Raw genomic sequence first — 71069 nt, forward strand, 5'->3', positions numbered from 1 at the left:
TGGCTCTTTTCTAGTCAGAAAATGTGATGGAACATAGTTCTGAGATAAAGATGCCAACACCATTTCTCTAGTTAGCATACACAGGCGTGTTTCAGACAGATGGGCAAAAGCAGGCCTAACATAAAATGAAGAAGCCTGGAAGAACTGTAGTCACCATTAAAGTCTTTACAATCGCTGTTGGCAGATAGTACTGAAAATACTGTATTAATATTAGCTATCTGTTAAGTGGCATTGATCAGGGAAAAGGTAAAAATGTACATATTTTGATGCCACCCACCATATGGCATCATTGCCAAGGCTGCTGTACTTGTAATAGTCTACTTGCAGAATAATAAAGTATACTTTATAAGGCAAATTCCAGGCCCAGTGAAGTCAACAGCAGTCAAACTCTATACTCTGTGTGTATATATTTCAGAAAAGTCAAAATTACACTTAATTTTCTCACCTATTGGATACTACTGTATAAACACAAAAGCGGTTGTTTTTTTTGTTTGTTTTAAACAAGAATTTCTCTGATATAAAAATAAATGCAAAAAGACTAAACAATGCATGAGGAGCCTTATTTTCAAAATGCTTGTGGTAATAGAAAGTAAGTAGCCATCTGACATGAAAAGATTTAAACCCCCATTTTAACAACTTATTATGGAGATCAAATTTTGGAATGGTGGGGCCTACACTAGACTATCAGTTTACATGTTCTTTTACCAACAACTACTTAGGTCCAGATAAGCACATTATTCATAACACTTTTAAGGTTGTAGGAAGTTGGAAAAAGATGTATAGTAAAAACAGCATAGTGTATATATTTTAAAAATGTTTTCTGCAATTATTTTCAATGATCCATTTTTAAGTTACAGGACTCATTTGTTTCTTCATCTATGAAATGGGAATCATATTTACTCTGCTTTGTAAAAGCACTTTAGAGTTCTATCCACAAGTTTGGGTGGGTTTTTTTTTTTTTAATAGAATCTTAAATTCTATCTGAAAATTCTTGTTTGACTATATTTTTAGTTAAGTTTTCATCCCAAGATCCTATTTCAAGTTTCATACAGTCCAGACGACTTGACATAGACTAATTATACAGTCACAAGGAAATAAAGCTGTAAAGTGTCCAGATAGAGATTGCCTATGAAAGACCAAGCATAAATACTGCATAATATTCTACTACTTGCTGGTATCTTTGTTTCTATTGACCTTGTGTATACAAATGATGGTGATCTCAGCTTTGGATCCATGGAAAGATACTAAATTCTTTTCCACTGAGTTGCACATCAACTCCTAAATCCTCTCTTCAGATACTTCTATGTTAAAAAAAAGCTCATTAAGAGATTTGTGTGGGCACAAGTGATGCAGTACTGCCATCTGGCAACTGTTATTCTAAGTTAGGAGATACCACATTGTGTGCTTACTATGCTGTCAATAACAGATTTTTAGAAACACTTGCTTCAAAGTCTGTATTTATTGTAAATATAAAGGACAAGTTAATCAGCCACTATGGCAATGCACACAACTTGGCTATTAAAATTAACTCTGCATGAATCTATCCTTTTGCAAGGGAACTCTGGGTGATTTTTGGTATTTGGCTTGCCTGATTTTAATCAATCAGTGATGAATGAACCATTGTAGAACACTGCTGCCTCAATAAAGCATCTTTTGGAGCTTCGGGTACAAGGCTGCCACTTGATGGGCCTACCACTGAGGTGTTTTGTTTGTTCAAGACAGCTGGACACAGTAGACAAGGTTTGCTAAGCTGCCTGCTATGGAAACAGCTGAGGCATTTGGGGGAGGGGGGGCGGGGAGGGCAGGAAGGAGGACTGTGAGTGGCACAAAATGTTTGTCCAAGGTTCCCTGCTGAACTAGGTCTTTTAATTTTTTTTATTTTCACTTCATTTTTCCCCTCTCAATAGTTCACATGGTTGCCTTTTTTTGTGATTCAGTGAACGTGTGCTGTTAGGGAGAGTCACAGGCACAATACACTGCTTGACCAGAAGAGTGAGCTATAAGGATTTCTTAAGAAGAAACCACCAAATGCAAATTCTAAGATTTCATAATTTGCATCAATACAAAAAAGGACAAAATATTTTTCATTGAGTGAACAGAGAAATTGCTATCACCCTGGAAACAGCTTAGCTGTGCTCTCTTAATGCCTCCCATAAATCAACAACAACAACTCGTCCGACTTCCTAGCAACTTGTCCTAGAAATCTCTGTCCGAATTCCCTGTTTCTGACCACTCCAATACCATATATTCAGACTCCTCCTTGTTTTATCTTTCATGCTTTCTCTGATCTTCAGGAAACTTGTCTGATTTCTCTGCTACTCTTGGCCCTCTCCCGTCTTCCTCCTTCACACTCCCTGCAGTTCCATTATCTCCTCTATTCTTGATTCCTTTGATCTTCTTTCACCATAGTCGTCATCTCTCTCATTCTCAAACTTGGCTGTCTATCTGCATGTACTATTTCCACACTTGCTCTTGTAATGCCTAATGCCACTAGGAAAAAATTTGAGGGGTTGGACTACACCAACATCCTCCACTAAGTTGATTCTCTTCCTTCTTTCTAAAGCTTTTCTCCTCCCCCATGGTCAACTCTTGTCAATTCCTTTCTATCTTGTGTCCTTGAATTTATTTCCCATTTTCCGTCCTCTTCTGCATTCTTCTCTACTTAGGAACTTGCGTTCTTCCTCTTTTAATCTATCCAGAACGTTTCAGCTGAAGTCACTCAGTTCATCAGTCACAGAAGCATAGAAATGCAGGGCTGGAAGAGGTCCTCAAGAGGCCGTGTGGTCCAGTCCCCTGCGCTGAGGCAGAACCAAGTCAACCTAGACCATCCCTCACAAGAGTTTGTCCAACCTATTCATAAAACCTCCAATGACAAGGGCTCTACAATCTCCCGTGGAAGCATATTCCAGGGCCTAACTATCCTTGTAGTTAAAAGTTTTTCTTAATATCTAACCTTAATCTCCCTTGCTGCAGATTAAGCCCTTTAATTCTTGTCCCACTTACAGCATGGAAAACAATTGAACACAGTCCTCTTTATAACAGCCATTAACATATCTGAAGATTTATCAGGTCCCCTCTCAGTCTTCTTGCCTGGTGGTTTTTAATCTTTCCTGACAGGTCAGGTTTTCTAAACATTTTGTCATTTTTGTGGCTCTCCCCTAGACTCGCTCCAATTTATCCACATCTTTCCTAAGGGTGGCACCCAGAACTGGACACAATACTCCAGATGAGGCCTCACCAGTGCTAAGAAGAGCAGGACAATGATCTATTCTCCTGGGTCTTACATATGACATTCCTGTTAACACACCCGAGAATGATAGTAGCCTTCTTTGCAACTGTATCACATAGTTGACTCGTATTCAATTTGTGATCCACTATATCCCCAGATCCTTTTCAGCACTACTACTGCCTTGCCAGTTACGCCCCATTACGTATTTGTGCATTTGATTTTTCCTTCCTAAGTGTAGTACTTTGCACTTGTCTTCATTGAACTTTATGATGTTGCTTTCACACTACATCTCTAATTATCAAGATCATTTTGAATTCTAATCCTGTCCTCCGAAGTGCTTGCAAGCCCTCCCAGTTTGGTGTCATTCTCAGATTTTATAAACATACACTCCATTCCATTAGGCAAGTCATTAATGAAAATATTGAACAATACAGGACACACCCCTAGATACACTCTCCCAGTTTGACAGCGAACCACTGATAACTACTCTTTGAGTATGGTCTTTCAACCAGTTATACACTCACCCTTATAGTAATTTAAACATATTTCCCTAATCTGCCTGTAAGAATATCATGTTGGACAGTATCAAAACCCTTACTAAAATCAAGATGTCACATTTACAGCTTCCCCCCTTCCAGTAACCCTGTCAAAGGAAAAAATTAGGTTGGTTTGGCATGATTTGCTTGACAAATCCATGTTTATCCATGCTATTATTGATTACCCAGTTATCCTCTAGATGCTGACAAATTAATTGTTTAATAATTTGTACCAGTATCTTTCCAGGTATCAAAGTTAGGCTGACTATAATTCCTCCTTGTTCCCCTTTTAAAAAGATCTGGGACTCACCTGTCCTCCATGAGTTCTCAAAGATAATCATTAACGTTTTTCGAGTCTGCTTCAGCTAGTTCCTTAAGTACCCTAAGATGAATTTAATCAGGCCATGCTGACTTGAATACATTTAACTTATCCAAATATTCTTTAACCTGTTCTTTCCCTATTTTTGCTTGTGTTCCTTTCCCCTTGTTAATATTAATAAATTGTGTTATATACTTGGTTCATTAAGCCTTTTTAGTGAAGACTGAAGCAAAATAGGCATTAAACATCTCAGCCTTCTTGATATCATCCATTACGAGCTCTCTTTCCCCCCTAAGTTGCAAACCTATGCTTTCCATTGTCTTTCTCTTGGTCCTAACATATTTATAGAACCTCTTTTATGTCAATGGCTAGGTGTACCTCATTTTGTGCCTTAGCCTTTCTGATTTTGTGCCTACCTATTCGTACTATTCTTTTGTACTCATCCTTAGTAATTTTTCTCCTTTTTACTCCATGTCAAACCCCTTCCATTAGTGTCTAGTGTGTTAGTGCATCACATTCAAGATCTTTGTTCTGACTCTCATGATGCTACATAATCTTACTCTCATCTACTTCTATTTCTACCTCTCAATATGCTAAACTTCACATCCCCTCTTGCTTCCTTTAGCTTTCCCTCCGTTCTTGCCTTCACACCTTTCTACATCCTTTCCCTAAACTTAGAACCATATCTCACTTCCTGCCCATCTTTAAAATCCATTTCTTACAAGAGGAATCCTTCCTTTCTTCTTCTCATCAATAATCTCCTTATCATCTCTTACAGTTCTCATAGCATTTTGTTTTAAAAAAGTAGATTGGGAATGTAGCTGTCATTATATAGAAGAAATTATTTCTCATACCAGATAGGTTTAAAGCATTTTCCTAAGAGACAAAACTTACATTAATCTTGGTTTTAAAACCTCACTTGAAGACAGCATTAAAAATACACTATTAATCCAGAGGCTAATCTTCAGAAGATCATCTTGCCCTATTTTAAAAGTAAATCCTTTCCCCTCCAGTGTTTTGTTCCTTAGTATTATTAGTTACCATGAGAGAATGTTATAGCAACATATTGGGGGTCAAGTGATCAGATTGGCAAGGACCTTGGGGAATTTTCACCTTCCTCTGCAGTTTGGGATGCAAGTTTCCTGACAGGTTCATCTGTGTACAGCTCTCAATCAATTTCCTGCCATTCCAGAGGCCTCAGGCACTGATGCACCTTGGTTCCTCCTATTCTCTGCCTTGCCTGAAAGCTGAAATACCTTAGCCTAATTTTGGTTGTGGGGTTTAGCATACAGGGTGGCATTGGTGGCCTGTGATACACTGGTGATCAGATGATCTGGTGACCCTTTATGGCCTTAAATTCTATGACAAAGAGCAGCCATCTCTACACTAAATTCTGATCTTCCTAGCAGGCCTGCATGCCTCCACGGGAGTTGATGGAACACCATAAAGCACAGCATCAGAGCCATGAAAAGGTTAGTAACTGTTAGGTCTGAATGCCAGCACTTCCTCGTTTTCTAATGCATCGCCTCCCTTACACAACAGATACACGAAGATACACGTTAGTAGTTAGTGTTAGTAGTGGCCAGATGCTCACAGACAGGCTGTGCAGCTTTGAACCCCTAGGTTAGCTACTGAGCCCTAGTGATGTGCTCGGCGCTGTACAGAACCCATCCTACAGCGGACCTCTGCCCTGGCGCGCCTCGCCCAGGGGCGCAGTCACTCGGGGCCCTTGTCATGCGAGAGCCCCCTGCGGCCGGGAGCCCGCCAGCCCAGGCAGACCCCGCACACGAGGCGAGCGGGATCTCCCAGCGCTGCCGAGCCGGCCCTCGGGCGGAGAGGGGCCCCGCGGGCTCCCAGCACACAGCCGAGCACCCCACTACCTGCTGCTCCGCGGCGGTCGGCGGGCGCCTCTCCCGCTCGTACAGAGCCAGCGGCGCCCTGGTGCGCGGGTTCACGGGGGTCCTGAGGCAGGAGGCGGCGAGGAGCGCAGCCCGGTGCGCCGCGTCCATGGCCTCACGGCAGGCGCAGGCGCAGGCGCGGTCTCCTTCCCCCGGCGCCGGCCTTAGTTACCAGCCACACCGGTTGCCGGGGACGCTACGGCGCCTCCATTGGGACAAACCTGCCCGGGCCGTGGCTCGGGAGGCTTAAACTGCAACTCCTCCCCCTCCCCAGAGCGCCTGCGGGGCACGGCGGGAAGCCCCCCCAGACCCCTAGAGCCGGCGGAGGGGGAGCCGCGGAGGCGCCTGACCTGCCCTGGTGTTGCCGGGGGCGGCTGTCGAGTCCTCTCCCCTCTGCGAGTTGGGCATGCCTAGTAACCGCTGCTCCCCCATGCCCAGGCTGCTCCCAGGAAGGCTGTCGGGTGGTCTCCCACCCACGTGCTAGCATTCAGGGCGGTAGGGCTATGGGCTGGCCCCACAGCCAAGGGGGCAAACGCTCTTTGCCGTAAGTGCGAAAACCTGCTTTAATGAAAGCTTAGATTCTGCGAAATCTGCACGTCATGCAGGCTGCAAACCCATCAGGCAGAGTGCACCTGGCCCATGGGCCACATGTTTGTCTTAAGAGGCCTAGTCGTACCTACTTGTGGAAACTTTCAAACCTTTCACTCCAAGGAGCACATCTTTCTGCTTAGAACCCAATTCCCAAGCTCAGGTGTGTCTACATGTAATATTTTTGGAACCATAGATAACTGACCATTAAATAAAAGGAGTGATGTCAACCTGTTACTGTCAAAATAGTCATCCTAACAAAATAATAGGTGACTCACACCCGTTATTTAAAGTTGTACAAGGCCATGGAGAAATACAGTGAATGGAAAAACCCTGCATTGTACAGGGAGTGGATTAGAGCAGGTTCTGATTCTCACAAGGTGGGGAGGATAGAAGGGTCCAGGCGAGGCCATAGGAGGTTGTGCAAAATAAATAAAGTACACAAAAAATAGTACATTTTAAATTATTTTAACTCTTACATAAGAATGGCCATACTGGGTCAGACCAATGGTTCATCTAGCCCGGTATCCTGTCTTCCAACAGTGGCCACTGCCAGATGCTTCAAAGGCAGTGAACAGAACAGGGCAGTCATCAAATGATCCATCTCCTGTCATCCAGTCCCAGCATCGGGCAGTCAGAGGCTCAGGGCTACTCAGAGCATGGTGTTGCATCTCTGACCATCTTGGCTAATAGCCATTGATGGACCTATCCTCCATGAACTTATCTAATTCTTTTTTTGAATCCAATTAGTTTTGGCTTTTTAAAAAAACTTATTCCAAACAAGCCATGGAATCATAGAGTATCAGGGTTGGAAGGGACCCCAGAAGGTCATCTAGTCCAACCCCCTGCTCAAAGCAGGACCAATTCCCAGTTAAATCATCCCAGCCAGGGCTTTGTCAAGCCTGACCTTAAAAACCTCTAAGGAAGGAGATTCTACCACCTCCCTAGGTAACGCATTCCAGTGTTTCACCACCCTCTTAGTGAAAAAGTTTTTCCTAATATCCAATCTAAACCTCCCCCACTGCAACTTGAGACCATTACTCCTCGTTCTGTCATCTGCTACCATTGAGAACAGTCTAGAGCCATCCTCTTTGGAACCCCCTTTCAGGTAGTTGAAAGCAGCTATCAAATCCCCCCTCACTCTTCTCTTCTGCAGGCTAAACAATCCCAGCTCCCTCAGCCTCTCCTCATAAGTCATGTGTTCTAGACCCCTAATCATTTTTGTTGCCCTTCGCTGGAGTCTCTCCAATTTATCCACATCCTTCTTGTAGTGTGGGGCCCAAAACTGGACACAGTACTCCAGATGAGGCCTCACCAATGTCGAATAGAGGGGAACGATCACGTCCCTCGATCTGCTGGCAATGCCCCTACTTATACATCCCAAAATGCCATTGGCCTTCTTGGCAACAAGGGCACACTGCTGACTTATTGAACCTCATCAGATTTCTTTTGGCCCAATCCTCCAATTTGTCTAGGTCCTTCTGTATCCTATTCCTCCCCTCCTATTCCTACCACTCCTCCCAGTTTAGTATCATCCGCAAATTTGCTGAGAGTGCAATCCACACCATCCTCCAGATCATTTATGAAGATATTGAACAAAACCGGCCCCAGGACCGACCCTTGGGGCACTCCACTTGATACCGGCTGCCAACTAGACATGGAGCCATTGATCACTACCCATTGAGCCCGACAATCTAGCCAGCTTTCTACCCACCTTATAGTGCATTCATCCAGCCCATACTTCCTTAACTTGCTGACAAGATAGATAAAATATAAAATAGCTGCCTCCACCACTCTCTGGCTGCTCCCAGCCTGACTTGATCACACTCCCACATTCTGACTGGATGATGTGAAGAGTTGCTAATGACAAAAGAGTCAGGCAGTTGGTTAAGCATGAATTAGGAAGCTGTTGTGGCTCCAGCTTCTGCAATGCTAGGATCACAGAGTATACACTGCAACTTGTCACTGTGGTAAAAAACTTACACAGACGAGAAGAGAATCCACCTTGCATGAGGTGCAAGAGTCCAAGGATGGCATTAAAATATGAACTATATAAAAGCATACAGTGGGCCCTGCTGCATCAGAGTTGCCATTGGATCTTCAGCTGCTTTTGAACACCTAGACAGCACGGGGGGGCAAAAGTGCACACTCTCATCTAATGGTATGGCCTTTTAAGGCTACCAGTGTTGTAACCTGCAAAACCCATCTAGTGTTTTAGTGCTACCTGGTGTAGGATATAAGGATGTGCAGCAGGCTGCTAATGCCTCTACTAAGAAAATTATTAAATATGTACCTGTATGTAGATGGATTTACCCTATAAAAAGTGTATAAGGCTCCTTCTGAAATTTTTATAGATGCCAATGAAGTGGAAGTATGCATGCACACAGACTGTAACAAAATGTTACTGAAGCACTAGATATCTTGAATGGTAATTATTAAGGACCAAGGCAAAAGCACTGCTGAGTCTTAAAGAATGGCATGGTGGTGCAGTCCCCACTACATATGCTTGCAATGTGATTGTGTCAATGCTGGCAATCAAGTTGGATCAGTTAAGGAATGGGCAGAGAGGGTGCTATCCTCTCCATTCCCATAGCTCCCTTGGTTAGAGAGCTAGTAAGAAAGTTTATTTCTGGCATCCTGCTGCCAGCTTTCATTTAATGGGAATGTCACTCCAGAGGAAGAGCTTGGCCCTGCCCAGCTGGGGACAGTTAATTGGCCAAAGGCCACCTGAGTAGCTCTTAAAACTTCTTCTTGCTATATGGGCTACTATAAGCACATTTGAGGAAGGGGAAATCTGTTTTAATGCTCATCCATAATAGTAACAGGGCAAGAATATGCTGTGGAGGGTTCCAGTTGCACCCTTACCAGCCCCTTACTGCTGAGTTGGAATACCTCATTCTATTCCAAAAGTAGCAGCATCTGGAGCAGTGATACTGTGAAGATTATTTAAAGTAAACTTTTGAAATCCTTTCATGCCTCAAGTATAAACTTATCTCTGGAAGTAGAAGTAGTATACTAAAACTCCCTGCTCCTTTAAGTCCCCAGTGAACACTCACAAGGAAAATCCTAATTAAGAATGCTCTAAAAAGAACAAAAGTAGTGAATGAATTTGAATATTGTTTAAAACTAATGGTTGGCGATACATACTCCTGTGAAAAAAGAAAAGGAGTACTTGTGGCACCTTGGAGACTAACAAATTTATTTGAGCATAAGCTTTCGTGAGCTACAGCTCACTTCATCGGATGCATTGGATACTCCTATGGGAATTCTGCACCACTGCACAATGCAGAATTTGTGCAGAATTCCATGTTTCACCTGCAGAATTGGGGCTGCAGAGCTTCTGGCCACCACTAGGGGCCGCTGGACTCTGCAGAGCCCAGCTCACATTGAGCAGAGTGCCCCGTGCACCAGGGACAGAGGCTGCACGCTCTGGCTACCAGACTTGATCTTCATTCTCCCGGAAATGGGAGAGGGCGCAGGTGACATCTCTAGCAAAGGGGGAGGATGGGCAGGGCCGCAGCACACCACATCCCCTGATCGACAGTAAAGCTGGGGACTGAGGGGGAAGTAAAAGGCTCTGCGGATAAAGAGGGTTGTGGGTGTCTGGGCTCTGGGGGGCCCCACGCAGCCCCCTGCACCTGGAACTGGGTTGTCATAGGGGTTTCTTTAACTCTTTGCCTAGGGGAATCTTTTTTGTTGTCGTGTGTATTGTTGACAGGTATTTTGAAATAAATGATCAAAATAATTGAAACTGGAGTGATTATATTGTTATTTTGACAAATTAAATACACAGAATTTTAAAATAGCGTGTGCAGAATTTTTAATTTTTTGGCACAGAATTCCCCCAGGAGTAAACACAGCACTAGCTGTACATGAAAAATTTTAGTCCATTTAGAGTGTGTCCAACAAGAGGACATTCTCTAAGGGTATATCTACACTATGAAATTAGGTTGATTTTATATGTCAATTTTTAAAAACTGATTTTATAGTCGATTGCATATCTCCACACTAAGCACATTAAGTCGGCGGAGTGCATCCTCACTACCATCGACTTAAAGAGCAGTGCACTGTGGGCAGCTATCCCACAGTTCCTGCAGTCCCCACTGCCCACTGGAATTCTGAGTTAAGCTCCCAATGCCTGATGGGGCAAAAACATTGTCGTGGATGGTTTTGGGTACACGTCATCAGGGCCCCCTCCCTCTGTGAAAGCAACAACAGACAATCATTTTGCACCTTTTTTCCTAGATTACCCGTGCAGATGCCACACCACGGCAAGCATGGAGCCCACTCAGCTCACCAACACCGTACGTCTCCTGGGTACTGCTGGCAGACGCAGTACTGCATTGCTATACTGCAGCAGCTCCTTGCCTTCGTGGCAGATGGTGGAGTAGGACTGATAGCTGTCATATGTCTCCTGGGTGCTCCTGGCAGACCTCGGTGAGATCGATCAGGGGCGCCTAGACAGACATGACTATTCTCCTCTTAGAGCACCGAATGGGAGCCAGAGACTCCAGGTCATTCTCTTCTTTAAGTTTTGTCTCATGGAGATTCAGTCCTGCTTGGAATATCATGCAAGCTGGAGGCTTCTGCCTCAGGCTGCTCTCCCACCCAGCAGCACTGCACGGTTGCACCTACCCCAGCCTACTGCTTACTCCCATGGCTCATGAAGCCTGGACAGTAGTAAGGAGCAGTTCAACTATAGGCTGAGCAAGTGCAGAATGGTGGTAGAATGTGCCTTTGGACATTTAAAAGCTAGCTGGCGCTGTTTGCTGACTAGGTCAGACCTCAGCGCAACCAACATTCCCATTGTTAGTGCTGTTTGCTATGTGCTCCATAATATCTGTAAGAATAAGGGGGAGACGTTTATGGCAGGGTGGGAGGTTGAGGCAAATTGCCTGGCATCTGATTTTGAGCAGCCAGACACCAGGGCGATTAGAAGAACACAGCAAGGCGTGCTGCGCATCAGAGAGGCTTTGAAAACCAGTTTCATGACTGCCCAAGCTTCAGTGTGACAGTTGTGTGCGTTTCTCCTTGATGCAAACCCACCCCCTTTGTTGATTTTAATTCCCTGTAAGCCAACCACCCTCCCCCCTTTGAAATAAAGTAACTATTGTTTTGAAACCATGCATTCTTTATTAATTTAAAAAAGAAAAGATGACAGACAAGGTAGCCAAGCTGGGGTGGGGAAAGAGGGAAGGACAAGGCCCGATTGCTTATTATACCCACACTAAAAATCAAACTGTTTGAATGACAGCCTTCTGTTGCTTGGGCCATCCTCTGGAGTGGAGTGGCTGGGTGCCCAGAGCCTCCCCCTCCACATTCTTGGGCGTCTGGGTGAGGAGGATATGGAACTTGGGGAGGAGGGCAGGCAGTTATACAGTGGATGCATCGTGGGTCTGTGCTCGTTAGCTTTCCTGCAGCTCCAACAGATGCTTCATGTCCCTTTGCTCCCCCATTAGCCTCAGCATCACATCCTGCCTCTGCTCTTCACACTCAATTATTTCCTGGCCTCTGTCGCTGAATACCAACATGCATTAGGCTGTGCCCTATCAGTGTGGGAGGACTGCATAAGCTCGGAAAACACGTCATTGCGAGTGCGTTTTTTTTGCTTTCTAATCTGCGATAACCTCAGGGACAGAAATAAGGGGAGCGTAGAAACATTCTATGCTCTACGATTCTGGGGGGACTGCATTGGCACCTGTGTTGCTGAGTTAGCCACGCTGACCGAACAGGAAATGAAATTCAGAAGTTCCTGGGACTTTTCCTGTGTACCTGGCTAGTGCATCGGAGTTCGAAGTGCTGTCCAGAGCGGTCACAATGGAGCACTCTGGGATAGCTCCTGGAGGCCAATACTGTCAATTTGCATCCACACTACCCCAAATTCGACCCAGCAAGGTAGATTTTAACGCTACTCCCCTCATCGAGGAGGAGTACAGAAGTTAATTTTAAGAGCCCTTTAGGCCAACGGAATGGGGTTGGTTGTGTGGACGCTGTCATTTTTAAATCGACCTACCACGGCTAAATTCGAACTAAGCCCGTGGTGTAGACCAGGCCTAAGATGCTCATGCTTTTAATATCCTCCACAGTTAGGACCAGGGCTGTCCCTAGGGGGGATGCTGGGCCCGGGACACACATGCTGAGTTTCTAATCTGCCAGGGGGTCTTCCCCCTGGCTCTTCCTCCACTCCACCCCTTTCCCCAAGGCCCCGCTTCTTCCCACCCCTGCTCCGCCCCCTCCCCTGAGCATGCTGTGCCCTTGCTCCCCTCCCCTCCAGATGCTGCAAAACATCTGATCAATGGCATGCAGGAGGCGCTGATTGGCAGGGCCCGCCAGCAGGCAAGATAGAAAGGCCATTTGAATGATTAGTGAGGACTGAAGTCCTGATACATTATCGTTTTCTTAGAAAAGATTGTACTCCAGTTAATACTCCACAGGAGTCAGAAGCATTTTCCTACATCATGCTGCACTATGATAATGTGGGTAATAGTCCATTTTTGTGTAACTAATTACTACTCCCGTCATTTAATAATTATCAAATATGGAAGCTGGCTTATTGATTTACATTATTTGCTGAATGGGGATATCAGAAGCCAAGAATTGATGCTTGGTATATTTATCAACTGTTGAGCATCTACACCAAAAGGTGTTTAATATTAAGAAGTCTTAGGTTGCGCAAAGTCCTGTATAGTCAGTGTGGGATTGGTTTTGGCAGCATATTACCATGAAGTCCAAACATGAAAAATTAGACAGAAAATACCTAAATTGGTATTTACAAGATTAGATCAGCTTTTCAATCCTGTATTAGGCTGTGTTTGGCAGGTTTATTACCAAGCTAGCATGGCAACTAGTGACCAAACACTAGAATGTGGCCCTGAAATTTATTGTTAAAGAATCTCAACTAGTAAATATTTCTATTTACAGTTAATGAAGGAAACTTCAGCTACCTAGAACAATGTCTTCTAGCTTTTAATTGCTGAAGTACAATGAAGTTTATTGAAGGGCTGTGGGCTGAGAGGAAACACACTTGCATATAGGCATGAATGGATGAAGAGACATTTGCAGAAAGAAATGTACATTTGAAATGATAGGGCACAGTACAATCCTATACTTGCCATGCACCCTAATGGCTGTAGCAACTCCCTGGGTAAGAGAGGATGGATGTTAGTCAGGTTTTCTAGATAGGAAATATTACTGTTTTGGACAACTTTTGAAGGGAAACAGATCTGAGGTAGTGCAGCTACTGCTAAGATTCCTTAGTAAGACAATTATTTTAAACTAGAGATTACAGAAGCTAACAACTTGCACTGAAGATTTCTTACTTATACAAAACAGGATTAGTGTGAAAGAATGTGCATGATTATTACAGAGCAAAACTGGTAAAATTTTAAATTTGTTTTAGTACTACTCTGGCCAGAGTTTTTAATGCAAAGTTTCAGTTATAGAATATTGCCCCTTCATTTACAAACAAACAAAGTTTGCCTCTTGAAACCAGAGATTTTATTAAATTAAGTTGATAAAAGTACATAAACTTAAGTGAGTTTTAGCAGAATGCTTGACATAGGGATTCTGTGAAGAAACCATACTCCAAAACTACGCCATGGTACTCTTGCCTGTACTGCCATTTCCTTTAGTCACCTTATCGAGTGTTCACCTGCAAAGATGAGTTAACATCATCAGGCATGTGGATGGGAAACAATTATCAACATCCCTCACTTTAAAGATACCACTCCACATATAATCCTTTTGTAATCTGTACATTAAACTGGCTGCTGTATTTACCAATACTTGGTTTTGGTTACTGTTTTCCCACAAGGATTGTTTCAGTTATCAGAAGACTTCTGAATTACATGTAAATGGCATACAACTCCTAGGAATATAAGGGTATGAAATACAATAATGGTAAAATATTTACTTTAAATACTAATCCTTAACATAAGGGATATATCTTATTTGCAGCACTGTCATATAATATAAAACAGAACATGAAAATAATAATCAAAAATATTACTTACCACATCATCAATCTTAAGGATACTGCGGACAGTTTCTGTAGCTAGTGTCAGCGCACTGAGAGACACCAACAGAGGCTGGACCACCAACTCCTCCAGGATATTGGAAATTCCACCCTACAGAACCAGAATTGTATCCTCATTTTGTATAAAGCAAATGCCACAAAGATGATTAAAACATACTTGTAAATTATCCCCAGTAGCCCCCCTGCCCACCACTGTTTAAAGAGAAAAGGTACTTTATTAGTAGATGGCCATATACAGTTCATTTGAACCCATTCAGTTCCCAACAGGAATGCTGTGGTACAAAATTTATGTTGCAATACTCAGGAAATCCACTCAACACCAGATACTTGTGAAGCTATGCCCACCCAATGCTACTGTCTGGTCCAATGCCCAGGCAAGAAGCTAGACACTCCAAGCTACAGAGGAAGCAAATGGGAGGGCGTCAAAAAATAGGCCAGCTCACAGCCACAGACTGAGCAGATATTTTCCCTGGTGGCTACATCCTGTGCTCACACATCTAAAAATGTTAATTTTCAAAAAAAGTGATACCGCTCGTTCTTATGGCTTAAAGAAAAAAAACCCAACGAACTACTGAGAGTAACATTTCACTGGATGCCATGGCAGAGTCTGTTAACTCATCCTCTCCCCCCCTCCCCCCACACTCACTACAGGATTTTTTGAGTGCACCTGAGATTTTTAGCAGAGAAATACATTACTAACTAGCAAAGATGGCTGGAAAATACAATTTCCAGCCCATGGAAAATTAATGCTTTTGGAACCAAACATTGTCCCATTTAAGACAAAGTAAAAACCTTGACATTTCTCGTTGGACAGAAATTCTGAAAAATTCCATTTCAGGAGAACCAACACAGAATTTTTTGGCATGTTGGCTGCTCATCTGGAAGATGACAAGAAGAGAGGCACCCAGGCTGCAGGGGAGCTGGAGAGCTGGGTTGCTCTGCCTCCCAGCAGATCCCAGGCAGCCTGCTTAGAAGTCATCATTTTAATTTTCCCCAACAAAACTGAAGTTCTCAGCTGGAATATTTAATTTTTTGCAAAAAGGGCATTTCCCGTCAAAAAAAAATTTCTGATAAGATTCCTAACCAGTTCTTCTAATTAGTCAGTTTTTAAAAACACTGGTTATCTGGTATCTTAGACCATGAAAATGCTCAATTGTTATGTTGCAATGATCTGGGAGGTTGACGAAGGACAGTTTTGGGCTACAACACGGGCAACCTTTGTCTGTCTTTATTCTCAAGTATTTTTTCCTCAAAAAAACGACCGAACATTTTAATTTACCATCATGGATGTATAATCCTTTTGTATATTACCTTTCTGATGTTAATGCCTGCTGTTTTCTCTCCTTGTGCATGTCTGTTTCGCAGCTCTGTTACAGTAGAAATAGGATTAAGGCCTGCATTTTCAGCCAGTGTAGATGGGATGACTTCCATTGCATCTCCATATGCACGGACACAGTATGAGTCCATACCACTCAAAGTGCGAGCATACTCATTCAAGCGCAGTGCTAATTCTATCTCTGGTGCTCCACCTCCCGCAATTAGAGCTCTGGGGGAGGAAAAAAAGTAAAATTCTATTAAAAAAATACAAGCTGTGGCCTTCGACAAATGTTTAAGTGGTTACAGTTTACTGTATAACTGGTATATGAAGCCACTACGTAATAGAAAGCATTACCTTTTTTTTACTAAACAACGTATGACACACAGAGCATCGTGAATTGAACGCTCAGCTTCTTCCATAACTAGTTTGTTGGATCCACGTACCACAATTGTAACAGTTTTTCCAGGGCTTGTACAGCCTGTAATCTGTAACATAAAAACATAGTTGGACCAAAAAAACCTTAGGGAAATTTAAAATCTGGGACATTACCTATTAGCAGGGAATGGAAGTTATACTGGATTAAGGCCTGAGACTTGACATATTCAGTTACCTAATGGAGATTGAGCTCTGGTAAACCACACCAAGTTTTCGAAGTCAATACAATCAAGTAAGCCTATTGGGACAGGGACTGTCTTTGTTGTGCATTTGCGCAGCATCTAGCATAAAGAGGGGTCCATGACTAGGGGTCCTCGGTGCTACAGTACTACCAATGATAATAGAAGTAAATACTGTTGCATACTACAGAAAAATCTAAAAAGTTACAGCTCTCATTCATTTCTACAAAAGGCAAGTTGTGAGGTATCTCTCCTTAAAATTATATTATCTTATAATGAGCAAGGAAAGATGTTCATTTCTGTTCCTTACCTTTATTAGCTTCCCGGAACCATTTAGGTTGACCTCCTCTGCCAATTCAGCAGATCCCAATGTATCAGCAATGAACTGATCAATGTGAGCAACTGGCTTGGTTCCAATTGTCTACAGGAACAAGTTAAACCACAAATAAAACAAGCAAAACATACAGTTTAGCGTACTTTCTATACATTATAGTTGGCTCATAACTGCTTTAATTCAGGTTTCAGACTGGTAGCCGTGTTAGTCTGTATCAGCAAAAAGATGGGCTTTAGCCCACGAAAGCTTATGATCAAATAAATTTTAGTCTCTAAGGTGCCACAAGTACTCCTCAGTCTTTTGATGCCCTACTTTTCTCCCCCCACTAGAGTCTGACCATTTGCTATTTTTCTTGGAGATAAAAGGGAATAAGAGAATAGTTAAGTCTTTTGGAGATATTTATCCTTTTTATTCGTACTGTGTGTATATATACACACACACACACACACACACAGGGAGGGAGGGAGAGACGATGTGTGTGTGGGGGGGGGGCATCACAAAGTCCACTCCAATAAAACAAGGTGTTATGTCCATTTAAGTTATATAGTAGTGATAGGGTATAGATATCCTTCAGCACAGCTATTTAAATAAAACACTTCCTTACCTTACAGATAAATTCAATGTCTTCTCTTTCAATATCTTTAATCACCATGATCTTCATTTTGTTCAAGAAATGTAGCGCTAGATCACTAAGAGCGTCCCTAAAATCAAGGACAATGCAAACAATGAAAACACAACACTATAAAACCAATATTGCTAGCATGTGATTATCAGTTATAATTAGGATTTGTGTCAGAGTTAGTAATAAAAACCCACTGAAGAATTTCAGTACTGGCTTATTAAAAAAACTACATAAAAATTGTGAAGTGGGAGGTATGTTAATTGTTCAGAGGGCGTGTGACAGAACCTCCATGCTCACTGAAAGTACAGGGGTTTCGTAAGCAACCAGTGTTTGAAATTGCCCCCCTTGATGTTAGTGTTACAATTCAGCTTATGAAGAGTACCGATGCTTTACTCCAATCTAATAGTTACTTAGTAAACAGAAGTGTTGTTTTTTCAGGTAGTTAGCATACCGTAGAATAGACTTCTGAATGAGCAGCACATTGCATCCAGCCTTTTTAATTTGTTTAACTAAGTTTAGAATGTAGGCTCTCTCTTCGCGCAATACTCTATCCATTTGAGCATAGTCAGAAACAACAATCTGGTTGTCCATCTATTAAAAGAGAAAAATATTTAACGTCTTCAAAAATTACTGAATTTAAGCTCAAATTTAAGTACATTTCTAGGTATACCATGCTGTTTCTATAGTTCAGTGCAGTTGCGATCCAAGGCAAACAAGACTGAATACACCATTGCATCCACGTACATTTTAATGTGCCAATGCAAGGACTTGTGGTTTTAAGTTACAACCTTTTACTACTACATGATAAGTTTAAAACTAATGGGCTTCTGATATAGTTTATGGAACAGGAAAGTTATGTATTACTGATAACAGACTTAGGCTTGGTCTACACTAGAGTTAGGTTGACATAAGGCAGCTTACATGGACCTAATCATCTCAATGTCTACACTAGAATGCTGCTTCCGCCGAAGTAAGGGGCCTGCTAACTGACATCATATAACTCCACCTCCACAAGAGACATAGCACTTATGTTCCTGTAGTTAGGGCAAGGCAACTTTGGCTGTTGGCTGTCATTTTTGTCAGTTTCATGGCTGCTGGGCTCACCTGAAACTGACAAGCATGTTAATTTCACTGCTGGGAGGCTCACTGCTGGGCTAAGCTGGCCCTCCCGCAGCTGTCAGCTGGGTGCCAGGCTCACTGCTGGAGCCCCCACCCCAGGGTGACAGCCTGAGCTGTGAGCCCAGTGCAGGACTCAAATTCACAGCATTGAGCTCCAGCGGTGAGCCCTGACCTGCTGCTCTGAGCGAAAGACAGCCGTGAAACTGATGCCAGGCTCACAGCTCAGACTGTCACCCCACCGCTGGGTGGGGGGCTCTTGCTGTGTGCCCCACATGGCTGTCCATGCCCCACTTCAGTCAGTGCAAGCGCTCCTAGTAAGGATGCGCACCATCAGCAGGAGGAGGGTAGTGTGGACACCAAGAGCCGACTGAATTACTGCGAAGGCTTCTGTAGTGTAGACAAGCCCTTAAGGGGTATATTTTTTCTTCACTGTATGATTACATGTAAATCCCCATGCACGAAGATAATATTACATTGGGCAGGCCAAGCTAACTCACATCAGTCTTTGGAGCAGACAGGCAAAACTGAATGAGACCAATCTTGGCTTTTTCCACTCTAGTTACACCAGTATTCGCCAGCTTCTGAGTGAGGACTAGTCCTTCAACCAGTTCACAATCATCAATTGTTCCACTGGAAACAAGAGTAGTAAAACATGAAATTAATGTTTTAGGGAAGCAATTTTTAAAAGTTGGACAAGTTACTTTAATTAACAGAATTGCTAGATACGGATTGCTACTTACCCAAGCTTTTTAACAATTTTGACATCTCTAAGATCTACACCGCTAGCTGTAGTTGGATCAATCACCTTCATCACTGCATCCACACTCATTGGAGAAAGGAGACTAGAGTACTGAGACACAACCTAAAGGGATTTAATTAAAATAAACAAACTTAGTGTGAGGAAGAACACTTACAAAATTTTACCCAACTGAAAAATAATGCAATTTAGTGGCATAATCAAAATTAAGATACCAATTTCAAAATTACACTCGCAAGGCATTCATAATCTCATTGTTTTTCTTTTTTGTGTTTATAACCTATATAGTTTGAAAATGAAATCTGATTTCTTAATTTTTTCCCTGCCAATAACTAATTTATTACTGTAGTTTTACTCGTACATGCTGGGTTACCAACAAAAGGTAGGACAATTGCTTCTGTGGTAAAAACTATGCTAAGGCCTAGCACAATCGTTCTCAATTGGGGGGGTGGGGGGGGGGGGAATAGGCACATCAAACTTTATGGAGGGTACAGCAAGCCTTCCCACTTACTCATGGGGTTGTACCACCACTTGAATTTGGCCTGGCCCCCCAGTCATGACAGGGTTGGCCGGACCAAATCTGAGTGAATTGTATTGCGACCTGGCATACAGGTAGAACACTGAAGGAAACCTAAGAGCTCTACCCCACATATTTCTGTTGGAAAGACCACTCTTTGTCTTCAGTCATCCCCAGGAGATGCCTTTAAAATGAATTCCCTAATGCACGGTGACTTGTAGAGAAAAGAAAGTACAGCCTGGGTCTGTATTATTCTTTTTTGCATAGACTCCACAGGACCCATGGGGGAAGTGACCCATTTATACATCTCCTCTGCTGCCCAATGTGGACCTTCCCAAACCCCTTCCCCCTGTACAGATTCTGGCTTTGGAAAGCTCTCAGCAGGGTCCCAGGAAGGAGACAGATTGTGCCACAAAGGCAACCAACATCATTTCCACAATAGAAGGGTGAGATCTCTGCATGCAGGCCCCTCCTCTGTGCTGATCAGGGGGTCGCATGATCTCTGGCCCCTCCTCCCCCATTAAAAAAAGCAAATAAGAAAACATTTAACTTGACATAAAAGAATGGCATGGATTTTGCAAACAGGGTCAGAAAACATATGGTTGTAATCAACTGCAATATTATTCAAATATGGAGGAAACATTTTTAAAGTAAACACTTGATTCAAAAATGTAATAGAACTACATGAAAATGGTCTTCCTAGTCTTTGCATTTAAAGGCATAGTAAACTTGAAATCTCATCTTTTTAGGGAATAGAAGTAAGTTGCTTCTGGGAGCTTTCCCTGACAATTTGGGGAGTTCAGCTTAAAATGACTGTTTTAAAAAAGTTTCTCCCTTAGTGCAGTGTGAAAAACCCACACGAACAGAGAAAATAGTGTCATGGACTACGCACAAGACAACGGTAAATGCTTGAAGTAAGCCAACTGAAAGAGAGGACAATTTTTTTCACTGTTCTTTCAGCTTTAGTGATCTTAGGTGTTACCTAAATATAGTAGATAAAAATTTAAAACTGAAACGTGACTAGGATTAAATTCAGTTCAACTTTTAGGTTGCAAGTTAATGTCAATCAATTGCAGCATCATGAAAAGTCAGCTCGCTCTAGTAGACCAGGAACAGTTATGAAATTATCTATTCTCCCAATTAATCTGGCACATATGAAACAATATAAACCACACACAAAAAAGTCAGTACAAAGAAAACAGTCTATTTCAAAGAAGATCTGAATTCAGCTAATAAATGGATGAATTACTGGACTTAAAGATCAGTATTTATTATTTGTATTATGGTAGCATCTAGAGAATTCATTTTGCTAAATACTATAGAAATATAGAACAAAGGGACAAATGACATGCAGAGTGAGAAAATGTATAAAATACCCACGAACACATACATTTAATTTACACAGAAGTTAGGCTGAATAACCCCCCATCCACCCCGACTAACTGGATAATTACTACCTTTGAATTCAGTGAAGTAGTCGCACTATTTAGCAAGGTTTCTCTGTCGCTTAGTTCAACTGGCTGTCCCATGTCGGTCAAGACTTCAATACTCTTATCCAAAGCTTTCTGGAATGACTCCGAAATGATGGTGGGATGAATTCCTATTAGAAGTTTAAATTCAAGTTTTCAGACTAATTGTTCACTTAACTTAATCATCTGATTTTCTTAAAATTTTAGAAGCTGGTTCATTCCACTTACAATACCCTTTGATTTTTGGACCGATAGTGACAAATTATCTAAAACTAACATTTCAACAGAAACAGTTTTATTATTTGTAGTTTTCTCTACTTGAATAATGAAAGTGAACTTGCCTCAATTTTACTTATTAGTCCTCATGAACCAGTACAACACATTATCTCCCTGAAGTGTTTGAAGCCCAAATACTTATATCGCACAAAACTGTATTCATTAGCTTTAAGAGGGTCATAAAAACAAAGATATTCATTCTAGGTTTGTAAAACCTTTATTGTACAAAACAGAGTTTAGACCTAAGTAACCTTAACAGTAGTTCCTTTATGGTGTACCATCACCCCCAAAGGGGTTTTTCCAGACAACTTTAGGATGCACCCAATATCCCTTTGCCTTGTCACAAGGAGCTGCTTGGCCGCCAATACCAGCTGCACATCCCCTACTTCTGCTCTTGGTGGTACACACACGCTTTCTGTAAACCATACTTCTTGTTTCTATAGCAAGAGACGAGCTTGCAGACAGTATTGCTGGCTAACACCAGCAGCTGGAGAAGGTTTAGAGAGAATGGCCAGCTGGCAGCAGTAAAGGGGGAAGAAAAGAGAGCAGAACCTTTGGGAGGTGGGACAAGAAACGAGGCAGGACGAACAAAAATGAGAATGGCAAAATATGAAGAAAAGAAGGAAAAAAAGAGGACAGAAACTGGCAAGATGAGGCAATAACCGCAGGGGATGGTGTAAGGGTACATAGGTAATAAGTCAAGATGTCAAGCACCTGGGAGTGGGGGGGGGGGGAGGGGAGTGAGTGAAGGTGCCTAGTAAGACAAGGTTGGAAATCACAGCTATAATTGCCCACTAACATGCAAACTCAATAATATTGAGCTTGAAAACAGACTTTAATTGGGATCTTTTTTTACTGTTATGGTAATTTCTCCCGAGTTTCAAAGGTTTCAAGGTGATAACTGAATAACTATTTGAAACATGATATTGCCATATATTTATTCTGAATTTCTCAAACAGCAAGTGAGGACAAAGGGATATTCAGCACATTACTGCAAGCTTACCTTTCAAAAAGGCCATGTATGTGCTGAATAACCCAGTTCCTAGCTATCTGGATACTACCCACAAATTTATGTCAGCATTTTACAAAGAGAGAGAGCCAAGTGTTACCTAGAGATACTACATTAATAAGGACCATTCTAGGCTAGGTTATATTTAATAAATTTATACACACAGTCATGTACTTTTGGTATATTTGATCTATTCAGATATTTATATGGCCTTCTCATCAACACAGTATCCCTGTGCTTCACAGTCATTAATGAATTTACCACTGAGATAAGGAAGTACCATAATTCCCCAATTTATACATGTAGAACTGAGGCACAAAGAGATTCTAGTGATTTGCCCATGGTCACACAAAGTCATGACAAAAATTGGGAACCGAATCCAGATCTCTCCAGTCCCAGTCCACTGTTTTAACTACATCCTTCCTCTCAGATGGTAATGCAGTTCACTTCAGGTCCGACATGTTAGTTCTGCCTTAATATAGGAGACTACTTACAAGCGTCCCCCTTTGATAATTCCAATGTGCTTATTTAATGAAGTGACTAGCCTTGCAGACCATTCCACTGTTCAGCATCAGTATCATTGGACTACTGCTTATATGCTTACTGTACTTTTGTGATAGTAGGGTTAAAAGCTGACAGGGCTCACCTGCCACCCTATGAGTTGACCTGCATGAGCACTGTTGGGGCAGAGAAGCATTGCATGACTGCTTTGTAAAACAGAGGAAAAGATCAATTCCTATTTGAGGCAAGCTTTTTTCGATTTAAGGTTTTTTGTTTGAAAAGCAATCCTTTAAAAAAAAAAATAGAGAAATTTAAAATAAAAACCATTTGTTGAAGCAAGGAATATAAACTGTTCTGTTCAGCCCCTACTGGATTCTTCACACAGCATCTGGTTGCTGCTGGCATGCTGTTCGCCTCACTGAATTGGTACAACAGAACTGCTAGTGCTCACAAGAATTTATACTGCTTTACACATTCAAAGTCTTTTACAAACATCAATCCTCTCAACAATCCTGTGAAATAAATATCTCTATTTTACAAACACCAGGTGATTTGCTCAAAGCCCAGCAAGAGTTCCTAGCTCCCAATTTTGGGTTAATTTCTTCATACCAGACTATTTCACCCATCATGAACTACTATCTATTAAAAATTTCATAAGGTATCTCAGCATTTTAATAGTTATACTTGATCCGTAACACTGGAAGCAGATTCAACCTCAAAAAATATGAAGCTAAATGATTTGAGACTGCCACCAGAAATAAGACATTAACAAGTACAGAAACAAAACTCTTTTGAGTTACTTTTCAAATAAGTGTTTTACCACTAAAAAGTTATAGTTAATGGACTTTCATTAACCAAAAACAAATCTTATTAAAATTCAGTTATATATAATTAACTCTTCCAGGCATCTTGCCTTTTCGATTTATTAAAGCCAACCAGTAAAACATACCCTTCTGAAGAAGTCTGGAACATGCATCCAAGAGAGCACCAGCAATGATAACAACAGATGTGGTGCCATCACCAGCTTCAATATCTTGTGCCTTGGACAGCTCTACCAACTAAATGAAGACAGTTTGAGAACTTGTGACATGATTTATTGGAACCAATTAATTAAGTACCAGTGGTGCATAAAAGTAATAAGAAAAAATATTTAATATTCCATTGGGGATTGCTTAAAGAGTGGTTTTACTTATTAACTTTAAATATACAGACTGGTTCCTCCTTAATTTTGTGCGTGTATATATTTTTCCAAGGTTACAAAAGTTATTTTATCCCACTTATACCTGTGTATAAGCAAAATAGAACATAACATGTTCTATGAGGTCCTTGCTTCTTGACTGACCAGCAACACTGCTCATTTATACAGGCATTGTCCCAAAGTATAACTTTAACCCATGACATTATGACAGGGATTAGAGTAAGGATTCCTAGTTTACTGTCAGTTAATCAGAATCTAAGAATCCTCCCATAAACCATGTTGCACAGAATACATAAAGCTTAATTATTGCATTACACTCAAACCATCATTTGAAGTTTGGATTTTTAGGCTGTCCCCACCCCCAAGATCCATGTAAAGAGCATCAAGGTGAGAACTTCAGTGCATTACAGACTTGCTGTGCTGCAACACCAGTGTACTTGAGTGCCCTGCAGCTTTCTAGAACCACACTTATCCTCTCCTCAGCTCCATGAACTCCCTGAATTAATCTGGTGCCTCCTTAGATTTTTCTGCCAACCAGGTTGGGATATACTGGTTTACAGGTTGAAATTAAAAGTTATTTACCATTTTGGCTGCAGGATGTAGAACCTGCATTTGTTTCAGAATAGTTGCACCATCATTTGTAATCATCACATCTCCTTTACCATCTTGAATCTGGAAAAAGAAAACCCACAACATACTTATCACTAAGGCTGAGAGTTTATCAAGGTCGTCACGGATTCCGTGACGTCTGCAGTGGCCGGTGTGCCTGGATAAGGGACCGACTAGCAGCTCAAGCAGCCCCTGGGCCAGTTGCACCGGCCGCTGCTGGGGCAGTATCCGGCCACCCCGCCCCCACCAGAAGCAGTTTAGGTGTGGAAGGGGGCAGGGGGCTGGGGCACGGGATGGGGTGAGGCAGGCTCTAGGTAGCGCTTACCTCGGGGGGCTCCCCGGAAGCTGCAACATTCCCCTCCCTCAGCTCCTAGGTGGAAAGCATGGCCAGACAGCTCTGTGCACTGCCTCCACCTGCTGGTACCGCCCCCCCACTGGCTGTGGTTCCTGGCCGATGGGAACTGCGGAGCCGTCGCTCAGGGCATAGTACAGAGCTGCCTGGCCACACCTCCGCCTAGGAGCTGACTGAGGGGGCTGTTGTTGCTTCTGGGGAGGCGTGAAGCTGGGTAGGTAGCCTGCCCCAGCCTTCTTGGGCCACCCCCCTCCCCCAAGATTTAGTCAGGGTATATAGTACAAGTCATGGACAGGTCACGGGCCGTGAATTTTTGTTTACTGCCTGTGACCTGTCCATGAGTTTTACTAAAAATACCTGTGACTACTTATGACCTTAGATGCAGAAGACATTTTTTAATATTAAGATCTATAAAACATTTGATGTTCCCTTTAAACCAAAGGGCTTCTTACTACGATTAAAGTTTCAATATAGTACCTTTTCCAACAATAATCATCAATATATGTTTATGTAACTAGAAGTTATCTTGATGATTAACAAATATAAAAAAAAGGGAAACTATTCTTGTAAAAAACTCTTGACATTTCCTTAAATATTTATAATTGGTTTTAAAAATAATTAGACATGTGAATCAAAGCTTACCATTTTATCCATTCCTTTTGGTCCAAGGCTTGTTCTAATAGCATCAGCAACCGCTGAAGAGGGAGTGAAAATGAGATGCTTTTACGCAACAGTCACTGACATTCAGCTTTAAATTAAAACTGGTAAATGCTAAGGAAATTTACAAAAACTATAACAGTCTGAACATAATCAGTTCTTCTGAACAGAAATGGACAGAAAACTCTGATAAACTCTCACATGGAGCCATTTAGTTCCACTTTATTAAAAGTCTTACTGGTTTATTAAAAGTCTGAAACTTACTGATATGGCATAAATACACTTAGGAAAAAATAAAGTGTATGGCTTTCATGGTTGATTCCAACACCTGGGCCTTGTCTACACTACCAAGTTTTGTCACCAAAAGCTGCCTTTTGCCTATAAAACAGGGGTGTACACATTACAAAGCTACCTTTGGCGGCAAAACTCTGCTCTCTTGCCGCCAAATTAAAACCACCTCCATGAGAGGCAAAGCTTTTTGCCGCAAAGTTAAAATGACAAAGCAAAGCATCAGTGTAGACGCTGCTGTTTGTTTTGACCACATAACTGGCTTCCACCAGTATCACACAATGCCTGCACTGCTCACTGTTTTGATCTCTGCTGCCCTGCAGGCATGTGCCCCTCCCCTTTCAAAGCACTGGGAAGTATCTGACAGCTGAGCACGCTGCTGCATTTGGGAAACGAAGAGCAAATCATTAGCATGGAATGCTCCTGTTCTGCCCTGCACTAGGAACACAGGGGTAGGCAGACTGCTGCTGCAGGGAGCAAGGGGGGGAAAGAGAGGGAAGACTGCTGTGCTGCTTTGACATTCCTCAGCACAGAGAGCTCCCAGAGCTGCTCACAAGATGCTGCCAGAAGCTGAGGAGGCTGTGAGAGAGCCAGAGGGAATCTCAGAGCCACAGGCAGGCAGAACGAGCTGTCTGGGACAGGTGTGCAGAGCAGAAGTGGGGCTGACGTGAGGGGTTGCCCTCCCCCAGGATAGGTCGGCCAGGCTGCAGTCTCCCCTGTCCCAGACATACTCTCCTCTCCCACATACTTAAATTGAAAAAGCAGCTGACAATCTACTAGGATGCCCCTGGAACGATGGGATTGAGAATCGGGGATCACGTGAAGCTGTACCTGCCCCAAGAGGCACTGCAAACCCTTCCCAAAGCACCCTGCGGCCAGTTGCACAGTGGGATAGCTACTACAGTGCAGCATTCTGTGTTGATGCCACAGCTGTTAGTGTGGTGCTCTGCTGACACAAGCAGCGACTGTGGACATGCAACAGTGCTTTTAATTAAAGTGGCATAACTTTTACCGACAAAACTTTGTGGTGTAGACAAGGCCCTGGAACATGGTAAAAACAAACAGCAGCTGATTATTTAAGGTGGATAGAAAGCTGGCTGGATTGTCAAGCTCAACAGGTAGTGATCAACGGCTCGATGTCTGGCTGTCAACCGGTATCAAGCGCTGGCCCCAGTGGTTGGTTCTGGGGCTAGTTTTGTTCAACATCTTTATTAATGATCTGGATGATGGGATGGACCCTCAGCAAGTTCATAGTTGATACGAAGCTGGGGGGAGAGGTAGATACGCTGGAGGGTAGAGATAGGGTCTAGAGTGACCTAGACATATTGGAGGATCGGGCCAAAAGAAATCTGCTGGGGTTCAACAAGGACAAGTGCAGAGTCCTGCACTTAGTACGGAAGAATCCCATGCACCGCTACAGGCTGGGGACTGACTGGCTAAGGAGCAGTTCTGCAGAAAAGGACCTGGGGATTAGAGTGGATGAGAAGCTGGATATGAGTCAGCAGTGTGCCCTTGTTGCCAAGAAGGCCAACGGCATATTGGGCTGCATTAGTAGGAGCATTGCCAGCAGATCGAGGGACGTCATTATTCCCCTCTATTCAGCACTGGTGAGGCAACATCTGGGGTACCACGTCCAGTTTTGGGACCCCCAATACAGAAAGGATGTGAACAAATTGGAGAGAGTGTCCAGCAGAGGGCAACGAAAATGATCCGGGCTGGGGCACATGACTTACAAGGACATGCTGAGGAAACTGGGCTTGTTTAGTCTGCAGAAAAGAAGAGTGATGGGAGATTTGATAGCAACTACCTGAAAGGGGGGGGGGGGGTCCCAAAGAGGATGGAACTTGGCTGTTCTCAGTGGTGGCATATGACAGAACAAGGAGCAATGGTGTCAAGTTGCAGTGGGGGAGGACTAGGTTGGATATTAGGAAATACTATTTCACTAGGAGGGTGATGAAGCACTAGAATGGGTTACCTAGGGTGGTGGTGGAATTTCCATCCTTAGAGGGTTTTTTTAGCCCAGCTTGACAAAGCCCTGGCTAGGATGATTTAGTCAGGGTTTGTCCTGCTTTGAGCAGGGGGTTGGACTAGATGACCTCCGGAGGTTTCTTCCAACCCTAATCCTCTATGCTTAAATGAAGTATTTTAAAATCTAATGGGGGTCCCAACAATATTATGTGCCACACAGGCTTAAAAACGCTGAATAGTTTCACTGGTCTGATAGTGGGTTACAATGCATGTATTTTGACCAAGGCTTGCGTCAATTACAAACTATAGCATTATTTTCCACCACCTTCTGGTCCTGGCACCATAACAATTACTACATTTAAAAAAAGAAAGAAAAACCCACTAGCATACCGGGGAGGGGGGGTGGCGAGAAGACTCTCTTCCCAACAGAAAAGGCCCATGCTGTGTTCACTTAAGGGAAGAAACGGCCCAGAGGCTGTGCCTGAAGCGGTCAGGCCCACATGAACAGGAAAACCGTACACAATGATAGAGCAGAACCAGAGCAGCCTGGAGAGCGCTGAGCCAGCCTGACAGCGGAGGGCCCCGACTGCTCCAAAACCCGCCCAAGATGAAGGCATCTGGCCCCGCCGGCGGGGGAGGGGCACGGTCCGTGTGATGGAGTCTCTTCCCCTCCCCATGACGATGGGGCTGAGGGGGGTCAGCGACTATAGGAAGAAGCCGCCGCCGCCGCCTCCTATTCCGCGCACAGAAGCGGGAAGAATGGGACAGCGAGCGAGTCTGAGTCCCCCCCGCCCCCCTCCCGCTGGGAGCTGGGGGAGAAAGATTTCCTCAGTCCCCTTCCTTCGCCAGGCCAGGCCAGGCCGCTCCCTCCCCAGGCCGAGCCGCGCCCCGCTCCAGCCTCTCCCGGGCCAGGCCGCTCTTCCCCCGCTCCAGCCTCCGCCGGGCGGGCCGCACCTTTGCCTGCGGAGATGTTGCTGAAGCGGATCTGCGCGGGCTTGTCCCGGTCCTGGTAGGCGCCTCTTTTGCGGCCCCCGTTGCCGCCCGGGAAAGCTCTGGACCCCGCGTTCTCCGGCATGGCGACTCCTCCGCGCCCCGCTGCTTCTGAGCTCCGGATGGAGACGGATCACCCAGGCCCACCCGCACTAACGATCCCCGCCGCGAAGCTTCCAGAACGCGCCGCCTCAGCCTCGCCGCTCTTCAGAGCCGGCAGGAGAGAGGGGGGGAGGGGCCAGGTTGGCGCTGCGCGTGACGTCATCGGGGACGCGCCTCGCCCGCGCGTGCTCGCCGGCCGGGGCCGGAGGCATTGTCTGCGCGAGGCGAGGGGTGGGGCCGGCGCCGCCATCTTGCGAGGCAGGGTTTCCAAGCCCGCGATGTTACAGCGAGCGGAGCACTGGTCTCAGAAGGAGCGGCTCGTGCGGGGTGGGCGGGGCTAGAGGGGGATCTCTTAGGAGCAGCCCGAGACTGGGCGGTCGAGGGGCAGATCGGAGCCGTCTGTTCCTAGGCCATCCTGGGGGGCGGGGCATGGACCCCCGGGCTTGGAGCAGCAGCTGGGGGTCCTCCTGCCCGCTCGGGCCGCTGAGGGGAATGGTGCGCTCGCAATCTTGAGCCCCCCCACCCTTCCCTGGCAGTGGCAGCCGCGCTCGGCCTGCAGCGCTGGCGGTGACCCTCAGTGCTGGAGACCCTCCACAGACCCCTCCCTCGAGGTTACAGTCTTAGGCCCCAGTCCTGCAAACTCTTACCCACCGCTAAAAGAAAAGGAGGACTTGTGGCACCTTAGAGACTAACCAATTTATTTGAGCATAGTGAGCTTGCTACGAATTACACCTGGTAGGACACGCACACAAGTGCTGCGAATTACACCTGGTAGGACACGCACACAAGTGCTACGAATTATACCTGATAGGACACGCACACCAGTGCTGCGAATTATACCTGATAGGTCACGCACAGTTCGAATCTAGGCTGAGGCACAGAAACAAAGTCCACAACTGCAGAGTTCCCAAAAGACACTAAGTTTATTACGCTCGAGCGTGGTGCCCCCCTGCTAGCCAGGAGGGGACCCTGAATGCAGATTATTCAAAGGTTATATACTTTTTAGCAAAGCATGTTGCCCTCGTGCATTGGAAATCTTAGCCAATAAACAAACCCTTGTCTTATCTACCACCTATCCCTGCTTGGTGCATTCCTCGTGCTATACCAGTATGTTAATTACACAGCATGGTCCTAAAGCCATGCATCAGTAACTTTTATTATCAGGATGGGAGGCCTCACATCAAGGCCAAGAGACAGGGAGTTAGAGACTGACAAAAACCAGATACTGGGAGTCAAGGCAGGCTGGAGACAAGGAGGAGGATTTTCACAGGGATTCAATATCTAAGGATTACTCCTCCTGGTGTATGATGTGCTGGCATTTAAACAATGGTGGGCCCCAAACCAAAATGGAGTCACATGTGCTAACTTTTCCTTAACAAGCTGTAGCTCACGAAAGCTTATGCTCAAATAAATTGGTTAGTCTCTAAGGTGCCACAAGTCCTCCTTTTCTTTTAGCGAATACAGACTAACACGGCTGCTACTCTGAAACCTGTCACAATCCACCGCAGTGAGTTTTCACAAAGCCCACTGAATTCCCATTTGCAGTAGGTGGAGTGCAGCAAGTGAGATTTATTTTTGTAGCACATCTACAGCAAGAGACTGCGTCATGGATTCTCAGACTCTTGGTACCCTAGATGCCCCTGTTTAAAATATACATTTAAAAATGTATCCTCGATTATTTACACAGCACAATATCTCACTGTACACTGGGGAGCCAATCCACCAGCCAGGGAGGTGGAATCCCCCTCCATACAACAACACAGCTCCACTCAGGACTTCCATTAATGAAGATGCAAAGCAACCCATAACGGTAAACAGTATCACTATCCCATGGAGGCTTCATATCTCTTCCCAGCTGAGGTTTCCCCCACAACCAGCTCCTGGTCCCTGCAGATATCTTTCTCAGATTTTTCCACAGCCCCGTCACTACCAATTAAGGGTGCCCAACGCAGCCTGAGCACCTGCTTCCCCCCACCCCCCGTGGAGGGTCTGGGCTGCGCTCAAGGCCTGTGGGGCCACAGAGGCAGCAGCTTTGGGGGGCCCCACAGGCCCAGAGCGACCTGGGGGATTAGCGGAGGGCCTGGTGCCGGCATCAGGAAGCAGAACGACCCAGCCTGCTCTGCTCCCCCTGCCCCAGCTGTGTGACTCAGGGGAGGGGGCTTGGGGGAAGGGGTCCTCCACCCTGCGCACTCACCGGCGCCGGGAGCCAGCGGAATGTGGTGGGCTGGGTTGCTCCGCTTCCCGCCACCGCCGGTGAGTGCCGGGGTAGGCCTGACCCCTACTACCAGCACCAGGCAGGGGTGGAGGGAGTTGTCCCAGGCCCTGCACCCCCCTAGGAACATCCCTGCCCCTTGCAGTGGGCGCACCCCACAGAGGGGCCAGCTGGGGGATGGGGCTGGCTGCCGCATGCGAAGCACACAGCTGCGTAGGGCCCCAAATTTTGTGGTGCCCAAGGCAGCTGCATATTCTGTGTATGCCTAAGGACAGCCCTGCTTTTCCACCTGACAAGTGCAGAAAGCCAAATCCTTTCTTGATCCTGGTGCTGCCGTCTGTTGCCATGAAGCCATATGTGCAATTTGTGGTAGGACACATGACTAGGAGCAGGTATGTGACCTAAAACTAAAGATCTGAATTTTAAAGGGCTGAGCGGGGACACTAGGCACACTGGGCCTATTTGAAACTCCATTAAGCTGTTGGAGCACCTAAAGGGGCTCCACAAGAAGCAAGGACTAAACATGTCCACAAAAAGAAAAGGAGTACTTGTGGCTCCTTAGAGACTAACAAATTTATTTGAGCATAAGCTTTCGTGAGCTACAGTTCACTTCATCGGATACATGCAGTGGAAAATACAGTGGGGAGATTTTATATACACAGAGAACATGAAACAATGGTTGTTACCATATACACTGTAAGGAGAGTGATCAGGTAAGGTGAGCTATTACCAGCAGGAGAGAAAAAAACCCTATTGTAGTGATAATCAATGTGGGCCATTTCCAGCAGTTGACAAGAACGAGTGAGGAACAGTGCGGGAGGGGACGGGGACGGGAGGGGGGAAAATAAACATGGGGAAATAGTTTTACTTTGTGTAATGACCCATCCACTCCCAGTCTCTATTCAAGCCTAATGTAATGGTGTCCAGTTTGCAAATTAATTCCAATTCAGCAGTCTCTTGTTGGAGTCTGTTTTTGAAGTTTTTTTGTTGAAGAATTGCAACCTTTAGGTTTGTAAGCAAGTGACCAGAGAGATTGAAGTGGTCTCCAACTGGTTTTTGAATGTAATAATTCCTGTCGTCTGATTTGTGTCCATTTATTCTTTTACGTAGAGACTGTCCGGTTGGCCAATGTACATGGGAGAGGGGCATTGGTGGCACATGAAGGCATGTATCACATTGGTAGATGTGCAGGTGAATGAGCCTTTGATAGTGTGGCTGATGTGATTAGGCCCTATTATGGTGTCCCCTGAATAGATATGTGGACACAGTTGGCAACGGGCTTTGTTGCAAGGATAGGTTCCTGGGTTACATTACATACATTACATTACATTACATCCATTACAATCTACATACCACACAGACTATGCTGACAGCTTGTGCTCCACGTTCTCAGAGAAACTGCGGAACCACCTGATCAACATCCTCTACAGCAAACAGGGAAAGATAAAGAATGAGCTCTCAAAAATGGATACTCTCATAAAAAAACAACCTTCCACACAAACTTCCTCGTGGCTGGACTTTACTAAAACTAGACAAGCCATTTATAACACACACTTTGCTTCTCTACAAAAGAAAACACACTTTGCTTCTCTACAAAAGAAAAAGGACACTAAACTTTCTAAACTACTACATGCCACAAGGGGCCACAGCAGTGATTCCCTCAACCCACCCAGCAATATTGTTGACCTATCCAACTATACTCTTAGCCCAGCAGAAGCAGCTGTCCTATCTCTGGGCCTCTCCTTCTGCCCCTCCACCCCCACGAACATGATACAGTTCTGTGGTGATCTAGAATCCTATTTTCGGCGTCTCCGTCTCAAGGAATATTTCCAACACTACCTCTGAACAACATACTAATCCACAGAGACCTCCCTACCAACACTACAAAAAGAAGGATTCTAGGTGGACTCCTCCTGAAGGTCGAGACAGCAGACTGGACTTCTACATAGAGTGCTTCCGCTGACGTGCACGGGCTGAAATTGTGGAAAAGCAGCATCACTTGCCCCACAACCTCAGTCGTGCAGAACACACTGCCATCCACAGCCTCAGAAACAACTCTGACATCATAATCAAAAAGGCTGACAAAGGAGGTGCTGTCATCATCATGAATAGGTCAGAATATGAACAAGAGACTGCTCAGCAGCTCTCCAAGACCACTTTCTACAAGCCATTACCCTCTGATCGCACTGAGAGTTACCAAAAGAAACTACAGCATTTGCTCAAGAAACTCCCTGAAAAAGCACGAGATCAAATCCGCACAGACACACCCCTGGAACCCCGACCTGGGATATTCTATCTACTACCCAAGATCCATAAACCTGGAAATCCTGGGCGCCCCATCATCTCAGGCATTGGCACCCTGACAGCAAGATTGTCTGGCTCTGTAGACTCCCTCCTCAGGCCCTACGCTAAAGCACTCCCAGCTACCTTTGAGACACCACTGACTTCCTGAGGAAACTACAATCCATCGGTGATCTTCCTGATAACACCATCCTGGCCACTATGGATGTAGAAGCCCTCTACACCAACATTGCACACAAAGATGGACTACAAGCCATCAAGAACACTATCCCCGGCTAACCTGGGGATAGTGTCACGGCTAACCTGGTGGCTGAACTTTGTGACTTTGTCCTTACCCATAACTATTTTACATTTGGGGACAATGTATACCTTCAAATCAGTGGCACTGCTATGGGTACCCATATGGCCCCACAGTATGCCAACATTTTTATGGCTGACTTAGAACAACGCTTTCTCAGCTCTCGTCCCCTAACGCCCCTACTCTACTTGCGCTATATTGATGACATCTTCATCATCTGGACCCATGGAAAAGAAGCCCTTGAGGAATTCCACCATGATTTCAACAATTTCCATCCCACCATCAACCTCAGCCTGGTCCAGTCCACACAAGAGATCCACTTCCTGGACACTACAGTGCTAATAAACGATGGTCACATAAACACCACCCTATACCGGAAACCTACTGACCGCTATTCCTACTTACATGCCTCCAGCTTTCACCCTGACCACACCACACGATCCATTGTCTACTGCCAAGCTCTGTGATACAACCACATTTGCTCCAACCCCTCAGACAGAGACAAACACCTACAAGAGCTCTATCAAGCATTCTTACAACTACAATACCCACCTGCGGAAGTGAAGAAACAGATTGATAGAGCCAGAAGAGTTCCCAGAAGTCACCTACTACAGGACAGGCCAAACAAAGAAAATAACAGAATGCCACTAGCCGTCACCTTCAGCCCCCAACTAAAACCTCTCCAGCGCACCATCAAGGATCTACAACCTATCCTGAAGGACGACCCAATACTCTCACAAATCTTGGGAAACAGGCCAGTCCTTGCCTACAGACAGCCGCCCAACCTGAAGCGAATACTCACCAGCAATCACATACCACACAACAGAACCACTAACCCAGGAACCTATCCTTGCAACAAAGCCCGTTGCCAACTGTGCCCACATATCTATTCAGGGGACACCATCACAGGGCCTAATAACATCAGCCACACTCTCAGAGGCTCGTTCACCTGCACATCTACCAATGTGATATATGCCATCATGTGCCAGCAATGCCCCTCTGCCATGTACATTGGTCAAACTGGACAGTCTCTATGTAAAAGAATAAATGGACACAAATCAGATGTCAAGAATTATACCATTCATAAACCAGTTGGAGAACACTTCAATCTCTCTGGTCACTTGATTTCTGATCTCAAAGTGACTATCCTTCAACAAAAAAACTTCGAAAACAGACTCCAACAAGAGACTGCTGAATTGGAATTAATTTGCAAATTGGATACAATTAACTTAGGCTTGAACAGAGACTGCGAATGGTTGATTCATTATAAAAAGTAACCTATTTCCTCTTGGGCGGGAGAAAACCTGGATTTGTGTTGGAAATGGCCCACCTTGATTATCATACACATTGTAAGGAGAGTGATCACTTTAGATATGCTATTACCAGCAGGAGAGTGGGGTGGGGGGAGAGAAAACCTTTTGTAGTGATAAACACCCATTTTTTCATGGTCTGTGTGTATAAAAACATCATCTGCATTTTCCACAGTATGCATCCGATGAAGTGAGCTGTAGCTCACAAAAGCTTATGCTCAAATAAATTGGTTAGTCTCTAAGGTGCTACAAGTACTCCATTTCTTTGTTTCTGGGTTAGTGTTTTTGTTGTAAGAAGTGTTTTTGTTGTGTGGTGTGTGGTTGCTGGTGAGTATTTGCTTCAGGTTGGGGGGCTGTCTGTAAGCAAGGACTGGCCTGCCTCCCAAGATCTGTAAGAGTGATGGGTCTTCCTTCAGGCTAGGTTGTAGATCCTTGATGGTGCGCTGGAGAGGTTTTAGTTGGGGACTGAAGGTGATGGCTAGTGGCGTTCAGTTATTTTCTTTGTTGGGCCTATCCTGTAGTAGGTAACTTCTGGGTACTCTTCTGGCCCTGTCAATCTGTTTCTTCACTTCAGCAGGTGGGTATTGTTGTTGTAAGAAAGCTTGATAGAGATCTTGTAGGTGTTTGTCTCTGTCTGAGGGGTTGGAGCAAACATGTCCAGTTTTTTAACCTTTTCTCATAGGTCAGGTAGGTTTTCTAAACCTTTTATCATTTTTGTTGCTCTCCTCTGGACTCTCCAATTCATCCACATCTGTCCTATGAAGTGAGCTGTAGCTCACGAAAGCTTATGCTCAAATAAATTGGTTAGTCTCTAAGGTGCCACAAGTACTCCTTTTCTTTTTGCGAATATAGACTAACATGGCTGTTACTCTGAAACCTGTCCTACAGTGTGGCACCCAGAATCAGACACAGTACTGCAGCTGGGGCCGCCCTAGTGCCCATAGAGCAGGACAATGATCTCCCATGTCCTACATTCAACACTCCTGCTAAATCACCTCAGAATGATATCAGACTTTTCACAGCAGCATCACGTGGCTGGCTCCTGTTCACCCTGGCCTGTTCCAGCAGCGCTACCGCAGCCTGTTCTTCCACACCTGGCGGCTGTGCATGTCCAAATCGGCTTCTCTAGGGAACTGCCCCACCAACCTGCGTGATAGCCCTGGCAGTGAGGCTGTTCCCCGCTGGGGCTGAAGGGCAGGGGATGGGCATAAGAACATAAGAATGGCCATACTGGGTCAGACCAAAGGTCCATCCAGCCCAGTATCCTGTCTACCACCAGTGGCCAATGCCAGGTGCCCCAGTGGAAGTGAACATAACAGGTAATGATCAAGTGATCTCTCTCCTGCCATCCATCTCCACCCTCTGACAAAGAGAGGCTAGGGACACCTGGCTAATAGCCATTAATAGACTTAACCTCCATGAATTTATTCAGTTCTCTTTTAAACCCTGTTATAGTCCTAGCCTTCACAACCTCCTTAGGCAAGGAATTCCACAGGTTGACTGTGCGCTGAGTGAAGAACTTCCTTTTATTTGTTTTAAACCTGCTACCCATTAATTTCATTTGGTGGCTCCTAGTTCTTATATTATGGGAACAAGTAAATAACTTTTCCTTATTCACTTTCTCCAGACCACTCATGATTTTATATACCTCTATCATATCCCCTCCAGTTTCCTCTTTTCCAAGCCTAAAAGTCCTAGTCTCTTTAATCTCCCCTCATATGAGACCCGTTCCAAACCCCTAATCATTTTAGTTGCCCTTTTCTGAACCTTTTCTAATGCCAGTATATCTTTTTTGAGATGAGGGGACCACATCTGTATGCAGTATTCAAGATGTGGGCATACCATGGATTTATAAAAGGGCAATAAAATATTCTCCGTTTTATTCTCTATCCCTTTTTAAATGATTCCTAACATCCTGTTCTTTATTTTGATTGCCGCTGTACGCTGCATGGATGTCTTCAGAGAACTATCCACGATGACTCCAAGATCTTTCTCCTGATTAGTTGTAGCTAAAGTAGCAACTATCATATTGTATGTAGAGTTGGGGTTATTTTTTCCAACATGCATTTATCCACATTAAATTTCATTTGCCATTTTGTGGCCTAATCACTTAGTTTTGTGAGATCTTTTTGAAGTTCTTCACCGTCTGCTTTGGTCTTAACTATCTTGAGCAGTTTATTATCATCTGCAAACTTTGCCACCTCACTGTTTACCCCTTTCTCCAGATGGTTTAGGAATAAGTTGAATAGGATTGGTCCTAGGACTGACCCTTGGGGAACACCACTAGTTACCCCTCTCCATCTGAAAATTTACCATTTATTCCTACCCTTTGTTCCCTGTCTTTTAACCAGTTCTCAATCCATGAAAGGATCTTCCGTCTTATCCCATGACAACCTAATTTACGTAAGAGCCTTTGGTGAGGGACCTTGTCAAAGGCTTTCTGGAAATCTAAGTACACTATGTCCACTGGATCCCCCTTGTCCACGTTTGTTCTCCCCTTCAAAGAACTCTAATAGATTAGTAAGACAGGATCTCTCTTTACAGAAACTATGTTGACTTTTGCATAACACTTTATGTTCAAGACACAACAGGGTCTGGGCACGGACCAAAGCCACCCGTAGGACACACCCGGAGGCAGAGCCTGGGCTGGCAGCACACCCCCTATTGGCCTTGACGGGGTTCGGGGCCTTGCTGCACCCAAGCCTTGCTTGCATGAACCCCACTTGCTACGCGGTGAGTGATCCCTACGGGCACTTGTAGGGAGGCGGGAACCGCCCCCGAGCTCAGGCCTCCGCCTCTCGCCCCGCCCCGCCCCTGTTCAGGCTCGCGCGCGCGACAAGGGGAGGAAGGAAGGGGGAGACGAGCGCATCGATGATTGGGTGCGCGATATATCGATTGTGCGCGACATCGACTCTTCTGCCTGTTTACGTGAGGTCACGCGCCAGGGTGAGGTGTGCTGGGAACGGCGGGGCGGGGCCGGGCGGCGAGTGGAGCCGGGTGAGGGAAGGGTTTGTTCCCCGTTTGCTCCGCTACTGGGAGCTGCGGCGCGGGGCCCCCGGTGCCTGTGCCCGGGGAGGTATCCGGCACCGGAGCGCTGAGCCCGCCTGGGCGGGCGGGATCACCCAGCCCCGGTTGGGATTGGCGCGAAATGGCCACGAGCTCTGAATTCCCCCAGAACGGGCCGTGGGGCAGTTGGGGCGAAGGCGGCGGGGCGCGTGCGGGAGGGGAGAGGCTGGGGGATGGGGCGGGCAGGGCTGGACGTGTGGGCGGGCTGGGTGCGTGAAGGAGGCCGCGTTTGCGGGGCGGGGCTGGCTGCGTGAGGGGGGCTGCGGTTGGAGGGGCTGGCTGTGTGGTGCAGTGGGGGGTGCGTGCGTGGTGTGGGGGGGCACCGGTGTGTATATAGGAAGGCGATAGGTATCCTATAAACACTTCAGCGGGTTATCGATGAAAAGGGCAGTGAAAGAGCTGTGTGGGGATGATCGTGGTATGACTCCTCCTCGCACGCCGCTTGGTGCTTTCTCAGTGACTTGGGCCCCTATAGTTGGCTGTATTTTTCCCTACCTTCAGAGGTGATGAATCTTTGTTAGAACGTCAAAAATATATAGTTTTATAACCTTTTCACTGTTGAGTGAGGCAGTTCTGATCCTGTTTTATATAGCCTGATGCTGGCAACACCTGTTTGACCTAAACAAACAAAAACTCAATTATTATTATGAATTCATCTTCATAAATGTAAGTATTTTTAACACATTGTACTTGTTTTTCTTTTTCTAGGCTGTTGTATAAGCAAGTTAGAAGATGGATATCCGACCAAACCATACTATTTATATCAATAATATAAATGACAGCATTAAAAAAGATGGTATGAATAATTTAAAGTTAATTTTTTTCATCAGTGTGTTGGGAAAACTATCTCAGTAAAAATATGCTATTCTATTTTCTGGAAATATAATCTTGACATAAAATGTTACTAGCAGTCTTCTAATGTCAACACGTTTGTGCTATGCCTAGCCCAATGGAATCCCAATCTGTTTTGATCTCTAGGCACTACTGTAATACAAATAAATAATTACAAGGAAAGCAGTCAGGAAATCTAAATTAAGATCTCTATGCTTAACTACTGCCAGTGGGGAAGGAGTTAAAATTGGTAACTTCATTCTGAAGTTACCAAGTCTTAATGCACATTTGAGTGGTTTAGTTTGGTTTTTGAAACTTTCTGGCTTTCTTCTTTTTATCATCTTAGGGTCCAATTCTACAAACTCTTGTGAATGTGAGTAATTTAGTTGTGTGGGTAGTCCCACTGAATCTTACGTTTATCTTCAGATTGAGACTCAAGGCTCCAGTCTTGCAAACCCATATTCACATGAATAGTCCTTTATAATGCAAGTAATTTTACTGACTTTATTGATACTACTTGTTGTGAGTAGTGGGTTATCGGATCAGGCTCTAGTGGTGTTCTGGATGTGATTTTCCCAAAGTGGTGGTAATTTTTTCACATGGACACTGTCCCACATCCCAGCAGGGAATGTGGCATAATTGTGTAGCCAAACCTGGTGAAATAACAATGGTAATTGGATACTATCTGGGTTTCTATCTAATGGAACCTGGCAGCCAGGTGATGTGTTTTGGGATCCTCCATATGGAGATGTTTATTGGTATAAAAATGTAAATGAAACTAAAAGTATTTTAGAGTTGATAGCAACCATTGTAACTGGTTACCAGTATACATTCAAATTTAATACCGCTGTAAAGTGGTGCTGTAAATGTCTGTGAAAATTGAGTCCCAAAGGTTGCCACATAGTAATGCGAGGATCAGAGAGTAAATTTAAAAAAAAACCGCTCAGAAACAAACATAGTCCACTAGGTAGTAAGGTACATTGGTTCCAAGTCTCCATGATTCTTAAATCTCCCAATGGGATGTTGCACATATTGATGTATGTCAGGAAAGCCAAGTGGGGAAAACTAGAGGAAACAGGACAATGGGGACACACAATGTGTTGCCAAAAGCCGTTAGAGAAACACCTTCCTTAATATCAAGTAAAGGGTAAAAGTGGTCTGGTCTAGAATGCAGGATCAGCAGAGATCTTAGAAATCTGCTTGCCATGGAAAACCACATAATTTGTGTTTTTTACAGAGAATTTTTACATTTTTACAAAAATAAACATATTCAGTGGAACTCTGATTATCTGATCTTGCCCCAGTACCAATTAGATCAGACAATAGGTAGGGCTCTGACTATCAGCTTAAAAATTGCAAATATATCAATAACATATTGTGTTCAGCTGATCTCTCTATAGGTAATATGGCTAGCAAAACTAAAGTCTAGTGTTTCATTTTAATTGTGGAAAAACAGATGATTATATATATTAAATCAGAGAATTGTTTTTATCACTGGAAAACCAGGATCCCTGATCATCAGTGTTTGAGAAGTAGTAATTAACCAATTAGAAAAGAGAAATGACAAGAAAGTAGCAAGGACAGCAGAAGTTATGCCAGTTTACACATGCATATTGTATGAGTTGCATAAGATATATGTGATAGTCATATAACACTTTTTGATGGTTGGAAGAGAACTAATTAACTAACTAATTAACAAATCGGACATCAAGAACTGTAACATTCAAAAACCTGTAGGAGAGCACTTCAGGCTCCCTGGACACTCAATAACAGACTTAAAAGTGGCCATTCTTCAACCAAAAAAACCTTCAAAAACAGACTTCAATGAGAAACTGCAGAACTGGAATTAATTTGCAAACTTGACACCATCAAATTAGGCCTGAATAAAGACTGGGAGTGGCTGGGTCACTACAAAAGATAATTTTCCCTCTAATACTCGCACCTTCTTGTCAACTGCTGGGAATGGGTCACATCCACCCTAATTGAATTGGCCTCGTTGGCACTGACTCCCCACTTGGTAAGGCAACTCCTGTCTTTTCATGTGCTGTATATTTATTCCTGCTTACTGTATTTTCCACTCCATGCATCTGATGAAGTGGGTTACATCCCACGAAAGCTTATGCCCAAATAAACTTGTTAGTCTCTAAGGTGCCACAAGGACTCCTTGTTGTTTTTACTGATCCAGACTAACACGGCTACCGCTCTGAAACTTATAAAAGCACACTGATGTTTCCAACCTATATGCGGTAATGGCTTTTCTATATTCTCAACAGAACTGAAGAGATCCTTGTATGCACTATTCTCACAGTTTGGTCATGTAGTAGATATTGTGGCTTTAAAGACAATGAAAATGAGAGGACAGGCCTTTGTCATATTTAAAGAACTTGGATCATCCACCAATGCTTTGAGACAGTTACAAGGTTTTCCATTTTACGGCAAACCAATGGTAAGTCTTTTATTTATTTATGTTCTTTTTAGTGGACTAGGACAGTATGCTATTTTGCAACTGGGAATCAGATTTTTGTTTTTCTATCTAGGGTGTGTCTGCTATTTATTTTTCATTGATGTCCTCTTTTTCTCCATGTGAACATATACCTGCATATTTGAGAGGCAGTGTGCTTAGCTTTCAGATAAAACTGCTTTACTCCAGCATCATACTGCCTTACTTTTTTAAATTAGAAGTCTAAATTTTGTATGTTTTCTAAATGAAGGCTTTCGATCAACTTTTCTGTGGTGGAGTAAAATTGCATGCCTCCAGTTTGCTTTTTTTTTTTTTTTTTGGTCTTGTATAAGTCCAAGTTTGTGTAGTGATGCCATAACTTTGCCTGCATTCACTTATGTTGAAGTTAAGCATTATGTCATATTTCTACTTTATAATAATTATTGCTGTTACTGAAAGTGTTGATTCAAAAACAAATCCTCCTCACTGAGTCATTTAACCGTCCTCCATCAACCTCTTCTATCTTTTTGCATGTTTTAAACAAAAGGCGCTTTTGTAGTAAGTGCTCAGAATTAATTGGTGAATTCAGCATATTCTGTGGGTAGTGTCTAATTAAAGTTTTTAATGTAAGAAATTCTTGTTGGAATTCCAGTGTTCTGCTAGATATTTGGGGCCTTAATGAGGCTAGTGCAAGCTGTTCAGCATAGTGAAGCATAAAATGTTCTGCTTTGTTGTTTAAACAGCGTATTCAGTATGCAAAAACAGATTCTGATATGATTTCCAAAATGCGCGGTACATTTGCTGATAAGGAAAAGAGGAAAGAAAAGAAAAAGGCTAAATCACTGGAGCAGTCAGCTAATGCAGCAAATAAAAAGCTTGGTCAGGTAAGTGGACTGTGTAAACCAAAACAAGATTCCAGACTTCTAGAACAAGTCTGAAGGGTTGTTTCTGCATGGAACAAATTCCTTTAATATAATATTTACCTATAATTTTAACAAGGAGGATTTGTATTTTGGAGGAATGTATGTAAGAGACTAATATGCTTCCTGTAAACTGTGCCAAACTTGTTTCAAGGTAAAAGTTTAATGGACTCATCTTTATCATTAGACAAAGTTGCATCTGAATTGCAAGGAATCTTGAGTGCAAAGGCCCCCAGATTGTCTGTCTGTTAAGAATCAGGTTCAGTTTAGTTACTAAAATGACAAACTTTTGAAGTCTGTTCATTCTGCCCATCCACATAGTGGATGAAGTCTCAATTATCATTGTCTGTCATTCTTTCTTCAGCAAAGAATATTAGCTGTTGTTGTGTGTTTTGTTCTTTCCATCCTAACAAAATGTTAAGGTATTCAAACTGAAAACTTTAATCAACTTCCATTTTTGGAAAATATCAACTCCCTCTGTTTTGGTGAATATCCATTGGTTATGCACTATAAACCCTGGAGAGAATCTTAAATTGCAAATATTTTTACAAAAATATTAAAACTAGAAAACTGATCAGTCTCACTTTTAAACAATTTAAGGGTAACCATTCATAATTTTCATGGTCTTGTTTTTGGTGAGCAGCCTAGACATTTTGTGCCAACGCAAATTCTAAAGAGTCCTCTCTAACACAGGGTGGTTCTTTGAGTGCTTGCTTATGTCCATTCCATGTTAGGTGTGCATCCAGTCACTACAGATTTTCCCCTCGATGGTATCCGTCAGGCCAGCTCTAGCACCCTCTGGGGCCGCACACTCATGTGTTGGTATAAGGGGCCTAGCCAGCCCCACATCCTCTCAGTTCCTTTATACCACCCGTGACCGTTGCTTGAACATCTCCTCTTGCCTCGGCAAAGCGTTCGTCTAGTGGTGCTGTTATACCCTCCTTTCTTCGCAAGTTTAGTTACCTTCAGTTTATTTCTTTTAGTAGTGGTATATAAAGTTAGGCCCCACAGCTGTTTACAGGGGCATCCTCTTCCCCTGGGACTGGGCATGACCCTGTCTCTGGGCTTTAAACCCTGTGCCTCCTGTGGCAAGCACATGCCGGTGACTGACCTGCACTTCAGATGTCTGAAGTGTCTGTGGGAGGCTCATGTGCGTGAGCATTGCCATGTCTGCTGCCAGGTCAAGTCTCATACAAAAAGGGACAGGGAGGCCAGGCTAAGGTCTGTCCTGATGGAAGTCACACTTAGACCAGGGTAGGAGTGGAGCCAGTTGGACTGGGCGCCGAGTACCTCTGCATCGGTGTGGAATGCTCTTCCGACAGCCTGTTTCTCAGCACCATTCCCCTTCACTGGTGTTGAGGAAGCACAAGAAACAGCAGTCCATGAGGGGATGCTCCTTGGAGCTGAGGAAGCACAAAGGTGGAGTGTGACCTACATTGGACCACTCCTCTGTCCCTGCTCTGCAAGTGGCACCATCGACTCCACCCTACTAGCAGGTTCTGTTGAGTCCAATGCAGTGCAATCCACCAACACCCGGGAAGTAGGGGGGAACGTCGTGGCACCAGCATGATTGTGGTGGTGTCCAACCTGAAGGTCTTTCCAGCGGCTAGGGACCCGATGACTCCCATGGCACCGCCAACCCCAGCGGGGCAAGTTCCGACACTGGCAAGATCATCTTGCAGAAAGGAGCATGTTGCCCTAAGCTCTTACCTGGCAGCTGGTCCTCCGGCACTGACTAGAAGGAAACCATCCCCTCTGGCACTGATCCCCCGGACCTTTGGCCCTGGCTGGTGGAAGCAAGGGGTACCACCCCCATATGGTCTCCCTAAGCTGACTCGTAGTCATGCACCCAACCAAGGAACCATTACTAGTATTTGACCTACATCCTGTTGGATCTCAGTGTGCGTGCCCCCTGTAGCCACCTGGCTCAGAAGTCAGTGGTGTATGTGGGTCCAATAGAATCCATGGGTTTCCCCCAGGTACTGGGATTGCCTTTCAGCTGTTTGTACTCGGTGGTGTCTGAGAGAAGGGTCCCTTTGCTGCACACTCTGGTGCTTAGCCTAATACCAATGCTCGGGACTTAAGCCTGCATAGGCGGTGCAGAAGAAGAGGAAGGCCAAGGGACTCAAAGAAGCTGGACCCACTTGGTAGAAAGATGTATTCTACTGGTGGGTTACAGCTCCACATCTCCAACCAGCAGGCCTTGCTTGGCAGGTATAACTAGAACATCTAGGATTGTAAGTCAGAATTCAAGGAAGGCACGAGTTCCCCACTCTGGTGGAGGAAGGGAAGACTAAAGCCAGGGCCTCCCTCCAGGCTGCCCTAGATGCAGCTGACATGGCAGCCAAAACAATGGCATCAGTGGTGGTCATGAGAAGATGCTCTTGGCTCCAATCTTTGGGGGCTACCACCGTAGGTTCAGCGTTCCATTCAGGACCTTCTATTTGAGGGAACTTCCCTCTTCTCCAAAGAGATGCAAAATTCCATGGCCTAAAAGATTCCAGGGCTACCCTCAGATTCCTGGGCCTCTACTCACCACACCTTCAGTGACACATTTCAGACCTCAGCAACTGGTCTGCTTCTTGGCTCTGCTGCCTCACCAAGACCCATTTAAGAAACAGAAGGGGTTATAAGCGTAGGCAAGTGCTTCATTGCACAGATATCTGAGGCCCCAAGCAGAACTTTTGAAGGGGTTCCCAAGTGCATTATAGCTGTTTCCATAATGGATCCTGTTCCCCCCCCCCCCACCTTTGTTTTCAGACAGACTCTCCTATTTCAGTCCAGCCTGGTCCCTCATCTTGGACTGTTTGGTGCCGAGTAGAATGGAGGAAGTTTTCTTCCACCGTACTCCTCCCTCTTCAGGGACACTTCTCACAAGCAACTTCTAGTCCAGGAGGTGCAAGCCCTCCTGTGGGTAGGGGCTGTAGAGGAGTGCCTCAGAATTTGAGAGGGAAAGGGTTTTACTCCTGCTATTTCCTAATTCCTTCGCCTCCTCAGTTATCGCAAGAAGCTGAGGTTCCGCATGGTTTCCCTGGCCTCTGTTATTCCCTCCCTGGATCCAGGGCACTGGTACGTTGCCCTCGATTTGAAAAACACTTATTTCCACATGTTCATTTTCCAGGGCCACAGAAGGTTCCTCAGATTCATTGTAAACCAGACCCACTACCAATTCACTGTCCTTCCCTTTGGCCTGTTGGCAGCCCCTTGGGCTTTTAGAAAATGCATGGTGGTGATGCCAGCCTTCCTCAGAAGTCAAGGTGTTCAAGTCTACCCTTACCTCGACGACTGGCTGATCAAAGGCTGGTCTGAAACCCAGATCAAAGCCAGCATCAATTTGGTTCAACCAACTTTCCAAGCTCTGGGCCTTTTGATAAATAAGCAAAAGTCAACTCCTCATCCCTGTCCAGAGGATAGAGTTTTTTGGTGCAGTGCTCGATTCTACCTGGGCCAGAGGCTAGCTTCCGGACAATGTTGGCTCTGATATGGAAGGTCAAGGCCAACCCTGTCATGACAGCCCATTTTTGCCTCAAACTTTTAGGTCACATGCCATGTTCATTTACGTGGTACAGCACACAAGACTTCATGTCAGATCTCTCCAAGTTTGGTTGACCTCAGTGTACTTGGCTGGACTCTGTGCTTACAGTTCCTGCCCCAGTCCTTGCCTCCTTCGACTGGTGGAGGGATCCCTGATCAGGCGGTGTGGGCATTCCCTTTGTCACTCTCCAATCAGCAGTATCCCTAATCTTGGACATGTCCAATCTAGGTTAGGGGGCTTATTCAAGCACCTCAGGACTTAGGGCCTCTGATCCCAGGAGGAGCTCTCCTTGCATATAAATGTCAGAGTGGCTCGCCTAGCATGCCTGGTGGTTTTTTTACCCTAGATCACAGGCAGAGTTATGAGTGCTCATAGACAACATGGCAACCACGTTTTACATCAGCAGAGAGGAGTGCATTGGGCCACCCTGTGTCAAGAGGCCATTTGTCTATGGGACTTCTGCATGAAACACTCCTACCACCTTGAAGCTTCCTACCTTCCAGGAGCCTGGAACACTCTGGGAGATCATCTCAGCAGCTCTTTCTCTTCTTACCATGAGTGGTCTCTTACCCTGACGTAACCAGATCCATCTTCCAGCTGGGGGGGTTTCCCCAGGTAGACCTGTTCGCAACCAAGCAAAACAGGAAATGTCAGCAGTTTTGCTCTCTGCATGGTCACAGCCCAGGTGCTCTCTCAGATGCCTTCCTACTCCTGTGGACAAAGCTTCTGTTCTATGCATTTCCCCCCCCCCCCCCCCCCAATTCCTCTGGTACACAAGGTCCTTCTGAAAGTCAAGCAAGATAAAGCAAGGGTTATTGTTATTAGGCTCTGCATGGCCACACCAACACTGGTTTGGCACACGACTGGATCTGTCAGTAGCAACCATATTGCTGCTCCTGCCCCTCCCAGGCCTGATCTTGCAAGATTTCAGCTGTTGGCTCCACTTGAACCTCAAGGCCTTCCACCTGACCGCATAGATGATCAATGGTTGAATCCGGCAGCGTTGGCCTGTTCAGAACAAGTCCGCCAAGTCTTGCTAGGTAGTTGAAAACAGTATACTACAGTGACTTATCTAGCCAAGTGGAATCGTTTCTCGGTGTTGGCTTCCCAATGAGGCTTCTCACTAACTTGGTCACTCCTCCCAGTCAGTGCTAGAATACCTGCTTCATCTGAAACAGACCTAGCTATTTCATCGGTCAAGATGCATCTAGTAGCAATCTCAGCCTTCCGTCCTCTTGTGGACGGTAGTTTGGTCTTCTCACAGGAGATGCCCATTCACTTCTTCCAGGGATTAGGGAGACTTTACCCTCAAATTCACGAATGTATCCCACCCTAAACCTGGTCCTGTCAAGACTCCTGGGCCCTCCCTTTGAGCAGCTGGCATCATGCCCTCTGTCATATTTTTCCTGGAAGGTCACCTTCCTGGCAGCAGTTACTTCAGCCAGGAGGATCTCCGAAATCAGGACCCTTATGTCAGAACCCCTGTATACAGTGTTCTTTAAAGACAAGGTTCAACTGTGCCCCCACCCAGCGTTCCTCCCAAAGGTGGTCTTGCAGTTTCATCATAAGCAGGCTATTTTCCTGGCTGTTTTCATCCAAAAGCTGCACAAGAATATGGAGGAACGGCCTTCTACATTGAGAGAACCAAACTGTTCCATAAATCTACATTGGCTAAACAACAACTTTTGTTGGCAGTAGCAGATAGGATGAAAGGCCTAATGGTTTCAGTCCAGACAGTTTCATCCTGCAACACTTCTGCATTCATATGTGCTATGAGCAGGCAGGTGTCCTACCTCCTGCCATCTTGACAGCCCATTCACGAGAACTCAGGCTTCATGAGTGGTGTTTTTGGCTCAGGTCCCAATCCCAGACTTCTGCAGAGCAATGACCTGGTCGTCGGTACATACTTTCTCCTCCCACTATACCATCCCCGAGCAGGCTAGGGATGACGCCAAGTTTAGTAGAGCAATGTTGCAATCAACGTGTCCATGAACGCCGAGCCCACCTCTGTAGGTAACGCTTGGGAGTCACCTAATGTGGAATGGAAATGAGCAAACACTTGAGAGGAGGAAAAAAAAGTTACTAACCTTTCTGTAACTTTTTTTCTTTAAGATGCGTTGCTCAGTCCATTCCATGACCCACCCTTTTGCCTCTCTGTTGGAGTTAGCCGGCAAGAAGGAACTGAGAAGGTGCAGGGCAAGCCGGACCCCTCATACGAATGCATAGTCAGATCAACAATTCAGCAATCAAAATTCTTTTCTCAGTCTGATACAGAAAGCAAATAACAAGTAATTTCTCCCCAACTACTCCAAAATTGGATCCAACTCAGATTACATGAACATGTCTAGATGATCATGATGGTCCCTTCTGGTCGTAGAGTCTGAGTTTATAAGGAGCAGTAGTAGCTAGGTAGCTAGTACTAGCAGTACTCAAAACATAGTCTGTGGACTGCTAGTGATCCCTAGACCACTTCCTAGTGGTCTGTGGAGAAGTGGCTGGTCACATGGTGGTGTCTTACTTTCTAGCTGAGAGAAACAGAAGATGTGTGAGAGAAGACAAAATTGAAAAAAAGTAGAAAGTGTGATTAACTTTTTTCAGAGATTACTTGTTGATCTTTAATGTTGGGTAAAAATACACAAATACTTTCACAATATTACTGTGCAGTGTGTAATAATTGCTGTAGTTACACCTAAGCATTATGCAATAGCAAATGAGAGGGGAACTGGTCCATGCAATCGCAAATGGGAATGGAGTTGGCCCATGAGACAGTATCTCCATTAAGAGATGGTCTGCACTGGAGAAGTTTACTAATGCCTGTATAATAGAAAACACCAAAATTAAGAATAAACGTTAAATCCTGTATATAGGAGTTTTGGTAGGTTTTGTAGAGCTGTTGTTGCATTAACTTCGCCACCATCTTGAAATCCATTTAAAGAACTCAAATATTGATTTTGAATTTGTGCAGGAGGAGTCTGTGGATTTATCTGTACCTCAGTCAGAAAGCATGCAGTGCTGCCTTCAACAGAGAGAGCCATGTTTAGAAACACCTCTAAAAACGCCTTTCCCTGTCTGTGGAATCCACCTTTTCAAGAGGCAGATGGAATACAATAATTTGCCATATCTACTGATTCACCTTTAGAATTCATTCCGACCTAATGGCTATGTCTTCTCCAGCAGTCTGGTGTTGGGGGTTTAAAACCCAATGGCTTCATGTTTCCCACCAGCAACTGTTTTGCAAACCATGAACGGTCCATGGACCACAGTTTAGGAAACAGTGCCTTAAGATTGAAGGGTTGGTTAGGATTAAGATGCTCTCTGAGGTTCCTTGAAAACCAAACTGGTGTGAATATATGCTTTCAAATTGAAAATTATACAAAACTTTTTATTGCTGATTTTTGGTAAAATCATGTTTTTTCTATGTTGAACCTCACAGGGAACAACACAGAATTCTTTGAATGTCCAAGGGACTTCATCACAGAATCAACAGGTAATTCTTATTAGTTTATTTATTCCTGCCATTACTTTCTCTGTTTGAGAATTAGCAGGGAGAGAAAGTACTAAACAAACACCATTTAATATTTGTGTTATACAATACAACTCCAGTATTTAAAAAAGCACATTTGACTAGTTTCAAGTTGTTTTAAATTTGACTTTGGGGATTTTCTGTAGTACATAGAATGAGATTTTTGTACATGCTCTGAATTTTTTGTTATATCAGTTTCCTCCAGCAACTTACAGGACCCCCCCGAACTGGCATATATGGAGAGACAGCTGCTACTACAAACTTCGGGCCTGATTTTTTTTTTTTTTTTTTTCCTCCAGCTCCTTTATTTCACAATTCCAGTGGCATAAAGGGGGCAGAAACAGCCTTTAGAGAATACCCCCATTATATGGGGTTTTATTGGACGCCATAGAACTGGCAGAACACCTATGTGTTGCCCTCTGAATAGTCCCCTAACATAGAGGGTCTATTAGAGAATAGAGGAGGTGTGGCCAGAGCACTCCTAGATGAGAGCAGCCTTGAGACAGCTCAAACACATACAGCTGCCTGAGGTCATTTAGATTGGGAGTTGAGTAGGCCCTTTAACATGGCCAAAAATTCAAAGAGGCCAAAAAATTGTGGAAAGCTATTTTTGTACTCTCTTGTGCCAGTTGCAAGGATTGAGAATTGGACCCAGTGTCTTTGTGGGAACAAACACAGACTGAGTTCATCTAAGGGTGATCTGACAGCTGAGAATAGTGGGAGCACAGCATGCTCTGGATCCAGTGTCTTTGTGGGAATTGTTGTCACCTCTCTGGTTTTGAGGAATTTAATATGTCACTTTTCTGGCCATGCTTCTTATTAAGATATAATGCTGAATGTCTAGGTCTCTGTACAGCCTTCTCCCTTCAAAGTTGATGACTTTGTAACTAGTTACTAGTTGTAACACCTGGCTTATTCTTCTCAACTGAAGAGAATTACCTAATAATACTAAAGCCAAATAAAGTAGAGAATAACTATGCTGATCCCTGCCATTGAGACATCTCCCTGTTCGCTTGAGAAGGTACTGAACTGCTATATGCAAAGTGTCAGCAAATCTGTCTGTAGCACTGTATATTCAGTGGGCCACTGTGAAGCAACATTAGCAAGTGTACATATCTGTTACAGATCTTCAAATAGAGTGGTTACTCCCTCAACTTTACTACAGTACGCCGTTCAAAGCTGGTAATTCTATGGACATGACAACTGACATGGTCAATTATCTTTTTAGATATTTGTGCCTTTTTAAAATTAGCAGTTCTACATGCTTACAGTGAATGACTTTGAAATACCTAAGTCCCCCAACTTACCATCTCTCGATATTATACTAATAACATACAAACACTGATAGCAGAAAAAATGGATCAATTGGAAAAATACAGTTTAGCCAATAAGTGGCTGAAGTCTAAACCAGTCTTACGAAGAACATTAACAGTATGTTAACTTAGTTTTAGTAATTTCAGTGGAAGTATAAAGAAAGTAAATGAGCACTACTTATATTTTGCATGACTTACTGAATTATGTTCTTCTGTTATTGTAGGTGCCTGATAATCCACCAAACTATATACTCTTCCTTAATAACTTGCCAGAAGAGACAAATGAGATGATGCTGTCTATGCTATTTAATCAGTAAGTCGGATGTTTATAACAACATTTTTCTCCTTTCACTCCCCATTATATGCGCGTGCACACAAATTTTCTTCAGCCCTGACCTTTTAAGGGATACTTAAAAGTATCCGTTCAGTCTCAGGCCCATTTAATCCTTGGCCTTACTGCTGAAAATACAGCCATGTAAATTGTGGTGGCTCTTCAATATGGATACCTGCCCATTAGGAACTAGAGACACAAGGTGGGTGAGGTAATATCTTTTATTGGACCAGCTTCTATTGGTGAGAGAGACAAGTTTCAGGTCAGACCTGAAGAGCTCTGTGTAAACTCGAAAGCTTGTCTCTCACCAGTATTATTGGTCCAATAATAGATATTACCTCACCTACCTTGTCTGTCTCATATCCTGGGACCCCCACAGCTACAACAACACTGCATACAACATTTGGAATTAGCTCAATTCATATAGACCTTTGAATTTCAGTGGAGCCATTCTTGGTCTCATTCAATGCAGCATAGGGATTGAAGAGAATGGAAGTACCACCTTCCCTCAGGTGAAGCAGGAAAGGGTGGAGAGTGGGAAGGAGATGGAAAACATCCCTCCTAGGATCCCTGTGTCCTGGGGAGAAGGACCATCAAATGGAGCTATCAGAGTAGTGTGACATCCTGACTTTGCTTGCTTGATGTTTTTGCCCTAATGCCCCACATGTAATGGAGCAATGACCATGTAACCTCATGCTGCTGCAGATATGACAACTGCAGTGTGGAGAGTGCCTTGCTGTGTTTGAGGTTCTCTGCAACTTCATTCACTAGTCAAGTAGCTTCTCATTTCCTTATAGATGAGAACTACTGCACTACTTTTAAATGTGTTGTTAGTAGTGACTGAATGTTATAGTACTGGGTGCTTATGATAAGGCTTAACGGTTGCTTGAGAGATTTACCATCAGATATAATCCATGTAATCTTATCTGACTTCTCCTTTGTTTTAAAGGTTCCCTGGCTTCAAAGAAGTACGTTTAGTGCCTGGGAGACATGACATTGCTTTTGTGGAGTTTGAAAATGAGGGACAGGCAGGAGCTGCTCGTGATGCTCTCCAAGGGTTCAAGATTACTCCGTCCCATGCAATGAAAATCACTTATGCTAAGAAATAACCACGGATATGATCTTAAAAGGACTGTTTTTTGTATAACATGATACCACCTTTCTGGCCAACTAAAATTGTTCTTATTCTTTTGAAGAAGAGTAAGGAGACATTTGTGTAAAACTGTAAGGGTTACTCAAGTAGGACAGCTGTAGGATTTCCACATCCGGCAGATAGTAACTTGCTGTGCTGAAATCCTAACATTGTAAAAATAAATGCTATTTTTATTTTGTTCAAGCTATGATTTTGCATCATCTGTTTTACTGGGCTAACTACTTTCTACTGATGTTTTACTGTCTCAAAAGAGACTTTTTTTTAAAACAATAGCATAACTTTGGAACAAGAATGATGGAGACACTAGACCCGCTGAATCGATCACAGTAGCGTTGATCTCCCTGATAGTGAAGACAAAGCCCCTATACAGCATCACAGTAAGGTCCTAAATGAATTGCATGTTAAAGTGCCAGTCTGGGACTTGGGAGACCCAGGTTCATTAAGTTGATTTGTCACGGACGTTGTGACCCTTGGGCAAGTCACTTAGCCTCTTTATGCCTCAGTTCCCCATCTGTAAATTGGGGATAATAGCACTTCTGTACCTCACTGGAATGTTGTGAGGGTAAATACATGAGACTGTGAGGTGTTTAGATAGTATAATTGGGAATCATACAGGGGTAAAGCATTCATTTTGTACAAGAAAAGCTAAAGCATTTTTCTAGATCAAGTGAATAAAGAAATACAATTAAAATACACATTTTTATATTCTTGATGAAACCTGCACTGGAACTGTTGGGAATTTGTACTGCAGACTTTCCTGGACATTCAGACCCTAGTCAATGTAGATCTGGACAAACAGGTGTCAGATTTGCCTTCAGCTCTCCCCAGACCTTTAAGTTCTGAACTTGTTAGGCCACTAAAACCCTTTGGATAAGGGTGAGGTGTGGTTGAGTGAGTCTGGTGTGGAGTTTTTTGGGGGGATAGGGTGAAGAGGAAGGGGCAGCCCAGGTCTGTGCTATTGTTTCTGATCCAGGCACGAGCTACTCTGAGGACTATGCCCGTAACAACCAAAATTAACATGGTACCTTTAGTGAATAGACTGAACCTATCTACTCTCAAAGCAAATCTGCACCATAATTCCCCCCCCCCCCCCCCCGGAATTGATTCGGTACTGACTCTCACAAGAGTGCCACATAATCACTTGCCAAACTGCCATCAGGTGTACCTTGGTCAGTGATCTCCCCTGCAAGTCCTGAGTTGGCCTAGCCTTCCATTACTTGTGAGAACGGCAGGGATCATAAAAGTAGGTGGTATGACTGAAGGCCACTGTCCTCTTATCACCTTTTCCTTGCGTTGTAACATATGCTGACCTTTAAAATGCTGTCTTGAAGGAGTAGAGATGGGTACAAATCCACCTGTTACAGCATACGCAGTTTAGTGCTTTGCGTGCACAACTTCTCCAGTGAGAATCCAGGTACGCAACAGTGGCTGTGAGACTTTCAGAAAGGAATGTGATTCTACACTCCCATGCAAGACATGACTTCACACATACGGTGGGTGCAAGGCCATGCTGTGGTGAGGATACTGCAGTTATGTAAACTATGATGGAATGGAGGGTGGTTCTGGCATAAGCTGTTAAATGTTTGCTTTTTAACTGGAGCACCCAATGAAGTTAAAGCTTTGTCCACACTACGAATGTGCAGTGCCTAAATTTCAAGTGTAATTTGCTGATGCATAGAGCCTTTCACTGAGATTCAACTACCTGTGCCACCGACTAGGTTTATTTATATTTGCAGTAGTGCCTAAGGGCCCTATAGAAACATGTCACAGAGACAGTCTGCTCCAGAAAGCTCTGACTTTGTCTTCGTACATTTCATGAGAATCAAGGATTTATGGACTTTAAGGGATGTTATTTCATTTGCTGCTTAACCGGGACTGATTTATTTTTTTCATCTTCAGACAAATTTTGCCTGAGGTGATAAGAACATTATACTTAATGAAAGCCGACAGGAAAATACAGAATGTCTCTGTAATACAGCAGTTTATTGAAGCAGTGGTACAAAAAGGCTTTGGAAAGGGATTTTATTTGGTAAATAAAACCTGAGGGTCCCCTGGGGCCCTGTGGTTCCTCTTAAAGTAGTGGAATGTTAACTTAATCTCTTCCCATTGGTCAGGGATGTTTGTCCAGATGTCTAGCTTTTCTATAAAAGATAAGTATTACCAGACTTGGCATGCATTTGAGAGCGAAGTTCTAGCAAAGAACACCACCGATCAAAAAATGACACTATCTATCGATTTGGTTATATTATTTTTATGCATTGGAGTTACATACCCTGGCGTGACTGGAATTTTTATGGACAAACTTGCCAGCAAAAAGCTCTGTGCTGATGAGGAGTGTGTTTGTAAGTATTTTTGTTTAAACTTAAGTGGAGCATATGATCAAAACTAAATGTGTGTGTTTGTACAAAGCAGTGTCTGGTTTTGAAATGTAAGAACGAGCTGCTTGTTAGCCTTGCTGTATTAAATCGGTCTGTTTGTACATTTAAAAATACTTTTAATGTGGCAAAACCACATGTGAAATTAATTTATATTCCACAGGCTGCTTTTTAAAGGATTTTGTTTCAAAATCCATTATCAAAGGTAGGTGTAGTTAAAAACATTTTTTCTGAGAACACTATTGCAGCTAATGTTTTGATAAAGTGACAGTCTCTGGTTTTATTTTACTTTGCTTAGTACAGACTGAAAATTGTGTAAGGTGAAATCTGGCAGGCTCTTCTCTGATTACTTTCTTCATTGCCTGATTGCATCTGCAGAGAGAGTCTAACATATACTCTTTATCCACCTCCTTTTTTTTTCTTTGCAGACACCATTTCCCTTGCCAGAGCAGAAGATGATTACAATGCACCGGACTGCAGGTTCATTAATATTAAAAAAGGGCAATTGATTTATGTTTATTCAAAACTAGTGAAAGAGAGAGAAGCTGGAGAGTTCTGGGCTGGAAGTGTAAGATGACATTCTTCTTTATAGAAGCATTAATCTATCTCTAGTTGGCTAGTAATGTTTCTTTGTCAACATCCACTTTTTAAAACAGATTTTAGCAGCGAAAATATATCCTGTGGCTTTTTTAAAGATTACATCTGAGATTTTTAAAAAGTGAAAACATACAAAACTCTCAAATCCAAACTTCACAAGCATTGATAAGAATCTCTCTCATATTGAGAGAGTACACAACCTATTAAAATATAAATAATGGAACTAAATGCACTGAAGCAATCATAATAAAATCCAATGCTTTTCTTTTGCTGCCATTTATTCAAAGAATCGGGTGCAAACATTTTACAGCAACCTAAATCTGAGAAGAGACACTTTGATGACAATGGATCATGAAATCTTAACTCCAACCTTTCATTTAAAGGAAAATAAAACTGCCACTCCACTTTTATCTGGATCTTATAAATAATGTATCCTAAATATAACTTATTGGAGTCATGTGGATCTGTGTTCTGGCTTATATTCATGCCTCCTTTTGAAAAAATCTTGTTCTAGTTAAGTAGTATGAAAACCAAAAGTCCACAAGACCAGTGAGCGAGTATGATTGCTGCTTTTGACAGAAACTTGAACTAGTTTAAACTGGATGCGGGCTGCTTTATTGCATCTAATTATAGCTTTTCTTGCTTTAAGGTGTATGGTGAGGAGTATGAAGACCAGATGGGAACTGTTGGCTACTTCCCCAGCAGTTTAGTCTCAGAGCAGCATGTTTATCAAGAAGCTAATAAGACAATCCCTACAACGGTAAGGAATCTGCAAAAGGCCAGGGGGTTACATTAATATACTCAACTGTGTAATGCTAATTTGCTATAAAAACAAATCATCGCTATGCACTACACCATCCCACTGTTGACTGTAATAGTGCTGAGCCACACACAATGCCTGGGGCCCGATCCTGTCTTCCCATACTTTGTCGAGGAACCACACTGAACTCATAATTTAGGCTCTGTTCTTGCTACCATTTAAGCACTGTTGAGAGCTTCATGTAAGGTTTGATCCTGCTCCCATTTGAGTGCATTGAAAATCTCCTATTGACTTGAATGGTGTAGATTTAAGCCCATCATGCACTGCACTCAAGATTCCATCTGCAGTGTACAGTAAGTTTTATGGGTCCTACAGAGCCGAAGAATCATGCTGCATATTCGTGAGCACCCTATACTGTCACAGTCTCCGTTAATTATTTACACAAATAGAGATGTCTCTTTTATAGAGAATTCGTATAATGAGCACATGCTTCACTTTCCTTATGTGACAGGAGCCTGAGTTCTGCTGTCTGCTCCAGTGGGACCAGGAAGAGGCTACAACTACATGTGAAAATTCACTCATTCACAACTCAGTTCAATATGAGACAAAGCATTCCAGGCTATTTTTAAACATCAAAAGGTCTTTTTTTTCTAAAACCACCCAGTATTTTTTTGTTTTAAAATATAAGTGCTCCTCAATTTACTAAAAACTAGACCAAAGCAACGAAAAGGAAAGTTTTAGCAAATTTTAAAGGCACTTTGTATAATCCATGTGCCTCCACCCTGTGTGTGTGAAAAGCTTGCTTACGCATCTAAGGAGAAAGCGTTAATACACTAAATTAAAGTGATTAGAAACATATTCAAATGTTTATTTTGAAACAACCAGGCTGCTTTATTTCTGTTGCACTGTATCAGACTACTGTAGTTTCTCAAGCTTTCCACTGCCCCATGGAATTTTTAACTTTACTGAAGACTTGTAATATGTTCAATTTAAAAAAAACCCTCAGTTACACTGTGAAGCAGATGTTTGGTTTCTCAGAAGCTAGTGTGTTGGCACAGAGACTCAGATTGCTTGGTAGCTTGTCTCTTTAAAACCACTTTCATGAAAACCTTAAAACATCTTTCATTGAACAAGTTTCCGGTAATTACCTTCATTAATATTGAATATTAAGCTATGTTCTGTTCAAATGTATAACTCCATTCAAATAGGAAAGCATTTGAAAAATCCTCTTCAAGCTATATATGTGTTTCATCATTGTTTTTATGTTCAGAAGTATTTTCTTACCAGGTGTGGTCCAGGGGAAATTCACAGAACATATTTCTATGGATAAATTCACTGAACAGTTACTTGGTAGGACTTGTACTTTATCAAGCAAGTTTTATTTACAGGAATTTAAAGGACCAGATTTAGTTCTACTATGAAGTGGCCACATCTCCACTGAAGTCCATGGCAGACCACAATGTGACACCAGGACTGCATGTGGCTCAGTGTGTAGCAATCATTGATTAGCCATAATAAATGAAAGAACAAAAGAGAAACAAAACTAGAAAGGCTTAGTATAAAGCATTAACTAGTCAATATGGAACTCTTCTCTAGTATTCTGAGACGAGTTCCATGATTTATACAGTAGAATTTTAAAGTGGTAATTTATTTAACATTTGCTTCTCCTTGCTTACCTTTTCAAAATGGATTTTGCACCTTGATTCAATTTGTACCCAGTTCTTATTTGGTATAACAATGCCTAAGAGCCTCTGCTCATTTTTCTAATGACTGTCTTTCAGGCCATTGACTTCTTCTGTGAATAGTACTGGTATATGGCTGGGTCATCACCAGGTGGATACCAGGAGAATCTGATGGATATAAACCTGAACATCCATGGCTGACTACTCTGAATTCTTCCTTTATTTCTTGTTTGTAAAATAATACGTTTATTTCTAAATAAGAATTTGTTGAAAGGGAGTGATTGCTGGGGAAAAAAGTTGAAAACCTTAGATATAAACCACATGGCATATGCTTCGAAAGTCTTTCTACCTGAAATCACTTTGTTATAATCATTGGTAAGTTAGCACCTTTTAAACTACTGCATTGTCGTATTCAAAATTATCTAATATTTGAAGTAAGACTTCCAATGTCTTGTGTTGCATTTATTTTCTCACTATACAAGCATGTTTTATGCTATTAAATAAAATTACATTAAAAGTGCACAAGGCTGTGTTTGAGACCCAAAAGCAAGGAAATTTACGGTGTATGGGGAAACCATGTGTACGCCAGTACTAAGTGTTAAAGAGCATCACCTTAACTGCTTGCTGAGGGCTGCTAGTATGTCTAGCTTTACACAGGGGGTAAAGAGATGGGTACATAGACCCTTACACACACTTCTGCACAAGGGCTCCCTGAATTTCTGTGCTTGTGCTCCTGGGGCCTGATTCAGCACTGCACAACCTGAGTTTTATGATGGTATAAACTGAGATTAGCTTTGGCATTTATATTCCCAAACTTCAGGGATGAAGGCAGTACCTTCCTGTCCTCTATTCCAGTCCCTATTCACCACTTTGCCTGTGCATGGGGCTATAGAGGAACAACAACCATCTGGGGGAGAATTCTTGCTGTGCAGCAGCTAGATAGGGCCAGTGGATATGGCCTTACGTTGTCTCTCTTTGCCGCCTCCACTGGGGGCAGGACAGTGAGTGTTCATACAGCGGGGAGCTGAAAAGTAACCCACCAAAAATGTAGGGAGTCTAGAGGAATCTGGGCAACCTGGCTCCCCCATCCCAGAGGTATGCCATCAATGGTGTGCCTTTCAGCACAGAATCTAGCCAGGAGCCTCAGAGACTGACTCTGTTACTAGAAAATCTAATTCCGAAGAAAAATAAAGTTGGGAATTCTCCCTGTAGTTATATTTGGTATTTCCATAGAACATCTGGTTGCGTGGAACAATGACTACATTAGGCAGTGGAGAAGCAGTATTTGTCTGCTGGAGCTGAATTCAGTGTCTGTTCACCAGCTGTGCCATTTGTTGAATGGCTCTCGCCCAACCCATCTTTAGAAAAGTAACTAAAAAATTCCAGATGTCTGTTAGATGCTGGCACTGCAAGCACTCTTGATCTCACTGTCACTAGTGACCTATGTAGGATCTGAATTAAGGTGAGACAGGCTGGGTGCATTTATAGCTGCTTCCTTTTCCTAATCTATATAATCTTTTAAGTGGTCCATAGGGGAACTGTAACTGCATTATCTACTATATATTCAGCTGAATGTTAACTAAGAGACAGAGCAAGCGGAGGCAAAAGATGCAATTGATGCAGTGATTCTTGATCTTGATGGCCAGGCTTTCTTGAAAGCATGCCTTTACTGCTCAAATACAGTGCTGTAAAAACTTAATGGGGCAGATCAACTTTGCCTTGGATAGGGAGGGACAGTTTCTGTATCACTGAAGGCCTGGGCACTGAAGTGGGGGCTCACACCAGAGGAAATGCATGCAGTATTTCTGTCACCATCATGGTGGGGCAGGTGGTTAACTGAATCAGTGGAACACTCAGCCCTAATTCACTGTTGCCAACTCTCACAATTGAATCATGAATCTTGTGATAATTGGTCTTTTTCTTCATGTTCCAGCTGCTGGAGTCAGGTTAGTCCTAGAGAATCTCCTCTTTCATTAAAAAAGAGAGTTTCTAGCCCTCCTGGTTGCAGAGAAAAGCAAATCCTAAATGTGCCATCACAAAAGACAAATAAAAAGAACCTAGTTTTCAAATCTCATGATATTCTGATTCATCGTTCTTGAACACTTGAGGTTGGCAGTACTGCTAATTTAATAGTCAGTTGAAAGTATAGCAATAGTTTTGACATTAAACATAGCACAACCAAATGTGTAGAAACTGTCTCATTCATGTTCTGGGTGCAACTGATTTCATAACCACACAGCCTGGCCTTCAGACTCCTGAGCCTGTAGGGGCAACACATAGAGAACTGGTTGAATAAAACAAGAAAGGACCCACAACACAGCGAGAGAAGAATTGACAACATCCCACTGGTAGACTATAGCCCCTCCTCACATTCATCACAGACAGTCCTACAGCCAGACTGGTGGAAAAGCTATGTGCAAATCCAAGTCTCCCACTGTACACAGATGTTTTCAGTCACCCTGCTTACGTTGATGCATCCGTTGATACGGAGTTATATCTGTCAGTGCCTTTCTTACTATAATGAAAAGGAGGACTTGTGGCACCTTAGAGACTAACCAATTTATTTGAGCATAAGCTTTTGTGAGCTATAGCTCATTTCATCGGATGCACACTGTGGAAAGTGTAGAAGATCTTTTTATATACATACAAAGCATGAAAAAATACCTCCTCCCACCCCACTCTCCTGCTGGTAATAGCTTATCTAAAGTGACCACTCTCCTTACAATGTGTATGATAATCAAGGGGGGCCATTTCCAGCACAAGTCCAGGTTTTCTCACCCCCCTCCCACCCCCCACACAAACCAACTCTCCTGCTGGTTATCTAAAGTGACCACTCTCCTTACAATGTGTATGATAATCAAGGTGGGCCATTTCTAGCACAAATCCAGGGTTTAACAAGAACGTCTGGGGGGGGGGGGGGAAAAAACAAGGGGAAATAGGTTACCTTGCATAATGACTTAGCCACTCCCAGTCTCTATTCAAGCCTAAGTTAATTGTATCAAATTTGCAAATGAATTCCAATTCAACAGTTTCTCGGTGGATGTGCAGGTGAAGGAGCCTCTGATAGTGTGGCTGATGTTATTAGGCCCTGTGATGGTGTCCCCTGAATAGATATGTGGGCACAGTTGGCAACGGGCTTTGTTGCAAGGATAGGTTCCTGGGTTAGTGGTTCTGTTGTGTGGTATGTGGTTGCTGGTGAGTATTTGCTTCAGATTGCGGGGCTGTCTGTAGGCAAGGACTGGCCTGTCTCCCAAGATTTGTGAGAGTATTGGGTCATCCTTCAGGATAGGTTGTAGATCCTTAATAATGCGTTGGAGGTTCCATCCGATGAAGTGAGCTATAGCCCACAAAAGCTTATGCTCAAATAAATTGGTTAGTCGCTAAGGTGCCACAAGTCCTCCTTTTCTTTTTGCGAATACAGACTAACACGGCTGTTACTCTGAAATCTTACTATAATATACAGTCAGTACAGTTTTGCACGTATGGCATTATGGACATGCAGTGTATGCCTGTTTAATTCACAGGGTATATCTGCAGCTGGGAGGTGTAATTTCTAGCAGGCTAAAATAGCAGCATGACTGTGGCAGCTTGGGCTAGCCGCCTGTGTATGTAACTAGGATCTCGAATGGGGTTGTGCTCAGATGGCGAGTCCAAGCTGCGGTCCTTGCTACCCCAGCCATGTTGCTATTTTTAGCACTCTAGCTTGCACAGAGCTACCACCTCTATGTTTACCTGAGCTGGTTTCAGAACTAAGACTCTAGGGGGAAGGCATAGCCAGAATCCCAGGCAGAACAATTTGCATTTAAGCTTTGTTATAAAAAAAAATTTCTCTGTCCACCAAGACCATATGGCTCTCTCTACTAGGTCCTCCAACTAGATTCTGATTTTGAAACGATGGCACCTCTCTGAACTAACTGAGCACTCTTCATTACCTCTCTCCCTGTCCCCAAAAACTCGTGATGAAGGGAAGCCTTCATTACTTCCTACTGGGTGTCTGTCTTTGCTGATCATACACTGTTGTGCAGTGGGGTTGTGGTGCCCTCCAGTGGTTGTTTCATGCTCCAGGTTTGAAATGATAATTGATTACACAGAAGTGTTCCAGTTCCTGAGCATAGTTGTTAACACTATGGATGATTGGTTTTATAAAAGCTTGACAACTGCTTACCTAATTTTACCCCATACTCCCAAGCAAATACTTTATGAAAGAAGCATTTCTTATTAGCAGTGCATGATGCTGCATGTGGTTTTTTTATTCTATGTGAGATAAACAATTAGGGTGACCAGATGTCCTGATAAAATCGGGACTGTCTCAATATTGAGCAGTTTGTCCTGTGTCCCGACTGAAGTACTAAAGATGGCTTGGGCTTCACTGTTAGGCTTCTGCTTTTAGTGCATTTACAAATGCAGTCTTGTCTAGTTTGTAAATTGCTTGCCTTAGTTTCTCCAAAGGATTAAGACCATATATCTGTTGTAGTGAAGGGCCGTGACCTCCCTTAAAGATTGATGGGGAGAAACCCCCACCCATCCCCTGGTGGGCGGAACCAAGACACCCGTGCCCGCCCTGCCAGAAGCAGAGGGGTGGGACAGAAAGTATAAAAGGGGGCCCTGCAGCTCAATTGGGCTGGAGCTGCCAGAGGAGTCAGACGCTTAGATTAAAAACTCTGAGTGCTCCAGGAAACGGTGTTGGCAATTCAATATGTGAACTTTTGATGCAGAATCAAGTTCTTAACTGTTTGTGATCATTAAAGATCCCATGGTGCTTCTAATCCCAGTCTGGATGGTGGTACCAAGCGTGTTAACCCAATTAATATAGTAAATCTGCCTACCTAGAATTTCTCCTGCAGTTTGAACTGCAGCCAGTTCTGTTCTCCCTTTCTTTCTGGCCTAAACTCCTGTGCAGTGTTGCTGTGCTCTGTTAGCTAGCAGCGTGATGGGGTGTTTGTGCCCCTTCCTAGGCTGAATGGAGGAAGTTGACTTTTAGAAGCTGCTTGAGTTGTCAGCTGTGGTTTGTGTGGTTGCTGTGGGGAGGAATTGGCAGCTGAGCCATATGGGTGGAGGAGCTAGCAGAAGAATAATGATCTGCTTTCTTCTACTCTCTTCCTAGCCTAGGGAGCTCCTGGTATAGAGTCAGGCTTGGAAAAGAGTAACTGGGGGAAGCTTACTGCCTGCACTAAGGGGGATTATGCTTCTTCCAGAGATAGCCAGAAGTCTCACTGTGAATGCCGATTTTTTATTATTAGTTCTAAAGAACCTGCCTGCCTTATTTTGTTTCCTTGGGACCTGTGGCCAAGCAGAGTTGTTGTGTTGCCTTCCAGTGGCTGAAATTGAAATGTTCAGGGGGCTTTAAGGGGTCTCCCCCTCTTGTTTCCATTTTGTTTTTTTCTATTTAGTTTTTTGCTGTGACCCCCAAATCCCATGGCTGATTGGTGGACCGGTTTGTAAGCTGCTTCAGAAATGGCTGCATTTCTGTGGTGGGTAAAATGACTTCTTGAAGTGCTTTGGGATGAGCAGCGCTCTGTAAATGCAGGTTATTGTGAGCTAGTGTGATGCTTGTTGCTCCTCTGCTCAGATGGAGGTTGTGTTGCTATTCTGTTAAAATGGGGGAACTAAAACTTACGGCATTGAGTAACATTACATGGGCCTCTCTTTTAAAGAGGTGCCAAATCCAAGTAATACAGAAATCCCCACCACAGCTATAACGAGAATGTTTTGTTCCTCCCCTGCCTCTGGGAATCTCCAATTTGTCATAACTCTGGAACTGGAAAAATATAGGCTCCGATCCTCGAGGTTGCCTGAGCAGTGATCTCCACAAGAGCGGGGGGAACTAAACAGGGATTCAGTACAATGTGTCCAGTTCCCAGCTCTCTCACAGTAAATCTGTGGGGATGTTTTCACTGTAGAGTTAATTCAGGCTGTTACTTGGATGTTATCCTCTTATCCCTCCTCCCACACAACCCTCCCTTCAGAATTTAATCCTTCAAATCCTGGGGCCATGGGTTAGAGCAGTGGTGGGCAAATGTTTTGGCCCAAGGGCCACATCTGGGTATGGAAATTGTATGGCGGGCCATGGATGCTCACAAAATTGTGGTTTGGGGTGCGGGAGGGGGTGAGGGCTCTGGCTGGGGGTGCGGGCTCTGGGCTGGGTATAAGGGGTTGGGGGTACAAGAGGGTGCTCCAGGCTGGTACCAAGGGGTTTGGCGGGCAGGAGCGGGATCAGGGATGGGGCAGGGGGCCAGGGCGCAGGAGGGGGTCAGCAGTGCAGACTCTGGGCAGTGTTTACCTCAAGCAGCTCCCAGAGCCAGCAGCATGTCCCCTCTCCGGCTCTTACGTGGAGGCCCTGCCAGGCAATGCGTGCTGCCCCTTCGCTTGGGGTGGGGGCAGTGTGTGGAGCCCCCTGGCTGTCCCTACGCATAGGAGCCGGAGAAGGGACATGCCATTGCTTCCAGGAGTTGCGTGGAGCAGGGCAAGCCCCACTCCCTGATGAGAGCTCGAGGACTGGATTAAAATGTCTGGAGGGGCGGATGCAGCCCCTGGGCCATAGTTTGCCCACCCCTGGGTTAGTCTGGTTCTGCTTTCGGTGACTCGGGCTGGTAACCCACCCATTTTTCAGTGAGGACACACGCTTAAACTACTGAAGGGCTGGTAGTCCACTGGTGCCTTCCCACAATTCCCCCTGTGTGCCCAGAAGAACAGAGAGGTTATCCTACCAGGAAAGAATCGGAGAGAAACTCAATGTGCGGCAGCCCAAAGAACCATGGGATGTGCACCAGCAGTTTTAGGCTACGTCTATGATACAAACCAATATGGGTGGCAGGAAGTGTACATGTAGCATACCTCCTTTTCACTGCGGGCTGCGTCCACGCTGCAGTGTGTAGCTACACGTGTCCGTGAAAGGCTCTGGCAGAGGGGAGGCAGTGGGGAAAAGGCTCTGGCTCAGCCTTACCCTGCTGCTGGTGTCTGTCATCATGGCCCGGAGGTGCTCCAGCAACGGGGAGCTGGAAAGCGTCTTTTCTCACTGCTTCTCCTGCTAGCCAGGGCCTTTCCCTGCAGTGGGGAAAGGGTCCACAAGGGGAAGCTGCCCAAAGCTTTCCCTGCTGCCTCCCCGCTGCCAGAGCCTGTCCGTGCTGGGGGAGTCTTTTCCTGTGGTGGGGAAAGGCTCCAGCAGCAGGGAGGCAGCTTGACACTAACTGCTAAAAATAGCAGTGTAGACAGGGAGGCAAGGCTTGGGCAAGCATAGAACATGTAGTGTACTCGCCTACATATCCACACCCATCAGGCCTGGCTTTACTCTCCTTGCCTAAGCTGTGCCGCACCAGCCACACGCTGTGGGAGGGACTATGTGGGTATGTATTCTGCACACTGCTGAAAGAAGCATGCAGCGTAGACATACGCTTAGAGAGACACATGGGTAAGTGCAGCACCAGTGAGGCACAGTAACTTGGGTATGGCTTTGTAATATGGCTGCTCATATCGGTATCACCCACCTGGGTGTCAATCCACCTGAGTTAACCCCAGCATAAGTGGTGGGGCTGGAGGGAACTGTCTGTCTGTCAGGTCTCCCTTTTCCACGGTAGTCATATATAGCCTTCTCTGTGTGTAGAGTTATGCCTGTCTAATGAAAGTGACAAGGTGGGTGAGGTAATATCTTTTATTGGACCGACTTCTGTTGGTGGAAGAGACAAGCTTTCGAGCTCCACAGAGGAGTTCTTTATGTCTGGGAATAACTTGTGACTTTTAAAACTGATTTAATTAAATTGGTGCAATTCTGTCTGTGTAAACCTGTACATTTACAGAGGATAGCTAAACCAATATAGATTACGTGTGTTCAAACTTTGATGCAGTCAAATTGGTGCAAGTTCTTTTACTCTCTGTCTGCAGGTAGGGACTGAGTTAAAAGGGGATAATACCATCCTATGGCAGGGAGGGTGGAGAAGATAAATTATATATTTGTGAGGTGCTCAGATTCTATGGTGATAATTAATATCTTATTGAATACCTGCTAAATTCTCCAAATCTGCACGGAGCATGCTGCACTCCAGGTCTGCAGCTGAACCACTTTTGCTGAAACGTTCAACTTAGGGCAGACACCTAAGTAGCTGGGCAGTAGAAGCTATTGAATTTTAAAAACTTTGAAGTATAACTTTCACAAAAAACATGAAGTGTTTTTTGGGGGGAATATTGTCACAATTTTGGATGCACTCCGGTAAGCATTTTCATAGATCAATGATCTGAGGCAGCAGAAACACAGAGCGGAAAACACAGGTTCCCCAAGCATGACAGAATGGCAAATAGGGGTTTTTTTGTAGGGAGGAGTCTGCCATTAGAACTTTTAAAAGGGAAAAATCCTGCTATAGCCAGCATAGTTGAGTGGGAACAGGTGAGAAGTAAGCAGTATAAGGAAGAGGCCTAGTATAGTTTATTTTCCTCTTTGAGCTAAGGGATACTCATGGTCCCATACTCGGGCAGGATTCCAAAGTGGGATTGGACCTCAGAGTGCTAGTCTAATGAGTGATAGAGAGGTTCTCCGACTCACCCCTACATGTGGGAAAGGGAGAAGAGTATAAACTTTTTGTTTATTGCGTTAGCTCTAACAGACAAAGGTTACATAAAGCCATTACAGATGAACGGTCTCTCAGAATAACAGCTCTGCATATTCAGATAGTGCTTTTTATGGATTTGGATCTCTCCATCACCAGCCACGAAAATTATTACAAGGCATGTTTCTCCTCCAGTTACTTTAAAACATTTTTACCTTCCAGATACTAAATATTTCTCCCTAAAAACGTAAACTTTGTTGGAAGAGTGTGCAGGTTGACCGTGAAAGGAAGACTTATTCTTTCAGTTCCAGCAATAACTTGTGGATAATGCATGGTAAGTTCCACATTTTCAAATATTTGTGCCTAATTATTCCAGACCTAAATAATTGGCCTAATTTTCAGAGTTTAACACCCACGATACCCATTTGTTTCAAAATTTTGTTATACCAATAACATAAAAACCAGCAGGATCTTATTAAAGGGGAAAAGGCAAAATGCCACATTTATTGTGAATACAGAAAGAATCATACTAAGCAGTTAGTTATAGCTATAACATTCCATTCAATTTCATATTTATTCACTCATTCATCCACACACACACACACAAACGTTCTGCAAGGTTGTTATCATAGTTACCAGCCTTAGAGTTGCTCATGCCAAACCACTGGCCAGGTGGCCTGGACATGAGGAGGGAGCAGGGCCTTGTCAGATGCTCATCTGATGCTCCTGGAAGTTGGTTTGCAGAATCAGATCCCAAAGTTCTCCCTTTCTAGAGTCCATTTTTATAGGAATTCCTTCCTATGCCAGTCTATGGGAATTGCTTCATCATGCTGTTGCTGAATCAATCAGCAGATGGCACATTCCTGATGGCTCCGTGCTGCCAGATGTTATCTTGTTCTTTGGTTCTCCCATTCTTGAGGCTGTTGGGTGGATTCTAGTCTGCCCTCTAGGGGTCCTCTGGTTATTTCCACTTGACGCCTTCTTCAGCCGATGGACACTGGATTCTTAGGCTGGCACCTCCCTGATCATTCAGTTATTATCCACACCAAGCATCCATCCACATACATCCTCTATCTCTATTTTAATCACAATTGTTAACAAAGCGAGGTGAATACAACAAAAGGGCGGGGAGTCTCTGGGTGCTGTTTCTGTTGTTACAGAATATTGCTTTGAGTCTCTCTCTGTGTGAGTAGTTGTTACAAAGAATTGCTTTGAGAATAGACTCTGTCTTAGAATGTACTAACACAATAGCAGCTTGCAAGTTTCACACAGAGAGGGAGAGAAAACAGTACCAAAACCCAAGAGACCTCTTAATTAGTAATACCCTGGAATTTAAACTATGGGGAATCAAACTCATTTGTGATTTAAATACAGAACTTCTTTAATATGATCCAACAATTTGGCATACCAGTTGAAAATGTTCCTGTGTGTTCCTTCTTTCAGTTAATCTCTTTTCATCTTTCTTGCCTGAGATGTGTGCAAAAGGAATCTCCCTGTAAGTATATATTGTGGAATTAGCTTTAAACAGTCATTTAACAGCCTCTAATTTGCACAAGCACATCATGTGTTTGTGCACAGAGAGCCTGATTTTCCCCATGCTCGAGTGACAAGATTATTATCAATAAAACTAGAAAATAAGCAGACTGGGCAGGAGGCACTTTTAAGACAAATACATATTGTCCTAATTTTTAAATCCTGATTCCAAAAGTTTTTACCATGCCAGTCTATGGATTTCAGCCTCTAGTTGCTGTTGTGGCAGATGGCTGCAAACTCTGCTCCAGTTTAAAAAAAAAATCACTCGTTTTTAGGTTTATATGGAAGTCTCAGGGAGTGAATTGTTTAAGCAGCAAGGATGACAAATTTGGGACTCTTGCCAGCCTTTGCCGAACAGTAAAAATAAGAGATAAACATGGGAATGTCCTGGGATTTTCAGTGACTTATTTAATGTCTTGAGATGACAATTACAGTGATGATAGCACGTTCTAGGGAGAGGCCCATGGCAAACTGCCTGTAAGTTACTCCCTGCAATGTGCACTTATGCAGAATGATGGTATCCATTTTGGATATGAAAACTCACCAGGATCAGATTTATGTAGTACTTTCATACACCTCTAGATGTCCTCCTTGTTTAAGCTAGGAGGCTACCCAAATAAACACTGCTGTTCTCATTGATACTAGAGGGGGATGAACCTCAGAGGAGAGTTCCTGGGGTCTGTTTGGATAAAAACTCAGTAATTCGGTTGTGTTGGGAATCTTCCAACATTTTCCAATCTTATCTTGGTAGATCCAAGAGGAGGCTTTTGGTACTCTCCTATTTTGAACTGGGTTAGAAATAGCATGAGATCAGGCTCTCTTACCAGGATTGGGCTTTTTTTAGGGTATTGCTTTTAACTGCCTCTTTGGTCACAGGTTTACAGCAGTGTTGCAAAATATACAGGATAAGCCAGACCCGTATTAGACAGAAGGAAAAGGAGAGGGATAGGAAAGAGACGAAAGAGGGGAAAGAGAAAGGACACATTAGGTTAGGGGACAACAGTATCCCATCCCAGTTGGGATTTAGCCAGCGCCCGTGGAGGTGATGATGCCATCTGGTCCCTCTCTTGCCTGCTCTTGTCAGGACATCTCTCCGGAGTATGATGAAATAGGTGCAATGTTCTCATGCTGGACCCCAGGCTCCAAGGGGATGGTTGGGGGTGGCAGCCATAATGGTGAAGCTTGCTCCTTCCTGTTTTTCTGTCTTTCAGTTAGCCAGTGTCCACTAACTGCCCCCCCCCGCAAAGTCTCTCTTTGAGGACCTCAGGTGATGGGTGAAATAGCCCATTTCTAATTGTTGAACAAAACAATGAGGACTTTCTTGCACACCAAATTTTGTCCACTGATTTCCAGCCCCACACGTCTTTTATGTCCCAGGTATGATCTTGTGACGCTCTCCAGAGGTGCCCAGAGTTGTGAGGCACCTCATCACCATTTGTCCTTACAACGGGACAGCTTGTTTGTACCAGCTGTGGATCTGCTCTCTGACACCATCAGCCCCTGGCAGCACAAACCACTACTTTTCAGGGCCTCACAGGCCTTGCTCTCTCTGTACAGGTAGCAATAGACACAAACCAACACGTGAATACACAGAGCATTCCTGGCAGAGTCCAGCACCTTATCCACTGAACGGAATTACCAGGAACAGTGGTATGGAATTACCAGGAACAGTGCACATCAGCTACTCAGAACCATCACTTTGATTAACACCACATCACTTAAATATATTTATAGTGAAAACAAGAATAAGTTTATTTTCAAAGAACAGAGATTTAGGTGATAGTGGGTAAGAATATTGACAGGAGTTTGGACAAAGGCACTAGCTTTGTGGCAAGTGGTAAGAAGAGAGAAAAGTCAGCTGGCCCTGATACCCAGTTCTTTAAGTTCCCCCTGGCTGGAAACAAATGCTTACATGTAAAACTAAATCATAACATGTTTTATGGAGACTAAACGTAACTAACTGGTTAACCTGCTGTCTAAAGAAGCTTAGCTCACCTAAAGTTCTCTCCAGCTTTTTCAACCAAGCCTGGTTGAGACCCCTTTTTCATAAAGCAAAAGCACTGTCTGTTTACTTCATAAGTGAGGGGTGCCCAGGGGTCTTCTCTGCCTCCCAAATATATTCAAGCCAACTTTTGAAGTGCACCTCAAGATAAGGTTCTCTTCCCCTGCTGTTTTTCTCATCTTGTTAGTTTCTTTCTGAAGTTCTTACAAGCTGCCTTTTGGAGTTAGTCCAGACTGGTGGTAAGGCCTATTGTGGGAGACAATACTCAAATATACAAAAACAACTAAATGGCTAAACGAAAAGGAGTACTTGTGGCACCTTAGAGACTAACCAATTTCAGACATTCTTGTTAACTCCTGGAAATGTGCTGGAAATGGCCCACCTTGATTATCACTTCAAAAGGTTTTCTCTCCCCCCACCCCACTCTCCTGCTGGTAATAGCTCATCTTAAGTGATCACTCTCCTTACAATGTGTATTTTTTCATGTTCTGTGTGTATATAAATCTCCTCACTGTACTTTCCACTTCATGCATCCGATGAAGTGAGCTGTAGCTCACGAAAGCTTATGCGCTAATAAATTGGTTAGTCTCTAAGGTGCCACAAGTACTCCTTTTCTTTTTGCGAATACAGACTAACACGGCTGTTACTCTGAAACCGTAAATGGCTAAACCTCTCTTGTCTGATAGAAAACCTGTTTTTCACCTTTGCTGGTGACCACCTTCCCCCACCTCCTGACACAGACCTTAAGAACATGTTTTCAGTATATACATACATCACTCCTTATATGATGTCTGCACATACATTTCAAAATGATGTTGATGACCAGTGTGACACCAAGTTTTATTTGAGACCACACAACATTTTTTGGTGAACTAGAATGCACACACCAGACTCAGTAGATTTCTGTAAGCTATCTGTAACCCCTTTGTCATTAAGAGGTTCTTGGGTCACAGATCTTAAGAGTCCTTGAATTGTGTTGGTAGGCCTTTTGGTTGGATTAATTCAGTCTGTCTCCCTTTTGTACATTTTCCTCCTAATATTTGTT

At 43.9% G+C, this 71069-nt stretch overlaps 4 protein-coding genes across 9 annotated transcripts in view; 2 read left to right on the forward strand and 2 right to left on the reverse strand.

Moving 5' to 3' along the window:
- FAM161A (FAM161 centrosomal protein A) overlaps positions 1-6107 on the reverse strand; it is a 19133-nt gene extending 13026 nt beyond the window's left edge. For all 4 annotated transcript variants that reach the window (XM_084622503.1, XM_084622502.1, XM_084622501.1 and 1 more), the window contains exon 1: positions 5965-6107. In XM_084622503.1, the coding sequence (XP_084478629.1) occupies positions 5965-6093 (129 nt within the window). In that variant the 5' untranslated portion in view covers positions 6094-6107. The remainder of the gene's footprint in view (positions 1-5964) is intronic.
- A 7937-nt stretch (positions 6108-14044) lies between these two features.
- CCT4 (chaperonin containing TCP1 subunit 4) lies at positions 14045-29449 on the reverse strand. Its single transcript, XM_084622332.1, has 14 exons — positions 29168-29449; positions 25943-25995; positions 24922-25011; positions 24091-24199; positions 21344-21486; positions 19353-19474; positions 19110-19242; positions 17945-18084; positions 17476-17572; positions 16848-16958; positions 16278-16408; positions 15917-16151; positions 14583-14696; positions 14045-14221 (listed from the first exon to the last, which is right to left on the reverse strand). The coding sequence occupies exons 1-14, from the start codon at positions 29286-29288 to the stop codon at positions 14207-14209; spliced, it is 1614 nt and encodes a 537-aa protein (XP_084478458.1). The 5' UTR covers positions 29289-29449; the 3' UTR covers positions 14045-14206.
- Positions 29450-38240: 8791 nt separating this feature from the next.
- Positions 38241-52725, forward strand: SNRPB2 (small nuclear ribonucleoprotein polypeptide B2). 3 transcript variants are annotated; one of them, XM_084625267.1, is made up of 7 exons: positions 38241-38372; positions 39201-39288; positions 41597-41769; positions 42507-42647; positions 49652-49705; positions 51279-51367; positions 52335-52725. In XM_084625267.1, exons 2-7 carry the CDS (start codon positions 39225-39227, stop codon positions 52492-52494), a joined length of 681 nt encoding a protein of 226 aa, XP_084481393.1. In that variant the 5' UTR covers positions 38241-38372; positions 39201-39224; the 3' UTR covers positions 52495-52725. The 3 variants fall into 3 exon arrangements, with proteins under 3 accessions (XP_084481393.1, XP_084481391.1, XP_084481392.1); XM_084625265.1 differs by having other exon boundaries at positions 38366-38423; XM_084625266.1 differs by lacking the exon at positions 38241-38372 and adding an exon at positions 38418-38557.
- A 1868-nt stretch (positions 52726-54593) lies between these two features.
- On the forward strand, positions 54594-58427 carry OTOR (otoraplin). The gene is made up of 4 exons (XM_084624906.1): positions 54594-54880; positions 55342-55481; positions 56160-56270; positions 58052-58427. Exons 1-4 carry the CDS (start codon positions 54655-54657, stop codon positions 58073-58075), a joined length of 501 nt encoding a protein of 166 aa, XP_084481032.1. The 5' UTR covers positions 54594-54654; the 3' UTR covers positions 58076-58427.
- The last annotated feature ends 12642 nt before the right edge of the window (positions 58428-71069 follow it).

Source organism: Lepidochelys olivacea (genome assembly GCF_965140295.1).
Source record: "Lepidochelys olivacea isolate rLepOli2 genome assembly, chromosome: 3".
NCBI classification, from domain to species: domain Eukaryota; kingdom Metazoa; phylum Chordata; order Testudines; family Cheloniidae; genus Lepidochelys; species Lepidochelys olivacea.

Excerpts from the sequence above, each read along its gene's own strand:
- CCT4 (XM_084622332.1), bottom strand. The coding sequence starts at position 29,288 with ATGCCGGAGAACGCGGGGTCCAGAGCTTTCCCGGGCGGCAACGGGGGC. Across the intron at positions 25,012-25,942 it reads CAAAAGGAATGGATAAAATG|ATTCAAGATGGTAAAGGAGA; the intron begins GTAAGCTTTGAT and ends TTCTTTTTCCAG. Across the intron at positions 24,200-24,921 it reads TACATCCTGCAGCCAAAATG|TTGGTAGAGCTGTCCAAGGC; the intron begins GTAAATAACTTT and ends GTCTTCATTTAG.
- OTOR (XM_084624906.1), top strand. The coding sequence starts at position 54,655 with ATGTTTGTCCAGATGTCTAGCTTTTCTATAAAAGATAAGTATTACCAG. Across the intron at positions 54,881-55,341 it reads TGCTGATGAGGAGTGTGTTT|ACACCATTTCCCTTGCCAGA; the intron begins GTAAGTATTTTT and ends TTTTCTTTGCAG. Across the intron at positions 56,271-58,051 it reads ATAAGACAATCCCTACAACG|GCCATTGACTTCTTCTGTGA; the intron begins GTAAGGAATCTG and ends ACTGTCTTTCAG.
- SNRPB2 (XM_084625267.1), top strand. The coding sequence starts at position 39,225 with ATGGATATCCGACCAAACCATACTATTTATATCAATAATATAAATGAC. Across the intron at positions 42,648-49,651 it reads CAAATAAAAAGCTTGGTCAG|GGAACAACACAGAATTCTTT; the intron begins GTAAGTGGACTG and ends TGAACCTCACAG. Across the intron at positions 51,368-52,334 it reads CTGTCTATGCTATTTAATCA|GTTCCCTGGCTTCAAAGAAG; the intron begins GTAAGTCGGATG and ends TTTGTTTTAAAG.